This window comes from Lygodium microphyllum, chromosome 8 (assembly GCF_053477565.2).
Source record: "Lygodium microphyllum isolate KBCC chromosome 8, Lygodium_microphyllum_v1.1.10, whole genome shotgun sequence".
Classification (NCBI taxonomy): domain Eukaryota; kingdom Viridiplantae; phylum Streptophyta; class Polypodiopsida; order Schizaeales; family Lygodiaceae; genus Lygodium; species Lygodium microphyllum.
Window position 1 is genome coordinate 39,851,218 of NC_141142.1, and position 72,089 is coordinate 39,923,306.

General features: G+C 39.4%; 1 protein-coding gene across 5 annotated transcripts; it reads right to left on the reverse strand.

Annotated features, from left to right (window-relative positions):
* Positions 1-3,781: 3,781 nt before the first annotated feature.
* LOC148032187 (uncharacterized) lies at positions 3,782-42,362 on the reverse strand. Of its 5 annotated transcripts, none has more exons than XR_015691583.1 (7): positions 41,791-42,362; positions 41,432-41,531; positions 40,650-40,744; positions 38,741-38,855; positions 37,960-38,084; positions 34,636-34,723; positions 3,782-3,893 (listed from the first exon to the last, which is right to left on the reverse strand). XR_015691583.1 is itself a non-coding variant. In XM_087682816.1 (6 exons), exons 1-6 carry the CDS (start codon positions 41,800-41,802, stop codon positions 36,777-36,779), a joined length of 486 nt encoding a protein of 161 aa, XP_087538942.1. In that variant the 5' UTR covers positions 41,803-42,362; the 3' UTR covers positions 35,192-36,776. The 5 variants fall into 5 exon arrangements, 2 of the variants coding, with proteins under 2 accessions (XP_087538942.1, XP_087538941.1); XR_015691582.1 differs by lacking the exon at positions 3,782-3,893 and adding an exon at positions 25,796-26,507; XR_015691581.1 differs by lacking the exon at positions 3,782-3,893 and adding an exon at positions 25,796-27,461.
* Between the last annotated feature and the right edge of the window lie 29,727 nt (positions 42,363-72,089).

Below are 72,089 nucleotides of genomic sequence, written 5' to 3' on the forward strand. Positions count from 1 at the left end.
ATCTTATTAAGATTAACCTTATTCTTAAATTCCACCCCTTGTAGATTAGCTAATAGAACTGTGGACTTATTTTTACCTATCCGAACTATCTTGTAAGGGCCATCCCATCAAGGCTCCAACTTTCCTGGAAATAGCTCCCTACACGCATCATAATATAGAACTAACTGTTCCTTCTTAAAGGTATATTCCTTCGCTTTCAGATCATGCAATTGCTTCATCCGATGTTTGGCCACCTCCTGGTGCAACAAAATCTGTAATTTGAGCTCGTCTAAGTGGGCTATAGTCGTAAACCGCTCAAATAGGGCATCTTCATCACCCAGAGAATGATTGATTGCGAATCTAATGGTTGGCAACTCAATTTCTAAGGGCAATACACACTCCTTCTTGTAAACTAATTTGAATGGGGTATGGCCAGTGGCTCGTTTAAACGTCGTATTATACGCCCAAACTGCCACATATAATTTTGTATCCTAGTCCCGCTTCTTTTCGGAGACTATCTTGGATAGGATACCCACAAGCTGCTTATTGGTACTTTTGACTTGTCCATTTGCTTGCGGATTATAAGGGGTCATGTTGTTATGCTTGATTTTCCATGCTTTAGTCAAAATTTTAATCACTTTATTTAAAAAGTGAGTTTCAAGGTCCGACACTACTTCTTTTGGCGGACCAAAATGGCAGATGATTTGCTCAAGTAGGAAACTGGCAATCTCTTTTGCATTGTCCTGCCTCGTTGCCCATGCTTTTGACCACTTTGTAAAGTAATTAGTTGCTACTATGATATATCTATTTTGATTAGTAGACGATGTGGTAATAGGACCCACAAAGTCAATGCCCCACTTCTCAAATGGAAGGACAGCCATGATAGGAATAAGTGGATATTTCCTATTGTGGGAGCTTTTGCTCAACCGCCAAGACCCACAGACCGCTTATTGTTTTAAGCGTTCCAAGCCGAGCACTAATGGCTACCTCTCACATAGCCGACGCACCATCCATATCTACGGGTGTAGTAAGCTTACCTCCGTGCCATTCGAGTTACCTCCTCTCCCAGCACTCCGGTAGCTCCACGATCCAAGTGCAAACTTCAAGCAAGCTCCATCCTCAAGCTCCACGCTCCAAGCTTCATAGCCGCGAGCAAGACAAGAAAAGAGAAGAGAAGAGAAGAAGAGAGGAGAAGATGGAGAGCTTCTTCACCCCACGGTCCCTCACCCTCACTCCCTCACTCCCTCACACTCTCACACTCCCTCTCTCAAGCACAATCTCAAGCAAGAAAGAAGAAGAAGAAGAGAAGAAGAGGAGAGCCACTTTTGGCCACACACAAGAATGAGCTTCTCATTCACTTTTCAACTTTATATACAAAACCCTAAATCCCTTTTGGGCGGTCATCCCCTTTTCTCCTTTTTTACATGGCCCGTCCTTCTATCTTCCTAGCTTCCTTTCCATCTCCCATCTACATTTACAAATTGCACGAGTGAGAGCCCGACGCTCCTCGAATTAAACCATGATGCGCTTGCACTCTTTTACAAAAGTTTTAACTTGCGCTTTTCCTTGTGTGCCTTTCTCCCTTATTTAGGACTCTTCTCCTTGTGCGTCTTTGTCTTCCATTTCTCTTTGCCTTGGCCTTTGTCTTTATCTTCTGCTTTAGCCTTTCTGGATTTTCCACCTTCGTTCGTTTGAGGGTTAACATTACCCCCCTCCTAGACGAGTGCCAGTCCCATGGCACTCACCGTCGTAGGTAGCACGCGTTAGCATGCACCGAAGATGTGGGTGGCAAGGACGTTTGTGGTTGCCATGGCGGAGTGTTGGTAGTGGTGGGGAGGAAGGTCATTGGGGGCACATTGGTGGGTTAAGTGGTAGGTGGTAGGGTAATGGGAGTTGGTGGGAGGGCTATTCTTTGGGGGGGTTGCACTGATGGAGTACAAGTGGCGGTTTGTTGGGGATTTTGTACATGATGATTCTTGGCAGGCTTACAGGGTGATAAGGATAGGAATTCAGAGTTGAGTGTTGATGAAGAGCGAACGACACCTTCGTTGGAGACTTCAATACCTGCAATTGAAAATCTCTCATAGGTGGTTTCTCCCTAGGGGTAGTGCTAGTCTTCTTTATCGTGCACAATACATAGTTTAATTAATTTAGGAGAGAGGTCAAACTCGAACTCTAAGCAAGCTGAGAGTATTGTCCTGCACTTGAGGACCCAAACTGTACTTAGAGTATTGTCCTGCACTTGAGGACCCAAACTGTATATATACTTCGGTGCAGATATTATGTGAGTGCTCGTGCATACTTAGATATTACGTAGTTAGAATACCATGGGCTAGTTTCTCGTAACAATGTGTGGATGAAGCAAAGTTGTCCATGTTGAGAAGAAGTACACGTGAAGGTATATGAGACATCCTTTGCATTGTGACTGCACGGCGTAGCATATTTGAAGACAGGGATTGGAAGCTATTGGACTTGCTTGATGAGGACGGTGTACTTTTCATGGCCAATCGTGTGGTGCTTACCACAATTGATTGCAATGGTATTAAGGTGGAGAGCAAGAGGGAATTGTGCAAGTGGGTCAGGGTGACAGGTCTGACAAGCTCCCTAGGTATGTCCTACCCTTGATGTGCCCTGAACAATTGTGGGTGATGCTAAAGGGCTAGGGGACTAGGGACGAAGCTAGTCGACCAAGGTCACTAGACGTATCTAATTTGAGGACCCCTAGGTACTGTGTTGTGATTGTGGGTGCTTTTCATTCGTTTCTTTTTTTTTTTGGACTTGCCTGAGTGCAACCATTGCAATATGTTGAGGCTATCAGCCTTTCAATGGGTTGGAAAATGTCAAGATTCGAAGGCTCAGGAAATGGATATTACAGTGATGATTGTGCCCTAGCCTCGTTGTTAGAGAAGCAGTTGTTGAGATGGGGAGATATACTTGAGATATTGCAAACCTCTTTGCAACACGTGATGTTGGTACAATTGAGGTAACAACTACCATGAGCCAACTATAGAGCTTGACCCAGAAAGAGAGCGTAGCCCATGAATATGCTTTGGGCCATGCGATTTTTTTTGCTTTCGGTAGCGTGGCTTTGTCGCGGCTCTTTGTGGGGTCGATGGTCTTGCAGTGATCGGGCATTAAACACTTTCGCACAAAGACCTGTATCATCCTACATCCACTTGTCACTACATGAGAGTACATACATGGTATATGTCGCAACTATAATAAACCAGTGCAATGCAAGGAGACATCACTTATCTGAATTCCATGGTGTTGACTTAGATACTTATCACCTGCGCTTGATTAGCTTTTTCTTTTGCTAAAGATGTGAAATATATTAAACGCAGATATGAAAAGTTTGTACAATTGGGGAACATGTCAACACTTAACCATTTAAAGACAAAAAGTCATGGCCAGGTAGCATTTGATAAGCCTTTTATACAACATGGTGCTACTCTATTTGTACGAGGCGGGGTGAGTCTAGGTGGTTAGGCGACTGAGACTGTGCTGGTGAGGGGATCCTGTGAGGCTGGGAGGGGAAAATGTCAGCTGAGACCCGTATGCTGCAGTCCCTGGCCGCAACTGTTTCCAGAATGCTTCTAAACAATGCATCAAATTCTTGCTTGTCTCGAGCTACCCTCTCCTCTTTTGAGCACTTGGTGCTCGAGTGTCTGGTAGAAGCTTGCATGGCTGGTGTTGCCACGCCCTATGTGCTCCCTTGAGCTTCTATTCCCCTGGTCTGGGGATCTTTTGGCCTATGTCCGGGCCGGTGTCGCTTCGTTTCTTTGCATACCTTTTAAGGGTAGGTATGTAGCGTTCCGGCGGAGGCGCTTTTGCTACATGCTCCCTTCGATGGCGGATAGCGTCCTTGCAAGCCAACTGCACTGGGTGCTCCATGTCGACTATTGTAGGGGGACCTACAAAATGCGAACCAAGGATTAGGCCTTGAGGCAGGATAAAATTATTTGCATGGAAGGGATTATACAATGGGTTATCAAGCGCATATGATGAGGAAAGGAGAGGTGAGGCATGCAGTGTTTGTTGTAGAGGGATGGCCCCCATGGTGATGTTTGTTTTGCCTCTAGCCATTAGTAGATATTGGCTTATGGTAAGTTGTGTGGACTGGTTGTCATGGAGTGGGGTAGGGCTCATCCTCGGAAGGATAGACTAGAAAGGGGGAAAGGTGTATAGAAAAGGACGGTACCCTGTCTACACCATTAGAGTTGTTGGTCAAGGCTTCCTATGGAGGTAATGAGGGTTGCATGCCCTTCACTTGGAGGTGGGGATGGTCACACGACTTTTAAATGTGTGATGAGAGGAGGACCTGAGGAGCTTAGCCTGTCAAACCCAACTCTTCTCCCTGTGCTTGACTATCATTGCTTGTGTGTGTTGATATTGTCTATACAGGGTCACACAAAAATCATTGTTTATTTATATACATATTTATGAATCCATGTCATTTCATGAGGATGAAAGCCAATTGTAGAACTCCGGATTGTACTAAAGTGTGGCACACGCATCTAGTACTCGTGGTAGCTTACTCAATATCGATAGTTATTTTGCAACATCGAGTAGCATTGAACCTTGTCCGAGTCTATTGGCAACATGTAGCTCCTCCTCAGTGAGAACCTTGTCAACCAAAGAGTTCTCTTGCCTAGTTCCAGCTAAGTTCGTACCCTGAATGGTAGTTAGCACTCGAAAGGAAGTTGGCGCCACATAGGTTGGGTCTCGTTGAGACTGCCATTTGGCCAATCGCTCTTCTGAGACAGTCATGATTTGGGCTCCTAGTTTGGCCATTGCAACACGGTTTTCAAACCAACGTTTCTCAAATTGACTTTGACCCTTTTTTTTGTCGCTTTAGTTGCTCTATCTCTAAGAGATTTGGTTGGTAGAGCATATCATTGAATGTTACAGTTAAGCGTAGTTCGTCGGCTTCCTTGTCAGAGATGAGTTGCATGCATTCATGCAGGAGTCTATCATAGTGCTCGTTAAGATGTTCTTGCTCTTCCCAGGATAGGGAAAATGACAAGTATTCTCCAAGCTGCTCCTTAGGGAATGCGCCCATGTCCGCAAGGACATAGACACATGTGAACACCTTGAGCTTAGCATCCAACTTAGTTAAGCATTTTGCGACACTTCTATGTTCAACGAGGGCTTGCTCGATTGCTATCTCATGCAAGGTTCTAGGAGTTTGCCTAGGTTTTAGCATAGCTGGGGGCTCAGGCCTAAATGAGCAAGATTGGTCAATGCTAGGATTGCTTATGCTCTCAGGGATTGTGCATTTTTCATGAGGTTCTGCTGCTATTTTGTCATGGTTCTCCTCGGATATGATTGGTATAGATTAGTCACCCTGTTGTGATAGCGTTGTATCCACTCTTGATTGGTCGATGCGAGTTCTATTGTCGGTGGATTGAGTGTTGAAAGCAACTGTTGATGGCAATGACTGCTTTGATTTTTCAGAGCACACGGATGTGTCTGAGGTTTCATCGCTATTAGGAGAGACATCAATGGGTTCATTGGTGGATGGACTTGATGCTTTATTCCCCAGCTCTACAGCACTCTTGGTCTCAATGCTCTTGGGATCCACAACCACCTGTAGCTGCTATTGTTTTCGCTATTTTCTCCTCTTTTTCTTGGTCAGTGAAGGTGCATAATTTAATGACTCAAGACCCTGAACTAGGTCAGCCACCGTTGATGTGCTTGGTTGGGCCTCAACTTTCCCCTGCTCTGGTGTGTCCTCATGGGACATAGCCGTGGCCTGCTGAAATGCCTTGCTAGGTTGTGAGGGTATAACTACCTTCCTTTTTAGAGAGTCTAGCTCTTCCCTTGTGTTTAACTCCTCCAGTCTAGGCTTTAGGCGCTTTGGAAGTGTTGGAGTTGTTAATGAAGTTGGTTGTGACACCTCCTCCACAGGTAAACTACTAAGGACACATTCCACAAGGGGCATTGTCATGGCCAAGGGCTGTGACTACTGTGATCCTTGATTTGAAGTAGTAGCAGCTAGCTCAGTGGATTTGCTACTATTGGTGGATTGCAGTGTCAAGTCCTTAGGGCAATTGGAAGTGGTCGTGTCTTTTGTTGCCCTTAGAGCATTCACTTGCGTAGATCGAGTATCGGTTGAGCTAGCCACAGTGGATTGCATAGGCACATCCGTAGGTTGAGAGCTAAGGGTGGTGTCATGTCCTACCTCTTGGACATTTGGAAGCTTTGATGTAGTTAGAGATTGGGATTGGGTAGCCGCACTTGACGAGTGTTGTGCTTCCTGTGTCCGTTTAGGGGAAGAGGGTATAGGAGACTTGGGACTCAGTGGCTTTGACACTGGTTGGGAGATTTGCTCGTGGCTGTTAGATGATTTTGCTATTTGCTTTGTTGAGCATTTAACCTTGCCATGAGCAATGTTGTGCCTATGATGCCTGCTATCCTCTTGGGGAATCAAAGGCTCCTTGGGCACTAGTGGCTTTTGCGTATCCTCAACGATTACATCTGATGTCTGCTTGTCAAGCATGCTAGGATGAGGATCTACCCTCCAATTGGTCCTGTTGGGTTTCTTGATTTCGACAATGAGGGGCTCGGTCACTCCACTATTTTTGGTTTAAGACTTGGATTTTCGTTTAGGTTTCCTCCTACGCCTCTTTGCTGATGACATAATTTGGGTTTCTGACAGAGGTGGTTTAGCAGGGGGTTTTGGTACCCAAATCCATCGGTTGCCTGCATAATACCCTTGAGCACGAAGCAATGCCTTGGATATCCATTGTGGCATTGTGCTAGCTCTCCATCGATGCCTTCGTCTATAAGGCTTGGGCTTCTTTCGTGGTCTTCTATGATATTTGTAAGTCCAAACCCTATCCTTGGCCTTGTCTCCTAACCTTTTTGTTTCAAGTATGGCCTCACTCACTGGTTCTCTCCGTTCAACCTGCGCTTGTATGAACTCTTTCAACAACTCCTTGCTCTCATTACTAGGCTTTCTTGGTATGTCAGAATGCTCCTTGCCCTTCCCTCGAGGTTTGGTGAGGTCACCCTTGCTAAAAGTCGGGATTATCCTCACACCTGGTAGTGTTAGGTGTATCCTTTGTGCTATATAGTCGGCTTCACACTTCGTGGCCTTTTTGAAGGGCCTTCCTAGGAGGATTTCCTTTCCACAATTCTCCCTATTTGGAGGAACATAGAATAGGACTGGCAAGCTTTCTGTTTCAATAGTCATTGCACTTCCCTAGAAGTGCTTATGGGTGTTCCCCGTAAGGATTAAGAGTTGCATCAGTTGGTTTGAGCTCTGGTTGACCTAGTAGAGTCCATGGTTCGTAAGTCAAGATATTGAAATCTGCTCCTTCAATGAGAGCATCAACACTATGCTCTCTTTTTGTGGTGAGTTTGACCCTAAGATAAGTAGGTGGCACTATGTCTTCGTCTTTCGGGTCTTGGTTTATAGCTTCAAGCCTTCTGATACATACATTTGAGTCCCTAACTGCACAGTCAGACATGGATTCTCTACTGAGGTCTTGGGTTTTCTGTGCAGCGCTGCTCAAGGTACATCTATCATCAGGATTGTCATGTCTAGTCATCCTCGCATTGATAGCTTGATGATGTTGCATTCTGCTTCGACTAGACGCAGTTTGAACACAATGTACATGTATTCTTGTGGTGTGGCCTTTTTGCCCTTGATGGCTAGACTGGCCCGTTGAGGTTCTAGGGTCTTCCTTTGTCTTTGTTTGGGTATGGGCTTTTGTTTGCTGCTTTGCAAGTGAAGATCTATGCTTGTGTAGAGCCATTACTACACTAGGGCCTAATCCGGAGGACCTATTGCAACGCGCGTTTTCTCTCCATCCTACTGGGGGAGGTGCAAAGGGGGCCTAGCCCCCTCTGCGGGGGTCCGGGGGGGGGGGGGGCAGTCCCCCTCGGCCCAAAGGGCCATTATGGTAAATACCATGCATGATTGGGAGGACCTCTGGTAGCTAATTTTTGAACTATTTGCTGTGGATTTTAGCCTAGTGATAGATCTATGATGTGCCTTTGGCTCCATACGATTTCTAGAGTCTATTTTGGTGGTGGCAACTTAGTTTCTGGCCAAAATGGAATTCTGAAAAAATTGCAGTTTTTGGCTGAGTCCCAATTTTGGCCGGCTAAGGGCGAGGGCCGAATTCGGATGTCTAAGGGCCGAGTGGATCGCTTGGACGGGCCGAATCCAACTGGGCCGAATGTGAATGGGCCGAGTGGGCCGAATGTGAATGGGCCGAGTCAGCCGGCCGGCGGGCTGAATGAGTTTTTGGGCCGAGTCGGCCGGGCCGAGGGCCGAGTGGCTAAGCGGTCCGAGGGCCGAGTTAGGTGGGCTGAGTGGTAGTAGGCTGAGGGCCGATTCTAGGACTTGGCCCAGAATCACCTGACTTGGACACACCGAGCGCGGCGCGTTTTTTGTTGGCGCAACGATAAATCTCCCGAATCACACAATTCAGGTCATGGCCTGTCATACACACCTCCAGATCAAAGCTATGGGTGAAGGGGAAGAGTTGTATATACCTGGAATAGCCAATAAACTCCAAAATTCAAGTCGGCAAACGAATCAAACCCTCATGCCTTGTTATGACAGCAGAAACCCTGATGCTTGTTTTTCTTCTTTTTCTTTGTTTTTTCCTACCCTAATGCATCCAATTCACAAAGTAAATACCTACACTACTTCATTTCACAACATAAATCTCAAAAAAGCAAAAAACCTACTTGCCAAGGAGATCGAATACCATCTTCAACCCCCTCACTTCCTACTTATCTCAAACACCGGTTCGGGGAAAGCCCTTACTTCGATGCTTGATTCGAAGCACGCAAGCGCTCAAGGCATGAATCCGTTGGTCTCGGCAACGGAACCAAAATGTGGGAGCTTTCGCTCAACCGCCAAGACCCACGGACCGCTTATTGTTTCAAGTGTTCCAAGTCGAGCACTAATGGCTACCTCTCACATAGCCGATGCGCCATCCACATCTACGGGTGTAGTGAGCTTACCTCCATGCCGTTCGAGTTACCTCCTCTCCCATGCACTCCAGTAGCTCCACGATCCAAGTGCAAGCTTCAAGCAAGCTCCATCCTCAAGCTCCATGCTCTAAGCTCCATAGCCGGGAACAAGACAAGAGAAGAGAATAGAAGAGAAGAAGAGAGGAGAAGATGGAGAGCTTCTCCACCCCACGGTCCCTCACCCTCACCCTCACACACTCACTCCCTCACATTCTCACACACTCTCTCTCAAGCACAAGCTCAAGCAAGCAAGTAGAAGAAGAAGAGAAGAAGAGGAGAGTCACTTTTGGCCACACACAAGAATGAGCTTCTCATTCACTTTTCAACTTTATATACAAAACCCTAATTCCCTTTTGGGCGATCATCCCCTTTTTCCCTTTTTTACATGGCTGGCCGTAGCCTAAGCCCTTTTTCCCATTGTCCTTCTATCTTCCTAGCTTCCTTTCCACTGCCCGTCTACATTTACAAATTGCACGGGTGAGAGCCCGACGCTCCTTGAATTAAACCATGATGCGCTTGCGCTCTTTTACAAAAGTTTTGACTTGAGATTTTCCTTGTGCGCCTTTCTCCCTTATTTAGGACTCTTCTCCTTGTGTGTCTTTATCTTCCGTTTCTCTTTGCCTTGACCTTTGTCTTTGTCTTCTGCTTTAGCTTTTTCGGATTTTCCACCTTCGTTCGTTTGAGGGTTAACACCTATTCTCTCTGCTATCATGACTTTGACAGGTATCACATCCCTTAATATACTCAAATGAATATTGGAAGATGGATGGCCACCAATATCCAGCTCTTAAAGCTTTTTGTGCCGTTAACCACCAAGCAAAGTGCCCTCCACAAGCGGAGTCATGGCACTCTTCCAAAATAAAGGAAACCTCGTCAGGCATCACACATCGGCGATAAATATTATCAACACCCTGCCGATATAATGTGCCTACGATCAGGGAAAGTTTAAATGCTTGTTGTTTAATTTTCCTCTTCTCCGATTTTGATAAAGTAGCTCCAATCTCTCCCGTAGAAAGATAGTACGTTATAGCAGCATACCATGAGGGAATAGATGCCGTATCAATTTTGAACAAAGTCTCCATGTCAGTTCCTTCAGCCAAGGCCTCTTTTGGTTCTCCGAAATCCACAAGACACTCTACAATGCCCTGAAGCTTCGGCGGCTTGCCCTTAATCTCATAATCAAATTCCTGCAAAGTGATTAACCACTTTGCTAAACGGTCAGGCAGTTGTAACTTATTCAACAACAATCGAAGCCCTTTCGCCTTCGTATAAAAAACCATCCTCTCATAAAGAATGTAGTGCCTGAACTTTTTGGTTGCAAATACCATCGCAAGGCACAACTTCTCCATATATGTGTAGTTAATTTTTGATATGCCCAACTTTTGACTAGCAAAAGCTATTGGATGGCACCACTTTTCCTCCCAGATTTGAGCTAAATAGCACAGCTGATACTATACATGGTTGAAAATACATAAAACATTTCATCCCTTTTTGGTGCTTTAAAATAGGTGCTTTGGCAAGCTCCTGCTTCACATAATCGAAAGACACTTTACAAGCATCACTCCATGAAAACTGACAATTAAAGGACAATACGTTGGTCAGAGGCAACGTTCTTTCTGCCAAGGCATTGATAAACCTCTGATAATAGCCTACTAATGACAGAAAGCTATGTTGGAATACGTGGTGGACTCATGGCGACTATGACCTTGATCTTTTTAGGATCAGTCGCATTCCCTACGGAACTGACCACATGGTCTAACAAGAGTCCATAAGGGACTCCAAAGACGCACTTTCGTGGGTTAAGAGCTATGCAAAATTGTCTGCAACGCTAAAAACACTTCCGCAAAATGATCAACTGTCTATCCCTTACAGTGGCTACCCCCAAATCGTCAATGAATACTTTCAGCTCCTCTGGGGAGATGCCACCAAAGGTCTTGTCGGCTGTTCTTTCCCATGAACTAGATGCATTACACAACCCCAATGCCATCATATGGTACACAAAGGTACCGAAGACTGTAATAAACATCGTTTTTAGCTTGTCCTTCTCAGCGATAGCCATTTGGTTATACCCTGCAAAGCAGTCCATAAATGAATATATTTCCCTACCCGATAGTTGATCCAAAATTTGGTCAATAAATGGCAACGGGTAGTAATCTTTAACAGTCTGCTTATTCAAATCTCTAAAGTCTACACAAAGATGGATTTGATTATTATTCTTCTTCTTGATTACAACTGGTGAGCACCATTCTGTATGCTGAACAAGGAAGATCAAACTCGCTTTTCGCAACTTTTACAATTCCTCATACAACCCATCCCTTAATTCAAAAGGCATACGCCTTACTTTCCAATGTACAGGGCGAGTACCTTCCTTTATAGGAATAGTATGCATAGCTAGACTGGGAGGAATACCCTGAAGTTCATCATAGCTCCAAGCAAAGATATCGCGGAACTCTTGAATTAAGGACACATAATCCTCTCTTTCTTCCGAACTGAGCATGGACCCTAATCTAATTGGCTATGAATCATTTAGCGTACCAAGATCCAGCTCAATAACGTCCACGTATCTTATTCAATCATGAGGCTCTATCGATTCATTCAAGGTTATCTGATAAATATCCTTTGTAGTGGACCCTTCCTTAGATCCATTGCTCAATGACGTCTCACTACCAGATGGATCATCTACTATTTCTAGTTCAGCGGAGGATAGTGGAGTTCTCTTACTCTGAGGAGACTCAGGGTAAGCATCCATTATTACATGATGGGCACCTCGACCTAGAATCACTCGACTAGCGGGTATATCAACTTGACAGTCTGTCCGTAGAATCCATGGCCTACCTAGCAAAACTCGATAGCTAGGACGTCTTGCAAACCTTATCACCCTAAAATCCAGATAGCATTCCATGCTCGCAACTGTAATGTGGACCTTAGTAATGCAACCTTCTGGTTGTCTTAGACTATCATCAGCCATTCTAAGAAGTGTGGAGCCATCTTTTTGGATCTCTAGACCTAACCTCTCCATCAAGTCTGAACTTATGATATTGACGGAGGATCTAGTGTCCATGATAGCGTGCTCCACTAATATTCCATCAACATATGCTGGAACCCTAGGGCAATGCTTTTCAGCATGATCAAACCAATCTTCCCCCACTCTAGCTATGCCCAAAGATTCTATTATATACCCTATACGCAGGATTTTCTTGAATTCTTTGCGTACTCCTTGAGAAAGTTTAATCAATTGCAGGAGATTCACATCTGGTTTGACTTCGCAAAGGGAACTTGCTAGATTGAAGTCATAATAATTAGCCAAAGTTCTCTTCTCGCACCAAACCATTCTCTCCTTTGGTCTTTCAATTGGCTTTGGTGCCTCTTTTTTAGCCTTTACCTTCTTTCTTGGCAATTCTTTATCCTCCTTGGGATCGATTTTACTACCAACAGGTCTTAACGGTCCACCTTCCTTATCAGGAATTAGGACTCGCTTTTCCCTATGTCTTGCTTAGGGCTTCCCTCGATAGGTTTTGCATTATCCTTTTCACCCTCTTTAGCCTTTTGGCCTCTTGTTACGGCTCATAGATTAGAAGTTTCAGCATCATTGACATGTACAGCCTCAATAAGGCTGATTCCACTGCCATGAGGTAACTCCTCTACAACAGCCTTTCCTCTTTGCAGTATTTGCCTTGGTCCATCGTCTTGCGGAAGATTATTCCCTTGTGCGTGATGGTTAATTGGACCTAGTTGTTTACTCCCTTGTTAGACAGAACTAATCTTACTCCAACAGTTAGCAGCTAAGTGGCCAGACTTCTCGCAAATATCACATTTGACATTCGGGCAATTCCTAGGGAAATGTTGGCCCCCACACCACTTACAGCTGAATCTTGAAGGGCCACCCTCTTCAGGGCGTCAGCTCCCTATCAAATTCTGTTGCTTCTTAAGAAAATTGACATCCACAGCTATTTGTCGATACTGTTCAGAGATCATATCGGTGTAGTGTTTCATCATGTCCTTAACTTCACCAAGGACATTAGAAGCACTCGACTCATAGTCCCGATCATCAGTCTGTCGCCCCATGGGCCTAACCACTTGATTAGGAATTAGCCGGTGACCAACTGGGACAATATTAGGATTCATTGTCTGGTTTCCATCACTGTTTAGCGAGGTCGCCTGACTAGCCATAAGCATAGTCATGCTAGGGGGAGCTGGTAACATAGACAGATTCAACATAATATTCCCTCTGCCACCCATATTTAACATGGGGTCCCCTTGACTCCCATTGATCAAGGCCAAATTATTACCATTTCAATTTATCCTTGCTGCATAAGCCGCTTGCAAACGCGACTCTACTCCTTTTGCTTGGGTAATGGCAGTGTCAATATATCGGCCAAAGAAACACTATTCAACTGCATCTGGATATTAAAATCCAATCCATGTAGGAAATATTGCAACTGTGTAGCCGCTGGAATGGGAATATAAGCGTTAAGTTTGCAAAGAACTTGCTTTAGTTTCTTGGCATATGCCTGGACATTCTCATTTGGCTCTTGGCGTGTTACGTTGAGAACACGCAACCAATATTGTCCACCCTTCTCAAGGGCAAACTCCCTACGGAAAGTCGTAAATAATTGGGCATTGCTAGATATGGTTTTGGTTTCTAGACCGTGATACCACATTGCCGCTCTTCCTTTTAACGTCATGTTGAAGAACATCAATAGGTGTCCTTCGTCTTGGATTCGATAGTTGAACATGAGCGTTTGAAACTCCTTAATGTGGAGTTCTCCATCTTCTTCTGCTTACCCATGGAAAATGGGCAACGGTGCTCCTAATGCCGATAAATCCGATATACCTGCTCGAATTGCGATAGGTTGTGCCATGGATACAATTGGATTGACAATAGGAGTTTGTGTAGGTAACATTACACCCCCACTTGTTGTGGGTTGATTAACTGGAAATAGGGAAGTACCAAGATTTCCACTTGCACTCGAAGAGCTACTCGTAATACCTAGGTTACTAGAACCACTACCACTTATGCATAATGGGCTGGTTCTTTGAGGAGAATAACATCTTACAATCTCTAACCACCGTCTAGCCCTCTTAGCACGTTCTACTTTCTGTATTTTGGCTTGATGGTCCTTGTCAGAGGACATAAACCGACTATTTGGTCCCTAAAAACCCTAGATTCGAGAACCACCACTTGTTGGCGGCTCTTGATAGACGCACAACTGATGGGACTTAAAATGGGCCGGCCCTAGCTATGGCACTAGCTGGACCTCATGCATACGACAAACAACCCCACCACACGGCCTCGCGGGCCAAGAGTATCTAAAACTCACTTCGTACTAAATGCTTATGACGATTTTGCGTTTGTATCCAATATGTAGTCCAACGTTCACCTTCCCTTCTCCTCAGAGGGAGATCCCATAACATATAGGCATAATGCCTCATAATACACACATAGGGAAGCACCTCTCAGCTGATTGCCGCAGCTCCACTGCGACTCTCCTACACCTCGGGGATTAGCCCCAAGATGCGCCGCTAACACATATAACATTCGCACAAACTCCACTCTTTAATAATTCATCGTTCCATGAGATTTTGATTTACCTCACAAAACTTTCCCCAACTGAAGCACCCGTCTAACCTACAGCTTAGGTTTCCTGTCCTCTCAGCGTTGGTCAAAGTTTATCAATCAATTGCAATGCATTCCAGGAGGTACCACGTGGTATGCTTGATGCAAGGTATATGAAAATTGTGCACAACTATTTTATAATTAAAAAACTAGCCATGTGGGGTGTGAAAAATAGCCCTTTCATGAATTTTAACTAAGCGTTACGTGCTGTGCTGCTTTAGGGACCAACATCGGAACTTCCGTGCTACTAGTCACCTATATTTAATTATGGAACGATCTCTAAATGCTATGCACAAAGAGGAAAATCAGAATTTGTATCTTTTCAGCAATTAGATCGTCGCACAAACTTCCTCCCCCCCTCACCGTTTAGGTGTTGCTGCGGTGCATAGGTGTAAATGGTTGTTTTGTATCATTTTTGTATGTAAAAAGCAATAAACACAAAATATAACACAAAGGACAAGGCCAAACTGAGGCTTAACCTCATGCTTTAACCTTGCCAAACATTCACACACATAAATCTTATTTTTCTATATTTTTTGAGTACGAAAACCCTAATTTTTCCTATTTTTGGTTATTTTTTATTTTTTATTTATGAAAAATAGGTATTTTATGATTTATTTGTGTTGGCTTATTATTTTGACTGAGACATAACATTTTCTCTGATTTCATTCCATTTTAACTCCTTTTTTCCAACTCAAAATAAAAAAAACCACTAATTTCTATTAAAAAAACATTTTACGGGTTTTAAAGAATTAATAACGACTCTAAATCATTATGGGTTATGCATTTCTGTAATTCCAGCTCTCAAACATGATGCAAACAAGGTTCAAACAAAAATTCATCGCATATGAACCACATTTGGACCATGAAACAACAAAAACAAGCAAATTTCTTCATAAAATTGAAGCATACCGCGTGTCTTGCGTGTTGCGAGTTTTTTAATAATTATTCTGAGCAGCCCATAGACTGACCAGAAACCATTCTTCAGTGCTGAACCTCTTTTCTTAGCCTCCTCTTCATCTTGAAGCAATCCGATCACCACCGGACAAGCATTCTTCAGCCCCTCTTTTTCTTGATTTCTTGCACATGAATTGCCTCTATGCAGGAGAGAGAGGGAGGAGAGAGAAAGATTGGTTTTTGATCTCTTGACTCAGTGCATCATTCCTCGATCCATTTATGGCGATAGAGGGCGAAGGATAGAAGCATCTCAGGCCCAGGAGCATTCCTCTCCACTCTTCTGATCTGAAAATGCATGATGAGGGGGGAAAAATGGGGTGGGCCCCCACCCCCCCATCATTTCATTTCGTGATGTTTTCTTGCTCTTTAATTAGAGCTTTAAGCTAAACACCCCAAATATCTAGTTCATGCATTTTGGTTTCACACTTCCAGCAAGTGGCTTTTTCGCTTTTGGAGGGGCAACTGACATCGGATTTGAGATCCGTCTGGACGGGTGGTTCCGTGACGTCGAAATCTACAAAGTTGAGCCCTGTCACGCTCTCAGCTTTAGAATCCAGTATCTACTCACAATCCCAAACCTTGTGGGGATTAAATGGGGGATCAAACGACCTTGGAACGGAGATTCGAGACTTGCGTTGGATTCCTGACGCCATTTTGCATCTACGAAAACTCCAGCTCGGCCATCCGCCACTGTTTGATTTCCATGAAAATAAGCACTAGCGCTTTAGGGACTTACCGCTTAAAATTGTACTGATTGCCACCGCTGCCTTCGACGAAGTCTATTTTTCCCCTGATATTCATAAATTTTGGCTATTTTTAAGCACTTCTCGGCATCAAAAATCATCTGTCACTATCCTTTGATAAAGGCAATTTGCTGTTTAATGCTGAGATTAAGAGCATTTCACTTCTCTTTTACATTCTTTCAAGTTGAAAGGATGTGGAGAAGGAATTATTTTTGGGATGATTCTTTAAACATAAAGTTCCATGTAATGTCAACTATGTTGATCAAAGCATCCACTTACATTTTTCATGCGCCCAATTTGTTTTTTCTTTTAGTAAATGGGAGCTCTATGGAGGGTACTAACATCCTCCCATCTCCACCCTTTCCCAATTTATTACTGCCCACCAAGATGGCACTTTACTTCATCAATTACTTCGTTATCACAACCCAAATAAACTTTCAGTTAGTCTAAGAAATCCAGTTCTTGTAAGAAGCTTGCTCACTTTCAGAGATGAAGATAATGCATGGACATCTAAAAGAGTGACAAGAAGAAGTGTGGATTAGCCTAAAGCTACAAATCAGCCACCTCCCAACCATGTTATGGAAGACATCAATCAGGAGCAAAAATAGGATAGCAAACAAGAGGGCAAAAAGAAGGGCAAGCAGTTAGGATATAAGTTGTAGTCTAATATTGAGACAGCCACATATCTTAAGTAGGTTCTTGAAGAACTGATCTTAAACAATTAGGTGGAAATTCACCTTGGGAGAGGTTCTTGGCATCACCAAACGGGAATTTCATGACGAAATCATTGACACAATTAAGAGGAAACATCAGTTTATTGGTGATACCACTAGTGCATTGTTGCAATTTGAAGAGGAAACTAGTTTGCTGGGTATTCCGGGTAAATATGAGCATGATGTAAGTACCGTATTATCTGAGTAGGATGCTACTAATCAGTGGACAACATATGGAAAAGAGAAGAAAGTGGCTGAAAATGCATTGTCTTGTAGCAATATGCATGATGGAGTAAGGTAGATGTAACAATATGGGAAAGAGACTCTAGATTTATTCCTCGAAGTCATTACACAATAAATCACTAGGCCAAGGCTACCATTGAAATAGTAGTGAAAAAAGGGGAGTGTAAAACTCGTGTTGCTTTACTTGACCATGGGTTTGAGATTAATGTCATCGAGCATTGATTGTATGAGAATTGTGCATGGCTTGTGGACACTACTCATTGTTGACGTATTAGGGCTGCAAATAATTCTTCGGGGGAGCTCTATGCTGCATGTCCTAATGTAAAAGTGATGATTGGTGATGTACAAGAAGAGCAACACTTCTTTGTGCAAGATAGTCTCTCCAGCAGTGATTTTGGGATAGCCCTATATTACAGGAGTGCATATGGAAACAAAGGTGCTTGATGATGGTTTTGCTTATGAAAGAGTTTGAAGTAAGGATGGGAGGAAAGCAGCCCAATTTCTTACTATTTGTGTTAATCATCCTAGGAATTGAGATATGCTTCGAGAGTCTCCTTTGCCTCCAAATGCAAGGGAATTCAAAGACATGGATTTTCATCAAGCACTATTGTAATGCAGGGCTAGAGTAGTGTTTTTCAGAGGATGTACTCACTTCCTAATGGAATAAAGCATGTATTTACTATTGGTTATTATTAGTTTACAACAAACAATTCATGTTGGTTTAAGCCTATGGAAGCTATGTTCAAGGCTGAATGCATATATCTGAAATGGGCTACTAAGGAAATGAGAGCACTGGGGTTGTAAGCTGAAAATGAAGGCATTTTAGGCATCTTTTATGGGTTGAATATTAATGACACTATCCCTGAAATTTCAGCAACTATACATGCAAAAAATGAGGCAAAAAATAGAGTGTTGTTAGTATGTTCTTTGGACACGTATGATGTTATAGCATTGTTTGCTCAACAAGAAGGATTACAATGGGTTGAAGCACTTGTGGAGACAAAGTATAAGACAGTTGACAAAAAGATGAAACCAGTTGCTTTGCTGCTTCTACCAGAAAGTGAGGGTCTATATGAAAAAGTGTCAAGGAAGCCAAGGTTATGGGATCCTAAAGATATATGTCATTAGTTTACAACTGAAACATTACACGAATTGAAAGTTGGTGCAGAAGGGTTTCTTTTACCTGCTGATATTATGGCCACTATTTTCTTCCAATTCTGGCAACTCATAGCAGTAGATTCTTGCATCTTGAATAATTTGATTCTTTTCCCTGCTACCAAAAGTTTTATGGTTGTCCCATCCAGCTCATTTAATGCATAAATAGCATTATCAAACACAGTCTTACCACATAGGGTCCAAACCATCTTTTGAAAATTTTATGCATTGCACTATGCTGGTTGGCTAAATTGCTATCATAAACCAATACCCAATCCCCGTCTTGTATGGTTCTTGCCCTCAATCTATGTCTTTCATCAAACCGTTTATTGTTATGTATCCTTGTTGCCCTTAACTTTGCAACTACTATTTCTATGTGTTGTAACTTACTTTCCAATTGACTAATACGTAAGGCCAACAACTCCTCTCGATTCAATTCCTCTTCACAAGGTAGCACACTCCATGTGACTATCATCTCTTCTATCGGCATGATAGGTTTTTGACCATACATCAATTCAACATGCATATATCTTGTAACAGCACTATGAGTTGTTATGTTAGCCCACAAAGCATGAGGAAGCAATTGTGGCCAATCTTTTACCTTCTTTCCATATGCTTTTGCCAATGCATTCACAATGGGTGGATGGCCTCTTTTACTTTTGCCATTTCCTTTTAGGGTTATAAGCTGAAGTCAAATAGAGGATGAGGACTCAGAATCTGGTGACAACTAGGACTTTGGCACATACCAGAGGATGTGCAGATTCAAAGGGGGTGGATGTTGTGCCACTATGTGGACACAGTGTGAAAAATTCTAGAGTGCATTGTCATCCGACTTTCTTATTGATTTAGAGAGTCAATGTTGTATTAGTCATCAGTGTCGGTGTCTATAGTATGGATGGTCTAAAAATACTAGAATTTTGGATAAAACTAGCATATTTTTGATATTTTGGATATTATTTCTTGTAAATATCCTAAAAATCTATGGAAACTTTTAGAATAGGGTGACATGCAAAAAGCAAGTTACTTTTTCAGTCAGTTTTGGAGATTTCAGGAAAAAAGAAGGATTGGTGAAATCATGCGCGTTGTGATTGCACTTTACAGACAACAAATAGTACTTTGAATTGGGAGAAGAAGGAGTGATTTGGGAGATTTTTGATTAAGTGTCATGGAGTTTTATCCCCCTTTTGGAGCCAACGGAGCCATCAAATTTGATGTTTGAGCACCAGAGAAGAGGCTAGTGTTTAATGCACGTTTTTGGTCTATAAGGGAGCTCCAAGAGAACTAATGCTTGGAGATTGCTTCTAAGTAGTGCCAGATAAGAAATTTTAGGTTCTATCAATACATAATGCTTTTATTCATTGTGCTTTGTCTTTATCTTGTGTACCTCTTGCTTATTCTTTTTATTCTCTTCTATCTCCTATTCTCTACTTCCTTCTATCTTTGATCCCTAGTGGATATAACCTTTCGACTAAAACCCCTCCGACAATAGGGCATGCAAGGAACCTATTCTTGGTCATGTTGTTGATTGAATAATAAAATAGGAAATTGTTGTTATTTACTATGTGAGAGTAGCAAAATAATTAGTAAATTTTATTGGAACTTGGGGCATAGGTTGGACAAACCACTTGACCTAGTAGGGGAGCAAAGAGAGAGCAAACTAGTTGCAGTGGTGCCACAATTGGCTAGTCAGACTAGTGAAAGTCAAAGCCAAACCGTGCAAGCCATCAAAAATCTCATGGTATTCAACCAAAGTAGGCTACAAACCTACAATTTCTTTGGTAATTATTGAGCATTGTCCATGGGTATCATAGACACCACCTATTGTGTGAGTTAGTCCTTCGCAATGTCAACTAGCTTATCTTAACAGGGCCTAGGGATGCATAGTTTAGAGAGGTAATAACCGAGGTAAGAAAGGACTTCATACCCATATTTAGTTTAGAAAAATTATTGTTATTACCAACCCAAGAGGTGGATTGAGTCAGTTGTAGCAGAAAAAGTTGTTTTGATAGAGCTTAGCAAGCTGTTTGTTGGGGGGGGCAAAAAGCTAGTTTGGGGACTCTCAAGGACATAGTTTCAATAAATTGCAATCGTGGGCTCTTATACCATTCCCCATCATGGAATTTTAGGTTTACAGGCTGAATTGTAGGTTTTGCACTAGCAAGAGCCTTATGCACTCTATCATTTGTTATGGATAGGTTGATTGATGGGAAGTAATCAATTAGTCATTACCTAGCAGTGAGCTTGCTTTTTCGGGATTAGGGGGATGAATTTCTCATGGTTTGATGGTCTATCTCCTTGTGTTGAAGATCACCAGGTCATTGTCAAGAAATCTATTTTAAAGTCAAAAGGGATAGCTTACGAACTTGCCGAATCATAAGCAGAACACAACCTCTAATGACAACACATTGTGGACCACTATGGGTGATTGGGAGACCTCCTTGACGATTGACCAACTACATGAAATAGGCTAAGAATCTTGCAAGCAAGATTCAAGTGCCTTTGACATCCACTTATCCCATCAACTTGAGTCACATACAAGTTGTGACCTTCTGATCAAGACTGAAGCTGATAGAGGCTATCAGCCACCTCATGACTTCCAACACCTTGAGACTTAGATTTGAAGCTCCTGTCATCCAAGAGACACCCACTTGAGGTGTGTGGGGGAGTCTAGGGTTAAAGCTTTAAGAACTTCTATGTAGAAATCCTTACAACCCAATACAAATCAAGCTACTTAGTGGCACGAAGTGTTACTTGAGAGCCTTGGCTAGAGACAAAACCTTGTCTCGAGTGATGAGCAGCCAACCATTTTAGAGAACACATTGGCCTCTAGATTCCACACAGTCTCATCACCACCTTGCATTGAGAGCCTTGTTGTCTAGTGACAATAATTAGAATTTGACCAGAAGCCAAACACATCTAGAAAGCTTGAACCAATTACCATTGATACTATTGATACTACCATCGTTGTCATTGACATTGCCATCCTCAGTGTGGAAGTGCATCTTTGACTTGTATAGGGATATTGCAGGCAGCATTGACAATGGCCTAAGGCCACTACTAATACCATTATCATTGTGAAATCATATTTGAGATCCCATTAACTCAAGAGCTTCATAAATGTATGCTTAGCCAAGACAGGGAGTCCATATGACACAAGCATCTTGGTGGGACCCTTAGGATCTATTGAGGTCCAAGTGAGAGCAGAATGCGTGTGGCAAATACTTCTAGTGACCCAAGACATCATCATTAAAATAACCCGAGCTACCAAGCCACCACATGTTTCTAATTAGCACAATGATCTATATTGAAGCATCATGAATTGCTCCAAGCATGAACAAGAGTTGAGTCAAGTGCAATGGATAGTTTTTTCACACGCAAGAAGAGAATATTGATTAGGGCAAAAGACTAAAGAATTTGCAACTTGAGAAGTGAGGAGATAGGAAAGTGTACCTTCACAAGGAAAAACACCACAAGAGGCACCAAGGACTTCCCAGGGATTAAAAGACTATAAAGCCATTGAGAGGGTGCACATCCTTGACTTGGATCCTACAAGAGGCACCAAGGACTTCCCAGGGATTAAAAGACTATAAAGCCATTGAGAGGGTGCACGTCCTTGACTTGGACCCTACAACCAACGTGGGCAACAACGTAAAGTTGAAACAAGGAACTTGAGTGTTGAGAGTGTTGAAAGAGAGAAGGTTAGTGTTCACATCTAAACCTTGAAGAGAACTACCATACAAAAAAAAAAGAGACTAAGAGTTCCATCCTAGCCATCGAGGGTTGCAAGGCAACAAGGTGAAAGCACTTGCAATGCTAATGCTACACACCTCATTGATTGAAAGCAGAGAGCATCCCAAACTTGCAAAGAAATCCCACAGGAACCTCCTTTAAGCAAGAGCTTGAGTGGGCTAAGGTTTATATCAAGTGTTCCTGCTTCTTCTACGGTGGTTTCTCCTACCGAATACAAGATGTGTTGGATTTGTACTAGTTCGGTCTCCTTCCTTCGCTTGTCTACCCGTTGGTTGTGTATGAATCTTGTAACTTGCCTAATGAGGTCCCTTCCAAGTTTCCTTTATGCCTGTATTGTCTATTACAGTTTCTTCTACCTCTCTTCCTCTATGTTCTACACGAGTATGCTGGTCATAGAGTGACATTAGTTACTGAATATCAACTGGAGTCATTGTTTGAGCTTGTTTCTGCCATGGTTTTTGGGTGTTCTTGTGTGACAACCATTTCAATGATGCTAATGAGCCATGATAGATCATCCACTCTTGCACTCCATTCATTACATGGTACTAGAAATATACATCTTGGATGCATAGCACTTGTTTTATGAACTTTGACCTACGTTGAGAAGGTGAGGAGTCTTAAGCTTCTTATTTAGTGAGGACTATACTTTATCTCCTGGAACAATTGATTAAAAGAGAGGACTATGTATTGTATGTGCTTTATGTCTAAATGATGCATCTCAGGGCCAATCCTCGAGGTGTAGGAGAGCTAAAGTGAGCCATAGCAGTCAGCCAAGGGGTGTTCTTTGTTTATGTGGTGATATGATCCTGCTTGGGTACTCCATGTGAGGAGTTGGGAAGGGATTTGTTGGACTATAAATGATGCAAACACTTATTTAAGTTAGATTGGTGTAATAGCCTTCCGATGCTCTTGGCCGCAAGGCCATTGGGTGTTTTGGTTGAGCATAGAGGCCCACCGACTAGAGCTTTAGAGCCAGTGTTGGGCTTGTTTTAGGTCCCAACAACTTATTATGATAGCATGAGTAGCATACAATTTGGTGAGAAACCTAGTGTTTCATACACACATGAAACACATTGAGGTCCATTACCATTTCATCAGAGAGTGGGTCTTGATAGGTTACATTGATCTCATATATGTGAGCATAGAGGAATAGGATGCAGATATTTTCATTAAGGCCCTAGGAGTCTAAAGGCTTTGATGATTTAAAAACTTTATTGGAATAGAGTACTTGTACATCTTTCATCAATAAACTTTGCAATTAAGCCAATCTTGGTGAATGCAAAATTGACAATAAATTGTTTTTGATATTTGGTCATACATAGAAAGCATACACAAGTGTGACATTAGTGCCATTAAGAATAGTCAATACATATTTTCAATTCTTTTGATAAGATAAGAGGAGTTATTGGCACACGTCACATGTTGTACTTAGGGGCAACAGTTCAAGAGAGGTGAACAAACTACATCCAAGTAATATGCTTTGCATCACTACTATCAAAGTACCATATATCTGAATCCATGATAGACATACAAGAATCATATAAAGAAGGGCCATACTTGTAGTGGATACTAAATTCCCATTATGTATCCTACACAATATTCATAGATTCTAACTTAGAAAAGAGATGTCTACAACAACTATACTAGCCTCTTTATTCTTAGTCTCTTTTGCAATCAATTTTGGACAATACTGCCATGGACATGCCATGATCAATGTACGGATTAATTCTTGCTCATGCCATATGAATCCACACCCCATGCGAACACACTCTAAATAGGATATCCTTGAGCCAACCATACAAACCCAGCCTTTCCATGTCATCATAGAACCTTCTAGAAGATATGCCATGTCATTGCTTGCATCATTGATGATGTCATCATGGAACATTCTAGAAGATCTATAGTTGCCCTCCAACACCTATAAAAGAAGGGGCTCACCATAGAGCTCCTTAGTCTTACCAAAGCCAAACTTGGAAGCTCAAGGAGTCGAGACCTTCAAGTAAGTAACTTCAATTTCTAGTTCTAGTTCTTGTCTATTCATGGTATCAAGTCTTGTCGTGTCTTCCATTATGCTCTTGTTGTCTTATCACCTTGTAATCTCATAATATGAGATCTTGTCTAGTACTATCTTGTATCTTGTTCATCCTCTTGAGGGAGATCTTGTAATTTTGATATCTTGTATCCATACTTATGGTCCCGAGTTGTGGGATCCTTCATATCCTATCGAGTCCCTTTGTCTATACCTACGGTCCTGGGTTATGGGATTTTTCGTATCTTTTAAAGTTATCATTGTACCTTGTGCCCCTATGTGGGATTATCTTGTAATCAAAATTCTTGTAACAAATCTTGCATCTAGTCTAGTCTCTCTAGCATAGCCTAGTGCTCCCATAATAGCTTGGCAAGACTACTTTCTAGCTTGATTGAGCACTATGGAGGTGACCTTTGAAAGAATCGTGGCCTCCCTTCAAAATCTCCAATAACCAATGGAAGACTTAAATGAACAACAAGTGCAATGTCAAATAGAATCCCCTATGCATCTAGGCCTTGCACTTCATGATATGCAAGACCAGATTTGAAACTTACAGCAAAGGAAGTGATCAGATGATTCCCCATGTCTATCAACCCCCAACAAGAGAACCCAAGATTAGCATGCTAGAGAAGTTCAATGGTGACTATTTGAAGTTCAGGGAATTCCCGCAACAAGTAAAGCTCTATATGTACATGCAATCAGATAGGTATCTAGATTATGCTTCCAAGGTGGGATTCATTGGGACTTTGCTTTGTGCTCAAGATTTATCATGATTCGTCCCAATCTTGGAAAAATATATGCAAGTACTTCATAACAGCGAGGCATTTCTTTGCAAGCTCACTTCTATATATAGACATTGGTCGAGTAGTAGAAACAAAACTTTGGAAGCTACAACAAGGTAACCACTATGCCTATGTTTATGCATCTGAATTTAGGCAATTAATCTCTGACCTCACTTAGCATGAGGAGTATTTTATCAACCAATTTAGATGGGGTCTTTGAGATGACATCAAGGACCTCATGCCTACTATGCTTGAGGTGGCAAAGACACTCAATGATTATATCATACAAGCCATCTAGTATGATAATAGATTGTTTGAGAGGAAGTAAGAAAAGTGAGAAGAATTAAGGCCTTGCCAATGGAGCCCAGCCCTAATCAAAGACCTAATCAGAGAAGAAACCAAGCTTGAACTAATGCAAATAGATAATACCAAATTCCAACCCTTGACCACCCCACAAGAAAAGCAAAGATGAAGAGAGAATCATCTATGCCTATATTGTGGAAACCTAGCGACATCACCCTAAATTGCACAAATAAGAGGGTAAGAACCCCAAGAGTTGCTACAACCATCCTTGAGTAGGAAAACGAGGACATCGAATTGTAAACCGTTGTCGCACGGGATTTCGCACAGCGAGTTCATGAATGCTGCTCGTCGCAGGGACACTAAGCGAGATGGGAATAATAGATCAAGATTTACTCAAATCAAGATAAATACATGGAGTGATGGAATGGTTAGGATTCTGATTCGAACGATTTCATGTGTCAGCATAGATTTCAAATTTGTCTCAGTATATTCTCATATATAGATCTCTTGTTTACTACTCACAAGGGATAGAATAGAAGAATCAATTCACAAGAGAATTCCCAAGTTTAGTCACAAGAGAGCTTACGTTAAGCATGAAAGAGAGGGGATATTTGGTATTGATGAAGAAGGAACTTCCAGGTAATAAGGGATAAATTTGAATGGAAGGGAGTTTGCTAGAGGAGCACAAGAAATGAGCCTTCAAGTATTGCATTTAAATGGCTAAGTGGAAGGCTTGAGAACATATTCGATAGTACAAATGTTTTGAACAAAATCTTCCACCAGAATTGTCAATGTCTCCCGAATTCATAGTCATTGTTCGTATTTGGAGCCATGGAAGCCAAAGATGTGTCACGAGAAAGGGAGAGTGCTGCAACTGCGGAGTTGCGAGATGTCCAAAGGCATGATAACAATAAGGCTGATGTATTGTAGTTGCTGCTTTTGGAGACTAAGGGATGGACGCTGCTCAGCACGTACAGGTTGTAAAAATGGAGTATGTTTTGGATGATGCCAAGGAGGATAGATCGAAACTCAGAGTGGGGAGGAGGGTGGCTATGGTGGAGTAGTGTAGCTGACTCTTCATCGTCCCGTCGTCCGCTTTGCTCCCCACTCAACTACGTCGTATGGTACTGCAGCATCCCGTCCTTCATCACCTTTGTCTTCAGCTGCTGCTCTGTCACCTTTGACTTCCGCCTTCATCGCAGCAACGTCTGATCCTGCTCTGTCGTCGCATCTAGCTTGTGGCTGCATGGAGGAGGAAGTGATCAAGAGGCCCACGATTATAGCTTGAAAAATAATATAAAACGCTCCGTGGTAGGCTCCAATTTGGGAAGGAGCTCAGAGAGAGAGAGAGAGAGAGAGAGAGAGCGCGCGCCATGGGAGACGCAGGGCCAGCTCTGCCGGATGGTGATCCCCATAAGGAACATGTGCCTGGTCACGTCCATACAGAAGGCATTTTGCAGTCTGAGGACAGTTTGGCTGTTGCTTCTTCGTTTTGTTCCCCCCCTACCTCCCTCACTTCTTCGGTTTTATAATCGGTGCCACTCCGAGAAAGCATAAAAAAGCTTCGGATATTATTGTCAATAATGACACTTTCTTCTTCGTAGCAGGAAAGCACCGTTTATTGATGTTAATGTTAACGTCATTGAATACGTCCTGCTCTCTTGCTTTTTCTTCATCTCCTTAATAACAAAGGCGTTCTTCTTTTGTCTCTTCTCTTGGTCAAGGTGGTGATGTGGTTTCAACAAAGTGTGCGGAATCATGTTGATGATCGTATGGGTATACGACACTCTTCCATTTCAAGACTCTGCAATGGTAATTAATATCTCAATAGATTCCAAGAGAGGCCATTATCCAAGGTACGTGAAATTTCGATGAGCCTTGTCAATACAGAATGTACCAATATGGAAAGTTGTTTCATTGTGCAAGATACATGTTATCGATGCTCATTTTGAACACACAACAACATTCTTTTTGTAGAGCTTGTTTTATCCATCTTCACAAAGAATGTAAGTGTTGGATGTATCATTACTCCACTTAAATGTCCATAATATGAGCGGATAACTTTTAGCTTTCATGGACTGCTAAATATTGTTCCAATTTTGCTTATGGAGAGTATATCATCTACACTGGCAATATCCAAATTTCATCAAGTCCTCGAGTCTTCTTCGTGTGATCCATTTTTCCATGAATTGTGCCCTATCAAAAACATTCTTTAGAAAAGAACTTCATGCCCAATCACTCAAGCAGTTTGCAATTTTGAGTCCATGCTATGCAATCAATCGAGCGGTGCTTTCATGCAAAAAATTATGAATGCATTGAAGAAATTGTGCCTAGCCTAACTACATGTACTCGTGCGTCATGCAAATGCAAACACAAAAGATACACAACGGAAAATAAACTCATAATGATGCTGACTAAAGAGTCCAAAATCTTGGCAAAAAACTCCGCCCTTAGGTTTGCAGTGGTAGATGCGCAGTGTCATGACACCATACAACCAACTAAGAAAGGGTGTCTTAATCCTAGCCACACCCATGGAAACTTTCCTTGTCATAGTCCAAATGGTCTTACTAAGAAAGACCCTTTCCCTCAAAGCCCTGGACGACTCTCTGAGGCCTTTGGATGTTTCATTGATGATAGCCTTGTGAATAGATATCAGATTCTAGTACTCCAAAGGACTCATCCTACAATAGCTAAAGTCATGGATGGAAGACCTCTAGCATCTGGTGATATTACCAAGGAAACTTGACTAGTCATGGTAACTCTTGGCGATCACAAATAGTGTGTATACTTTAATGTCATATCCAATCCCGCAAATTCAATCATCCTTGGGATGCCTTGGCTAAAGAAACACAACCTATAAATTGATTAGGTCAAGCAAAAGATTACACATCCCAAAAGTCAAGGAAAGTCAGTATATCTATGAGCCAAATCCTTTATGCACATAGCAAGGTAGGAACCGACATACATGATATATCATATACCATCTCAAGAATCTAGTAAGGATGAGTTAGTTGAGCTACCAAGCTAGTATCAAGAATTCCAAGATGTATTTGAAAAAAAGAATGCAGATCTCTTACGTAAACACAAACCATATGATTGTGCTATAGAACTCCATGAGGGGGATCAACTACTTTTTGGACCTATCTACAGACTATCCTCTGATGAAGTAGCTGAACTACGCAAGAACATTGATAAGACCTTAGCCAAGGGGTTCATTAGGCACTTGAAGTCTCTTGCTAGAGCCCCAATTCTGTTCGTGAAGAAGAAAGACTGGTCACTTTAAATGTGTATGGATTATTGGGGACTCAATAAGATAACAATGAAGAATCGATACCCTTCTATTGATACTAGAGATCTTGGAATGCCTTGGAAAAGCCAAGATCTTCACAAAGATTGATCTATGAGAGGCTTATAATCTTGTACAAATTAGAGAAGGAGCTAAATGGAAGACAGCCTTCCGCATAAGGTATGGTCACTTTGAGTATGTTTTTACGCAATTCGGTCTCACCAATGCTCTTGTAGTGTTTCAACATATGATGAATGATATCTTTCGAGAGCACCTAGATGAGTTTGTAGTTATATACTTGGATGATATCTTGATATTCTCAAAAGATCCAAAGAAGCATGAGAACCATGCAAAATTAGTTTTAGAAAAACTCAGAGAAAAAGGACTATATACAAAACTGGAGAAATGTTTCTTCCATCAGATAGTAGTGGAATTCTTGGGGTACACTATCTCCCATAGAGGAATCTTCATGGACCCCAAGAAGATCGAGACTAATCTTGATTGATAGACACCCACACATGTCTAGGATGTCCAATGTTTCCTTGGCTTTGCCAACTTCTATAGGATTTTTATCAAGGATTACTAAAAGATAGTCACATCCACTCACTAGACTCACAAGAAACTCAAAGTTCTCATGGATTTAAGAAGCCAAGATGGCCTTCCAAACCCTAAAGACCACTTTTACCACCATTGCCCCAATCCTAGTCCACCTAGATCCTATCAAGCCATTTTTCTTGGAGACTGATGCATCAAACTATGCCTTAGGAGGCATCTTGTCCCAGCATGGAGATGATGGTCATATGCATCCAGTGGCATTTCACTCAAGGAAGTTCTCCCCTCTAGAGATAAACACTCCTTGCCATTGTAGATGCCTTTGATACTTAGCATCATCATCTAGAGGGTGCAACCGATAAAGTTATTGTATATGTAGATCACACAAAGCTATAATACTTTATGAAAACCTGCATCCTCAATTGGAGACAATCCCACTTGTCATGTGCGTACCTAACAATTCCCTGGTAGCACGTTTAGTGGTCCATCAAGAAACTATCCTAGATGGCTTCGCCTGGCACTCGCGAGAATGCATGTGGTCTATTGTCTAGGTTTCCCAGAGCCCACCCTGTAACGAAAGGTACGGCCGTCCCCATAAGGATCAATGTGCAAGCTCGGGGTCCTAATTTGATAATTGAGGTCTCGATACATCAACTAGCTCCATCGAAAGTGTCCCATAAGAGCTTCTCATCCAACTGGAGTGTTCGTAGTTATCCTTTGGTTCATGGAGTGTAACACTTTTTTCCAGTATAACTAGTTAAAACACCATATTGGGAATATATGGGAATTTCCCATAAGTTTGGGACATGTGGTCAAATCTTTGGATTTGTCATAACTTGAACACTATAACTCCAAATCGAGTGCTTTATAGCTCAGTAGGTTCCATTTTTCAAGATCTTTCCAATGATAGGTCATATTATATGGTTTTGAGAAGCTTATGGGCATGTTATCCGAGTGCCACCTTTTTAGCATTCAAAAAATGGGAATTGGGAGATCCCCAAACTCACTAATATTAATAGGATTTAGGGAATCTTAACGGAGTTCTGACTCAGTTGCCACACCTTTCCCCTAAGATAATTTCTGATCAAGGTTTTAAGACCTGACCCTAGGTAAGTCAATACTCGACTCTACTTAATTTTTCCTAATTAAAGTTTTGTTCAATCTCTTGAGAGAAGCTCCCAGCTTATTGGGACCACCCATCCATAGGACGCATCCGTTAGGGATCTTGCCCACCCACTTCCAACAAATGGTTTTCTTTAGTTTTCTAATTACCTATCACATTAAGTTATGGCGTATAAAAGTAGCTTTGTTAATTAACCCGTTATCATAGGTTCCTTCGTGTAATTTTTAGGGCACAACACAAAGACAGAGAAAATAGTCTTTTGGCAAAACATATTTATTTATTATTTCCTAAAATTATTGACAATGATTTTTTCCTTCTGCCTACATAGAAGATAAACCTCTATTCACAAGAAAATCCCTTGTGTCTATGCAAAACAAAAGAAACCCTATAATATTTTCGTTCCTTCACTAGTCCTGAGGACTCTAGGATCCCATCTTGATTTGTGTGAGGATCAAGCAGTTCCTAGGAGTGATCAAGAGATTTATAGCCAGAGCGCCCCTAGCACTCCTGCTACCTCTTGCCTAACGGATTCCTCACTGAGTGACCTCTCACTATTGGGGCTTGTCCTGCATCTAGCCATGGGGGAGGCATAGCATGATCTTTTCTCTTATTATCATGATTATATATTTACAATCAGATCTAACTACTGCAAGCACAATCAATCTTTCCTATGCAACCATCAATGCATGCACAAATTAAAAAGAAACATCAGCAAGTGTTTTAAGCATACAAAGCAGCCCCACCCAAATCTAGGGTTTCTCTTTTAAGGTTCCACCTTATTCTTAGGGTTTCACTTTCTACTTGCAACTCTTTTTTGGGATCTGCAAGTTATTTCGTGAATTTGAAGTCTATTTTATCCTTATGAAAAATTTGGTATTTTTTCCCTAAAAGATAATATGGGCATTTATACCTATGGTAGGCAATTCATGTGCTACCCTACCCTAACCTGCGCTTAGTAGGATTTCAAATACTCTTTCAAGCCTGTTTAGACTTTAAATTTTGTATCGACAAATTCTTATCAATGTCCAACAAGTCATATAGACTTCCGATATTTATTTAATTTCTTGATACTGATAGTTTCAGGGTTGTCCAGTATTTCATAGTTGTTTTTGCTTCAATATTCTCGATATTTTAGGTTAAGTTTTTTCGTTGATTCATATGTGGGTTAACTCATGATATTGACGCTCTCACTAATATAATCATTAATATTAACATTGCGTGTGTTTTCAGTAAGAAAATAATTTTTATTTTATTCTACTCATATTCTATGGTTTAATCGATGATGTCCAACCATTTTTCAAACTTTCAACGTTATCTAGAAAGATCAATTTCCATTTAGCTATGTCTTAAGTGCAATGTTGATTGTTTTTCAAAAAACTCTATTCTAGGCAAGGCAAAAATCATAAGGGTAATTTTTATTTCATCTTTCAGACATCAAATTATATTACGATGCACCTAATTTATGTGAGTTTAGTATATATTTTTCTATATAATTTTTTTTGTTGATTTAATGCATTGATTATTTCATGATGTTATCTAAATTATTTTCTATAAATTATTATAAAATTCATATATCTATATTTATCATTAAAAAAATAAAATAGAGAGAATCATTTTCAAGAAAAAATTATAAAATATTCCCTTCCCTAATAACATCTACAATTTTCTATTATTTTGATCACATGCGTCATTAATGAAATAACAAGAAATATCACGACATAAACCATAATTAAGATATTTTCTTAATGACAATCATATAATCCATTTTCAAGTGAAAGAGTATTTTCATCGAAGAGTTAATTATTATATTACTTAGGTTATTTTCCTCAGTGACAATTCATATGCATTTTCTTTAGAATGCATTTATAATTGTTTAAAGCCAAATATAGCGATAAGCTTATAAAACATTAATTTTTTCCAAACCGACGAGATGTTACCTCTATCAGGTTTGCAGTAACGGGGTTTCGCCAATTTCTACCGTGTCATTTTCTCCATCGGTTGCCATATTCCTTGCTTCCCTTGCTTCAAATGGACTTTTTAAACTTCTATGACCTCGCGGAGCCATGGATGTCAGGCAAAATTGATGTGGTAGTTCAAGGAGAGTTGAGGTTTGTCCAGAAAAATTTTGCTAGTGTTTCACTTAGCGGTATGATTGTATGGGATGAAGGCATAACAGGGGGTAGAGAAAATGAAAATGAGGTAGATGGGGGGTATTTTCCTCTTTCAAGCTCAAAGCTTTAATAGATAAGAGAAGTAGAGAAAATTTTCCATCATGAGGAGGTCTTTCTTCTTACTTTCTTTGTGAAGGAGAGGGGGTGTATTTATAGCCTTGATGGGGGGCATGCAGTCGACTCATTCTTTTGGCTACTTATTAAGAGCCAAGTGAGCTTTATTAAAAATGTATTTTGATTGCCTACCTATGGGATGGTGGCATGGGGATGATTATTTTATGCTTTCTCTCCCTCCATGAGTAAAAAAATCATGAATTATGGCATATTTATTCAAAAACGTCATTTTTCTTCAAAATGACTTCATTTGGTGGTTCTTGGACAAGTTATCTCATGACTTATCTAGTTTATAAAGTCATGCCATGCTCTTTGATACTTAACTTACTCAATATCATGCTTGTTCTTGTGCTTTCTTCGTCTACCAATTGAAGCTTTTGCAATTTGTCTTGCCATTATGAAATCAATGCAATCTTTGACGCGTTAAATGGAATTGGGAATACTAAATCAAACATAATGCGGAAAAAATTATGATGAAACCGTCATAATATTGTTTATGAGTCTTTGCTTTTTGTTGGTTGGGAACATTGAGGCATCTTCTCGTGTTGGAATGCGGAATTGATTTAATGCAAGACTTGATATTAAGAAAATTAACCATATCAAGAATCTCATAAGACATGATACATCGATTGTGGTTATTGAGCCTTATGTTTGAGATGAATGTGATGCTTTAAAAATTTATATCCTTTAATGTGGAAAATTTCCTTTTCCCAAAAGCTCTATGCATGTTTACTTTTCTTCATTAGGATCTAACCATAGCCCCCATAAGGTAATCTATATAGATGAATCATTGTGAACCTTTGGGTCATAAGTCTCAAGATAATGTCATTTGTTGTAGAAAATGTACCTTGATGGTTTGAGTGAAGTAGCTAATATAGAGGATACACTAGATGAAAAGAAAGGAAGGCTGTCGAAGCTAGGAACCTTGGGAGCAAGGAAGTGCCTATGAGCCAAGAAAGTGGGTATGAAAAACATTTTTAGGAGCCAATACAAAAACCTTAAAGCATGACGATGTGCAAAAATTAATTAAATTTTGACTTTCAAATTGTTTAGCCTCCAAATTAAATTACTTTGGAATTTAATAGTTCAACATTTGAAACAAGATCTTCCTCAACACTAAGGCTGTTAGTGTCACATTGGACTATGCTTAAGAATGCGGTAGAATTTCTTGAGGTTTAGCAAGTGAAAAGAACATTTAGTTTATCAATGGAATGAACTTTTCCGAAAGTGGCATGCAAGGTGAAAACTGGCACCCCCAAACATTGGCACCACCTTGTCAATGCACCAAAGCTAGGTTGCAGTTAGGGGGAGGAGGTGTAAGAAGGGTTGGATATCTGTGAAAGCATATAATTGTAGGACAAACAGTGGGGGGAGTGGGGTGAAGGTAGGCTATTGTTGCTACCCTAAGCATAGAGAAGGAAGGTACTTCCCACAGAATTTTAGCACCACTAACAAATTTGATTGGCTGGCCAAAAAGGTCTTTGTCAACTCATTAGTTTAACATGTCTTGCATTTTACTTCACACCTAATCATGCTCTTCACTTTTTGGCATTTATGGTCCGCTCCAATAATGATGATATCACACTCTCTCAATATGCTTTCTTGTGCCATCACAAGGTAAGCACAAACAAAAAAACTTCATCATACCCTTGTAAGCGCTGGTGCAAGATGGCTCTTAGCATATGCCCTAACAGGCAATGCTAAAATATAATAAATGAGGTGCACATGAAGAGAAACTAACATATCTACAGGTAAGAATATTTAATGGTATGCCTCATTTGAAAGAGTAATGGATGTACCCTTTCTACTGATAGAAATATTAAGAAAATTCAAGAACAAAATATCAAGGAATTTTAATAAATGTTACTTTTGAAAAGCATAAAATATTATTATATTAATATCTAAAGACTATTCTCTATTACCCTTAATGGCTTTGGCTTTACAAGGGGGCATGTTGTGCCTATGTGTGGCTTGCTTTGGCAAGACCAACAAGGTTCGAAACTTGGAAGGGTTTTTAAATATTTGATGTTTATGAAAAGTATTTTTCTCAATGATATGTGTGTAGTTTAGTATGTTGGGTAGAAATGAGGTTAGGTTAATTAATTGAGTTTTCTTAGAGAGTACCTGAAGGTGCGGGTCCACCTGATTTGTTGTAAGGTAGAGCTAAACTTAGGGCTATTGATGTCCAATGTCCAGCTCACCACCCCCAGCCCTAACCATAAAAAAAATTAAGAAATATATGTTAATTATAAAATCTATGCTTACTGAACACATGCAAGCAAGCCCTATATATATATATATATATATATATATATATATATATATATATATATATATATATATATATATATATATATATATATATATATATATATATATATCCAAGTTGTGGCATTTTTTGTACCTTTTTAAGTTATTATTGTACCTTGTGCCCCTGTGTGGAAGTATCTTGTAATAAATCTTGCATCTTGTCTATTCTCTCGAGCACAATCTAGTGCTCCCATAACAAATACTTTATGATATGATCTTTCACCTTACAACACGTGCAAAATATCTAACTCTCTTTTTCTTCACATTCTTCTTAGCCTTCTATTTCTAAGCACCATTTGCAAATTTTTGCTTACTAGTAGAAAAGAAAGTTTTTTCCTTTATCTTATGAGTGGCTACAAATCCTTGGTTTGCAAGATGCATGATGAACTTAAATTGTTCTACAAAACCATAAGGCTCATACCCTCCTCTCTAAGATTACCTACCAAGTAATAATTGAGGGTTTTTAATGTTATCCATAATTAGAATTGATTGTTAATGTACTAAGCTAGCTAACTATCAACCTTTGCATCCCTAGCTTTGGTTTCATGAGTTGTTGTTAAGAAGTTCTCTCTCTGAGTCTCAAGACTTCTAAGTTTTTTTAATTGATCTAGCAACTCATGTTTTTAGTACCTCCATTGAAGTTGATGGAATTGACTTGCAAAAGCTCCACTATGGTGCCTATGGCCTCCTTGGTTAGGCCACTGTTCAAAAGTTTCCACAAGTTGGATTGATTATCTACTTTTCTTAGTTTACAAGATCCTCTATTGGTCCTAATGGGGAGTCCACCTTATAAAACATGTAAGATACCACGTGAGTTCAAAAGAAAGGGTATTATATTTAGTAAAGTTTACAAGATTATATTTACAAAAGGGGTTTTTAAATTACAATTTGAGGAAAATCTGTAAGTTTAGTAAAGTAAAAGGGGTCACTTTAAGGCCTTATAGCATGCAAAGAAAGGGTATTTCTTAATATCCTTTGAACACACATTATATAGATGATTTCTTGTAGGTGGACCCTTGGGCTATTGGAACACATGGCTAGTGATCAAATTTTTGTGCGTAGAGTATGTGAGGAGGGTAGGGCTATGTGGTAGACTTGGGTCTTAAACTTAGGTGAATTTGGCCTCAAGTCACTTGAGAGTCACTCACTTAAGTACATGACCCACCTCTATTTGGTAGTGCTTACGTGATCAATTTAACCTAAAGTCACCCTACAAGTGCATGAATTGCCTCTATTTTGTAATGCTCAAATGACCTTTTAGTATAAGGTTTGTGTCTAGGTTTAAGACATTGTTGCATTGTGTCATGTGTTCTAGACCCTTAGTCAATACTTCAATATTATACACACCTTTACATATGCAACTACTTCTTTTTAAGTGTTTGGTTGCAAACTCACAATAAAAAAGTAGGCTATGGGATAAGATTGTTTATAGTAGTGTTGAGATCAAAGGTCTACATTGAGAACCTTTTACCAAGATCTAGAAAGTTTGAATTAGCATTGGGATATCTAAAGCCTATATGACTTTCTTTATGCACAAATTAAGCCTTGGCATCGACTAAGTGGATGCTTCATATTGTGCTCTTTCCTTAGAGTGGATCAGTTTCTTGTGAACCAAAGGAGTGCAATTCTTGAGAGTATATGCATTAAGTTAAAATTACTCTAAATTTTTTTGTTATACAAGGTATGTGTAGATAAATACAAGGTTTCTTACAAGGATATGGGATATGACATAAAATGGCCATGCTAGAATGGTTGCATCAAACTATTATTACAAGTAAAATTTTCAAGGAATCTAGGTATGCTTAATTGTATATGTGAAATGCTTCGGAAGTGAAGTAATTAGTTAAGAATGTTCACATTCACCTATGTTTCAAGGTGTGAATGGTGATAATGCATACAATTTGTAATGGGGAAACATAAATGATGTTGTACAAAGTCCCAACTATAGTTCCTCTTCATTTTGATTCATCAACACATTCTTCACATACTCTTTCCTGTGTTTGGGGGGGGATCAACAGCCAAAACTATTAGTCTGATTAAGTTATAGGTAAAGTTGGACGTTTTAATTAACAATGAAAGCCTAAAGGACTCATAATTGAAGAGTGTCGTGAAACATCACATATGATTCAATAGACATGCAATCATGCATGTGCATAAACACAAATGCACATATGCATTTGCATGAACATGCATGCACACATCATTGCACTTGCACTTACACATACATAACTCAATGGTAGTTGTCATTGAAACTATTACAAGAAGTATGCTGCACGATTTAAGTATCAACTAAACATTTAAACCAATCTGAGCTCTATATGCATGGGGTGTATTAATAAATATATTTCTATCAAGCAAGAGATTAAATAATACTAGGAAACTCATACCAAAATCCATCAAGAAGAAGAGAAATCCTAGATGAAGGATCCCCTAGGCCTACTTTAAAATAATGCAAGAGGGATTGATGTGAATGCATATATGAGGTATATTGTATTAAATTTTTACAAGCATGTGGGCTACAAACACATTTCAACACCACATGATATGATAAGTATGACGTGATATTCCAATTGAGAGCTCAACCAAGAGGCCTCATGAATTGTAAATCATCGCAATTAGATATTAATCAGATATTATCACAATCATATGAATCAAGCCCACACACACACACACACACACACACACACACACACACACACACACACACAAAGTAACCAATCATTATTGGAGACTTAGTTATGGCTATGGCCTCTCCCTTCCTCCTTTGGCCAAACCACACACATTTCTTTTCCTTTTTTGTGAAAGTACTTTTATATGATTACACACCTAGTTGCATACAAATACACAAATAATAACATAAACTTGGTGTTCATATCTTGGTATGATGGTAAACTTGGTGCAATAATGTGAGCCATGAGTACATTCTACATATTACTACATGATTCTAATAGGTAAGCTATCTATTTAGAGGGTACTTGACTTGTAAATCATCACCATCAGGTCACATCAATCCTTGTTGGGCATTCAGTGTACAAAAGCATTGCCTTCAAGACATGTAGTAGAAATCATGTGAACAAATAGCTTAGGGGTATTCATACCATGTGTTTAGGCACAATGATATTTCTTCAAATTAAGTACCTTGATATAGTTTTGTGTATCCACTGTGAAGCGATGATACATCCTTGGAGGGAGTACTATCAAATCACCTCTTTCCACTTGAGATCTTATCCAATGTCCATTGTAATCTCGTATATCCCAATAACCTATGATATAAATGTATTAGTCATATGGATTGACAATTAGAACTAAAATGCCAACTTCTAGCTACTACCAATGATGTATTGTTAGGAAAAACATCATCCCTTTGCCCATATCATGATACTTGACTTCTAGACTTATAATAACTTGTTAAATAAATAAAAATGAATATAAAAAAGCAAAATATTAGAAGAAGATAAAGACTTATTTAAATTGACCTAGTGGAAGTCATTCATAAGAAATATCAAACATGGAATTTGATGTTCACTCAACATTCATTATCACAATCACCCCAAAATTTTATAAATGTAGATTGAAGTAGCATCTTCTTAGACATATGCTAGTCTTTTTCAAAATAAGAGACTTTCTTAAGCACCCAACATTATTGTTTAATTCCTTCAACGTTGTTTGAGAGTTTGAAGGTTTTCAAGCTCTTCTCTACAAATACAACTTCATGAATACTTAAAAGCATTTGAGGTGACCACTTTGAAAATGCTTATAATACAACTTATGTGGCAAGCATTCCTTAAAACTTTTTCCTTACTACCAAGTTAAAAATTCACATGAAAATGAATCATTAAGGAAAGTTATGATGCTTTTTTAAATAATTTTAGGTTGAACCTAAAGTTGTGTATAGTTAGGGAAAGGATAAGTTGTATACCACTTCCCTTAAGAATTAATCGACTCTCATCATATGGATGAAGGTGTTCTTGGAAGAATTGACTAACTTTGTCATCATAGTTTTCCATTTCTCTGGGAGCAATTGTAGCTATTTCCTACAAAAAATATATGTAATATTGACATGATTCATTACTACATACATTGTATGTCATTGAAAATGCCTAATTGGTGCAAGCGATGCCAATCCAATCATGGTAATATATTTTCTACATAAACCATATCAAGAATCTCATAAGACATGATACATCGATTGTTGTTATTGAGCCTTATGTTTGAGATGAATGTGATGCTTTAAAAATTGATATCCTTTAATGTGGAAAATTTCATTTTCCCAAAAGCTCTATGCATGTTTACTTTTCTTCATCAGGATAATCTAACCATAGCCCCCATATTAAGGTAATCTATATAGATGAAACATTGTGTACCTTTGGGTCATAAGTCTCAAGATGATGTCATAAAGATTAGCTTACTTTATTTGCTTATGTACCTTGATGGTTTGAGTGAAGCATCTAATATAGAGGATCCAATAGATGAGGAGAGAGGAAGGATGTCAAAGCTAGGAAGCTTGGGAGTAGGGAAGTGCCTATGAGCCAAGAAAGTGGGCATGAAAAACATTTTTAGGAGCCAACATAAAAACCTGAAAGCTTGATGATGTGCAAAAATTAATTAAAATTTGGCTTTCAACTTGTTTAGCCTCTTAGTTAAATTAGTTTGGAATTTAATAGTTCAATGTTTGAAACAAGATCTTCCTCAACACTAAGGTTAGTGTCACATTGGACTATGCTTAAGAATGCGGTAGAATTTCTTGAGGTTTAGCAAGTGGAAAGAACATTTAGTTTATCAATGGAATGAACTTTTTTGAAAGTGGCATGCAAGGTGAAAACTGGCACCCCCAAACACTGACACCACCTTGTCAATGCACTAAATCTAGGTTGCAGTTAGGGGGAGGAGGTGTAAGAAGGGTTGGATATCTGTGCAAGCATATAATTGTAGGACAAACAGTGGGGGGAGTGGGGTGAAAGTAGGCTATTGTTGCTACCCTAAGCATAGAGAAGGAAGGTACTTCCCACAGAATTTTAGTAGCACTAACAAATTCGATTGGCTAGCCAAAAAGGTATTTGTCATCTCATCACCCTAGCATGTCTGGCATTCTACTTCACACCTAATCGTGCTCTTTACTTTTTGGTATTTATGGCCTGCTCCAATAGTGATGATATCACACTCTCTCAGTATGCTTTCTTGTGCGATCACAAGGTAAGCACAAACAAAAAAATTTCATGATACTCTTGTAAGCACTGGTGCAACATTGCTTTAGCATATGCCCTAACGGGCAATGCTAAAATATAATAAATGAGGTGCACATGAAGAGAAACTAACATATCTACAAGTAAGAACATTTAATGGTAGGCCTCATATGAAATAGTAATGGCTGTACCCTTTCTACTTGATAGAAATATTAAGAAAATTCAAGAACAAAATGCCGATGAATTTTAATAAATGTTACTTTTGAAAAGCATCAAATATTATCATGTTAATGTCTAAGGACTATTCTCTATTACTCTTAATGGCTTTGGCTTTATAAGGGGCAGGTTGTGCCTATGTGTGGCTTGCTTTGGCAAGACCAACAAGGTTTGGAACTTGGAAGGGTTTTTCAATTTTCGATGTTTATGAAAAGTATTTTTCGTGATAAATATAGGAAAATTTTAGCTCAAGATTCTATAAGGATTTTTGGATCAAATTACATGTAGTAGTAGTTTTTTAAATAACCAAAGCGATTGTATGCTCAAAGGTTGTAAACCTTCCTCTTGGGCAAGGCTCAAATTTTCATTTACTTTGATAATTGGGCAAGGCTCAAATTTTACAAAGGTTAATTAAATGAGTTTGCTTACAGAGTACTTGTAGGCGCGGGTCCACCTGATTTGCTGTAAGGCGGAGCTAAACTCAGGGCTATCGATGTTCAATTTCCAGCGCAGCACCCCCAGCCCTGACGCAAAAAACAATTAAAAAATATATGGTAATTATAAAATCCATGCTTACTGAACGCGTGCAGGCACGTCCCCCCGCTATATATATATATATATATATATATATATATATATATATATATATATATATATATATATATATATATATATATATATATATATATATATATATATATATATATATATAAGGCGCGCGCATTGCCGTCAACTTGGTATATATATATATATATAAGGGATTGCCGTCAACTTTATATATATATATATATATATATATATATATATATATATATATATAGAGAGAGAGAGAGAGAGAGAGAGAGAGAGAGAAATATATATATAAGGGATTGCCGTCAACTTTATATATATATATATATATATATATATATATATATATATATAAGGCATTGCCGTCAACTTGACAGCTCGAGTAGCTGCGCCGTCTCGGCTCATCACTGGACTATCATTTCTTATTGTAGAAGACTTACACGCCACTCGTCTGAAAATAATCATTGTCTGATTATTACTACCAGACACATTCTGATCTTGATTAATCAGACTTATGGGAAAATATCTCGATCTTAATTATTATCAGAGGCCAGGATTTACAAGCCGGGGAATTCCACAATTACGACAACTATCGACGGATCGAAGTAATTTTACTAATCAAGGAAACAATATTAACTAACCTCGCAGATGCTCCGGCGAGACTGGACGGTTGGGATCGAACTTGTGGGCGAGCCGTTGATCGTCGTCCGTCGGATTGTACTCCCACGCCTCCAGATGCGCCTGTAAACCATGAGTGCAATATATCAGGATCGGAGCCATGACGTCTTACGATGCAACTTCATCCCTGCAAGCTGGATACTGTCGCATTGATTAGCGGACTGTCTCAGTCCGCCTGAGGTTCATATCCAACTAATCAGACGCAGCTAATCGTACTTCAATTTACAGACCGCATGATGCATATATATAATTCTATCAAACCGATTGTTATATACGCATCATCATAATTGGGTTTCTATGGCGGTTAAGATCAGTCCATTACGTCGTTGATCATTGGATTGTATCCGTTGTACTGCAACGCAATTCAAATTAGTCGCATTCTTGTCAAATCAAGAACCACATTTAGTCAGCTGCACCTTGTCGACTCAGTACGAATACCTGCACATTTTATCCGCATAATCGCACGAGAATTAACCGCTAATTCACTACATAATCTGCATGCTTTACTGCATAAATTTGCATCCTTTCTTTATGATCATCAACTCGCCCACTAGCGCCATTTAACTCTTTATTATAGAGACATTATAAGCACAAGGACGACAATTCTGCCGGTTAAACGAAATTCAAGCCAAACAGAAGATCAAATGAAGATAGCTAAGGTCCTAATTAGATGTAAAAGTTGATCAAACGACCTATACTATAGATGCCATGAATGGGATATAACTTGCTTTTGACACTATAAAGGATGCTAGGTTAAGTGGGGGTGTTTCTAATGCAAGTGGGTGGGGTGAAGAAGAGGAGGGGGATTAGCAATAGGAACTCTAGAGCGGGATAGAAAGAGAAAGAGAGAAAATCAATAGGTAAGGCATGATGAAATGATGCAGCAAGTGACAAAAGTGCTTCGAACTTCAATCTAGCTATACCTTTATAAGGACCTAGGTCACCTCCACATCACCAAAGTAATGGCTTTTTTTTCTCCCTTTTTGGGAGGATTCATTTTTCTTTTTTTTTCCCCCCCTTTTTTATGGGTGGTGGGTCACGGCTTTAGAAGTGCAACATCATGTGCTCCTTAGTTTATGTACTTCAAGATTTCCCAAAATGCAATTTTTACTATATGTCATCAATTATATTTTTCTGAACCTATATAAATGGCAAATAGAACACTCAAAAAGATCTAGGGTGCCTTGCGAAATTGTTCGGCTTAGCTTTTTGCAAAACCTGGTGTAGACTTGTGGGATTGGTATTCAAAGAAGATTTCGATCAAGTTGAATTAGTGTGGATGGTAGACTTGTATAGCTAGAGTACTTTTGTTATGTATATACTAGTGTGAACTATAATTTAACTCACATAGTTTTGGGTAATGATTTGATTATGTGGAGTTCTGAATTTTGTTTAACTCCTAAATTCCATAAGAACTCCTTGATTCCTTAGATTCTATAGCCAATTTTGGAGCATATATTTCATACGTACTCTAATATTAACATTGATTTCTTGGTTATAGAACTCAAAATCTAAATTCAAATTAATGATAAACATACAGAAGTGATATTTTCCAATATTTCAATAAAATTATTTAACACATACCTAGTTTCATGATCACAAGGCATGGCACAATCATTATAGATCTATGCTTCCTTAGAATCACTGTGTGTGTGTGTGTGTGCAGGCCAACCATAAGTATTATGTATATCTAGTCATTTGATGACCATAGTGCAATTAGATATTTGTTGACCATGACTAATATGTAGTTTAAAATAACAAGATGACCCTTGCCTTTGAAAACCACCACTTACTTTAAAAGTATCCCTTCTTAGAATGCTAAGGTCCTAGCCTACTTGATCATAAGTACATTCTTATGCACCCCTTTGCACATTTCAGACTATTCATCGTAGGTACACTTATTGATTTGTTTATATGTTACGGGGGGGCGGGCATGTGGATGAAGGGCCAGCATGAGTATTTTATCAACATGTCAGCATCAACCTCACCATTCACATGCATGTGCACACTCATATGGAAATGTCAAGAATGGTTAGTATAAGTGTATGCATACATCAATAATTATTTGTTAAAGATGTCTTGCTTAGAAAAATATATATTTGGAAGATTGCTATGATGTGTGTTTCTCAATTAATAAATATAATCACTGTGTTTCTTTATGGAAGCTACATGCTTCCTTTGACTCTCTCTTAATACTTATGGATCACCAAGTGATGCTTATGTTTAACTTGTGCATTAATATTTGTATTTTTGAAGTCAACACATTCACTTCACTAACATTTATTATATTTATCTTGTTGCTTGAAAAGATTTATGAATTTCTACATGCATACATATTTTTTGAGCATCAAGAATACTGCAAGTTGGCTTAGTTGCAAATTATTGTATACAAGATGTACATGTAGGATATAACTTTTGCCATTTGAATGAGTCTTCTACAGTATATAAAGGGTACATTGAAGAAATATTACCTCAAAATACATGTGTGATTGTTTTAAATTGTTAAACCTACCATCAAAATGTATGTTGGTAAAAACTTCAACGTTTGTACATCAATATATGTGGTAAAATAAGCAGTGAAATCATTGGAAGTCTTGTTAATATATAGCAATGATAATACTGATGCATATCTCAACATGTGCAAAAAACAATATTGATGGATACAGAGAAAGAATAGGTAGGGATCTGGCCCCTTGCATGGCCAAATCCTTATTATCCATGTTTGTTATCTTGTCACCTACATACTTTAAATGTCCGGACATATATGAAATCAAATAGAAGCATACAAAAAATGTTATTGTAACAAATTAAATCCAATTAAACTCGCTACAAAATAACAAATGTGATACTAAGCTTGCATACATAGAAAAAATGTATATAATAAAGAGATTACAACATGATAAGATCTCTAATTAGAGATCTCGTACTCTCGCAAACAAGCACTAGAACAGGTAGCATGGATGCCAATATGATTTTTCAACAAGAATGGAAAAAAAAAGTTCGAGATAGTCATCGGTATTATCATTGCTAATGTTGCTAGTATAACTATCAATATGCATGTTTATATGTATTCGCTAAGCATTCTGCCACAACTCCTAGCATTCTTTTTTATGATACTATTGGCACACATTTTAGCATGCATTTTGATGAATATACAAACATCTTTTACATTAACCCTATATACAAAAGTTTTCTTTTCTCTACACAATTTGAAAGGAGTCTATAGTGCAACAAAATCAAAGTAGAGTCACACAAGGTAGATGCTTCATTATGGGCACATTTATTTTATTGTGTGAAAAATCATGTACAAACAAAAAATTATAAAGCAAAAAAATATCCATATAAACATGACTTCAAATGCCTTTCAAAGAAAAATATATTTTTGTGAATATGAATACACAATTTCATGCAAAACTATTTTAAAATCATGGCCTTGCTAATTTGGGCTTTCCTTTGCTTTTTATTTAAAGAAAGTATGTAAGATAAACAAAGGATTGAGAGAGAGAGAGAGAGAGAGAGAGAGAGAGAGAGAGAGAGAGAGAGAGAGAGAGAGAGAGAGAGAGAGAGAGAGAGAGAGAGAGAGAGAGAGAGAGAGAGAGAGAGAGAGAGAGAGAGAGAGAGAGAGTGTGTGTGTGTGTGTGTGTGTGCGTATGTAGAGAGGTCAACCATAAGTAATGTGTATATCTAGTCATTTGATGACCATAGTGCAATCATATATTTATTGACCACAACTAATATATTTTTAAAAATAACAAGATGACCTTTGCCCTAGTTGAAAGCAAAGCCTTTCAAATCACCACTTGCTTTATAAGCATCCCTTCTTAGAATGCTAAGGTCATAGCATACTTGATTACATTACATTCTTATGCACCCCGTTGCATAGCTAAGTATAATCATCATAGGCACACTTTTTTATTTACGTTTATGTTATGGGGGCGATGTGGATAGAGGGCCAACATGAGTATTTTATCAACATGTCACCATCAAGCTCACCATTCACATGCATGTGCGGATTGATATGCAAATGTCAAGAATGGTCACTATATGCATACACCTATGATTATTTATCAAAGATGTGTTGCTTAGAAAAATATCTTTTTGGAAGACTACTATAGTTTCTATTTTTAAGTTAATATAGTTATTTCGTTTCCTTATGCAAGCTACCACTTCCTTTAAAGTGATTCTTCTGCTTAAATTTTGCATATTTGTATTTTTGAAGTCTGTTCACTTGACCCATATTTATTATTTTTAGCTTGATACTTGGAAAGATACATGAAGTTGTATGTGCAAATGCATTTTTTGAGCCTCAAAGTAGTGCATCTGACTTAGTTGCTATTTATTGCATACAAAGTGCGCATGTAGGGCATGAGTAGGGCATACATTTTGCCATCTTGAATGAATCCATTACAACATATGAAGGGTACATGGATGAAATATAATATGAAAATACATGCACTATTGTTCTAAATTATTAGACCTACCCTCAAAATATACATTTGTAAAAGCTTCAATCTTTGTACTTCGATGATGTAGGCATTGAAATAAGTGACCAATAAATCATTTAAAAATGTGTTGATATATAACAAAGATAATATCAATGCATATTCCAACATTTCTAATTGACACTTAGAGAAAGAAAAAGGCAAGGATTTGGTGTAGAAAACAATACCAATTGATGTAGAGAAAGAAAAAGGCAAGGATCTTGGCAAGGATTTGGTCCCTTGCATGGCCTAATCCTAACTATCCATGTTTGTTATCTTCTCACACATGGACTAATGTTTGGATCTATATAAAGTCTAATAGAAGCATATGAACAAACGTGACTGCAACAAATTAAATCCAAATAAAGATGGTACAAAATCAAATACAATTAAATCCATAGAAAATTAAAAAATATGATACTAGGTTCCAAAACTAAATGTATTTTACAACAAAAGGGTTTCAAAGTCTATACATGCATACATAGAAAAAATATGTAAAAAGATAGAGTATAATATGTTAAGATCTCTAATTAAAGATCTCATCCTCATGTAGTCACTATAATAGATAGAAAGGATACTGATAGGATTTTTTAATGAGAATGTGAAACAAAATTACGCTTGGGATAGCTCATTATCATTGCTAATGTAATCTGTATAACTATTAGTATGCATGTTTATATATATTCACTAAATATTTTGATACAAGTCTTGGTACTCTTTTTATGATAATACCAACATGCATGGTTTGACATGCATTCTAATGAACATACCAATGTTCTTCACATTTACACTATGTATGTAACTTTTCTTTTCTTTGCACATTCTTTAAGAAGGAGCATATACTATAATACAATCAAAGTAGAGACATGGAAGATAAATGTGACATTATAGGTGCTTTTATTTTATCATGTACAAGCATGCGTATAGATGCAAAAATTGAGAGTAACCAAAAGCCCATATTAACATGCAATCTATCTTTAAATTTTTCTCTACTATAAATTTGTGTTTGTTTCTATCTTTAAAGAGTGAAAATGGATTGGTTGTTGTTGAGGTTCCATGCAAGTTTGTGTAGAGTAAACATGACCTCTCTCATGTAAATAAATACGTTAGGCTTTGGTGAATGCAAATTTCACCGTGATATTAAACACACATAGTTTGCAAGTTTTCCATGCTATCAAATGTGCTTTAGGATGTGGGTATTCACATGCTAGCAGATGTGTTTGGTATCTAATTTTCATTATTCTTTCTAAGCAAGGGTTAAATTTGATAACATTCTCAAATGATTTTCTTGTTTTCTTATCTAATGGTTAATCTCTTATGGGTTGAGGGAATAGGATCTCCCTTCTTTAGTGCTTGAAGAAGGCACACTCAGAAGTAGAAGAAGAATCATCTTCTAGAGCCTTCAAAAAATCATGGGTATGACTACCCGTATTTATTTTGATATTTGGTTTAGTTTTCTTGTTGATGTGGTGACACGGTCAACAATTTGTTTGAGAGAATCTAGCATGTTGGTTTTTAGGTTGGGTTGGTAATTAGATCATGTAGTTATTAGATTGGTTGTTGATCACACATGTATATGCATGAACTATGTATATATATACACATACACAAACATACTCAAAGCCTATGCATATGTTGACATGTGCTTGATTGGTAGAGAGAATTGTCTCTAGCATGCATGGTTGAGATACTAAGGAGCATCGATTGAGTTTAGCAACCACTACAACATATAGACCCAATAGCGACGTTTAAAGCGACGAAATTAGTCACGGAAAAAATTATCCCCGTCATCGCTATTCGCGTCGCTATTAGCGACGCGATCAATTCGTCGCTATATGCGTCGCTATTAGCGTCGCTATAAGCGTCGCTATATGCGTCGCTATTAGCGTCGCTATTTACGTCGCTATTTGCGTCGCTAACCCAATTAGCGACGCAAATAGCGACGCATATAGCGACGCGTATAGCGACGCATATAGCGACGGTTGCAGAGTAAATTTGCGACGCAAATAGCGACGGTTACAGAGGGGGAAAAAAATAGGTAGCAGGGCATACAGCCCTGCCACCCTTCTAGCTATATGCACTAAATATTCTTACATAATTCATTTGCCAATGTTAGCTACGTCTAATGTCTAAAAATTGTGTATCAGATTATTTAAAAAAAACTGAATCCTTTGATTGCAAAAGCAAGATATAATTAATTCGAAAAGGTATTTCGCAAGGAGCTTTTTCATCACTTGCTTAGGCCTGAGAAGAAAAAGAGATTGTGATTACAAAAGCTAGATATAATCAATTCAAAAAAGTATTAATCAAGGAGCTTTTTTATCACTCGTTAGGCCCAAGAAAAAGAGCTTCACTTCAAGCTTTCATTATAGTCAGAACCCTGAGGTATGAATAAGTCCCATTGATCTTCTGCTTACTCCAGCTTATTCTCCCCCTTCTCAAACTCCATTTCTTGAGCTCAGATTAGTTACTGTACTCCAAGTAGATCCATGAAACAAACAAATTTCTCTTTACCAAGTGATTTGGTGAAGATATCGGCTACCTGGTCTTGTGTCTTCACATGAAGTAGATCAATCTGTCCTACAAGTATCATTTCTCTGATGAAATCGTAATGAATCTCTATGTGTTTGGATCTAGCATGATAGACGGGGTTGCTAGTTAGTATCCATATACACCTCAGGTTGTATACATAACCCTCATGCTACTCCATATATACCTCTTCAAGCAAGTCACCATTCATGAATGCATTTTTGACATCCACTTTTCATAATTTTCAGCCCTTAGAAGCCACTAATGCAATGACTATTCTCACCATTTCCATCTTAGCAACCGAGCTGAAAGTCTCCTCATAATCTAGGCTATATTGATGTGCATATCCGTTTGTAACGAGCCGGGCTTTATACATTTCCAACGAACCATCTGACTTGCATTTCTCTTTATAAACCCATTTGCTTAAAGACATCGAGTACCTCATCCTTGTACTTCCGAATGTACAGCCATGTGTATCAGTTGAAATCATCTATCCAACCGACACTAGATTCTTGCAAATTTCGTTCTGTCATCTATCCAATCGACAATAGATTCTTGGTAATAGAAGGTACACGTAGTACATCATGTAGGCTCTTCTTTCTATCGTCATAGCTGTAGCAGTCTACCTTCCTACTGGTGGGCTGTCTCACACTTGTGCCTGCTTGGTTTCCATCTCCTCTTCTTCTCTAGTGGTCATTGTGCTCTATGGGGAGTACCTGTTGCTGCACTAGAGGAGACTCCACCTTGTACTCTAGGTGGCGGGCTTTGGCATGAGGCCTCTCCATGGCCAAGAAACGGGGACATGCTTGCTTGGTGCCTGCCACGCAAGCTCGAGGGGGGCAAGATGGAGAAGAGACAGAGGTTGGCTTCTCCTTTGTAGTTGTCCCCTCTCTTTTAGTGGATGTGCTGGCAATGGTAGTGGCAATGGCAGCTTCTCTCTCTCTCTCCCTCTCTCTCAATCTCCCTTGTGTTGATTTGTCTCCCTTCTTCTCTCTATACATCTATTCATCAACAAAAATAAAAAGAGAAGTAAATAAAAGAGAAAAACAAAGAGAGAAGATATAATACATTTACCTCAAAGCTTGAAGAAGAATCCTTTCACGCTTCTCTCCTTCTTCTTCTTCTCCTTCACGGGTTCCCTCATTCTTCTTTGCAGTTGTCCCCTCTATTTTTGTGGTGGATTGGCGGTGGCAGTGACCTCTCTCTCTCTCTCTCTCTCTTTCTCTCTCTCTCTCTCTCTCAATCTCCCTTGCGCATGTTGATCTCTCTCACTTCTTGTCTCTATACACTCTTCATCAACAAAAAGAAAGAGAGAAGTAAAGAAAAGAGAAAAAAAAAGAGAGAAGAGATAATGCACTTATCTCAAAGCTTGAAGAACAAAGAGAAAAACAAGGAGAGAATAGATAATGCACTTATCTAAAAGAGAAAAACAAAGAGAGAATAGATAATGCACTTACCTCAAAGCTTGAAGAAGAATCCCTTTGCGCTACTCTCCTTCTTCTTCTTCTCCTTCACGGGTTCCCTCCTTCTTTGCAGTTGTCCCCTCTCTTTTTGTGGTGGATTGGTGGTGGCAGCGACCTCTCTCTCTCTCTCTCAATCTCCCTTGCGCATGTTGATCTCTCTCACTTCTTCTCTCTATATACTCTTCATCAACAAAAAGAAAGAGAGACGTAAAGAAAAGAGAAAAACAAAGAGAGAAGAGATAATGTACTTACCTCAAAGCTTGAAGAACAAAGAGAAAAACAAAGAGAGAATAGATAATGCACTTATCTCAAAGAGAAAAACAAAGAGAGAATAGATAATGCACTTACCTGAAAGCTTGAAGAAGAATCCCTTCGCGCTTCTCTCATTCTTCTTCTTCTCCTTCACGGGCTCCCTCCTTCTTCTTTGCAGTTGTCCCCTCTCTTTTTGTGGTGGATTGGCGGTGGCAGCGACCTCTCTCTCTCTCTCTCTCTCTCTCTCTCTCTCAATCTCCCTTGTACATGTTGATCTATCTCACTTCTTCTCTCAATACACTCATCAACAAAAAGAAAGAGAGAAGTAAAGAAAAGAGAAAAACAAAGAGAGAATAGATAATGCACTTACCTCAAAGCTTGAAGAAGAATCCCTTCGTACTTCTCTCATTTTTTTCTTATTCGGGAGTTCCTTCCTTCTCCTTTACACTTGTCTCCTCCCTCTTCATGGATGGTGGCAGTGGGAACGGCCTCTCTCTCTCTCTCTCTCTCTCTCTCTCTCTCTTGCTTGTTTACAAACCTGTAAAATGCCATGCTCGGGTTTTGACAAATTTTTATGAAGCCCCTCTCTCTCCTGTTTTTTATTTCTCTCCATCTCTCTCTTCCTTCCCCTCCCTTCTTCTCTCTATTTCTCTCCCTCCCCACTCTCACTCAACTCATCTCATTGCAAAGACAATCAAAGATAGAAAATAAAAAGCTTAAGAAACAAAGATATTGAAAGAAATGTCACCCCACCTCTCTTTATCTCTCTCCCCCCTCTCTCTTTACTTTTCTTTATTAACCTTCTCTCTCATTCTCTCATTGTTTTCTTATTTCTCTCTCCCTCTCTCTCGCTCTCTATTTTTTCTCTCTATCTCTCTTTCTCCCTCTCTCTCTCTCTTCTTTTCACTCTCCTTCCTCTCTTTACCTCACCCTTCTTTTCTACGTCCTCCTCCTCTCTTCCTTCCCTCTCCCTCTCTCTATTTCTCTCCCCCTCCCCTCTCCCTCTCCCTCTCCCTCTCTCTATTTCTCTCCCCCTCCCCTCTCCCTCTCTCTATTTATCTCCCCCTCTCTCTATTTCCCTTTCTTTGTTTCCTCTCTCTTTGTTTTTTCCCCCTCTCTCTCTCGTTGTTTCTCTCACTCATCCTCTATCCCTCCCTTCATCTCTCATTTCTCTCTTCCTCTTTCTCTTTATTTCATTTCTCTACCTTTTTCTCTCTTTCTCTCCCTTCATTCTTCTCCCTTCTTTCCTCCCTCCCTCTCTTTCTATGTATCTCTTTGCAAAGAAAAACAAAAAAAGAAAACAAGATAACACAAAAATAAAACAAGAAGAGGCAATGTACCTACCTCAAAGGCTTGAAGATGAAACCCTTTGTACCTTCTCTTTGCACCTTCCCTCCCTTCTCCATTGCACACTTCTCTTTCTTCTTCATATATAGCGGCGGCGGCATGGTGATGAGCTCCCTCTCTCTCTCTCTCTCTCCCTCGCAAAGCTTTAAGCTCTCTCGCTCTCTCTTTCATTCTTTCTCGCAAATGTTCTCTCGACGAATGTTACGCTCGGGTTTTCGAAAATTTTTCCCCAGACCGGCGTCGCTATTTGCGTCGCTATTTGCGTCGCTATATGCGTCGCTATTTGCGTCGCTATAAGCGTCGCTAATATTAGCGACGCAAATAGTGACGCATATAGAGACGCAAATAGCGACGCATATAGCGACGCATATAGAGACGCAAATAGCGACGCTAATAGCGACGCTTTTAGCGACGCCGCCTTTTTGCGTCGCAAATGGCCGTCGCTATTGCCCCATTCCCTTGTAGTGAACATAGTGCTTAGGGTTTTTTTAACTTAAGTTTGGATTTAAAAACCCCAAGAATTTCTTGTGGAAAACCCAAAAGACCCAACGGTAACAAGAATTCTTACAGTTATGCCATTGATCCTTTATCAATATTTTTTACCTCTATTTCCTACTTAGTGGATGAGCTCATGCATATCAACAATTGACTAAATAATGATTTTTACACAAAGTTTTGAATATATCTCCTGATTTAGTTAGTCAATTGTTGCAAATAGATTTTCTAATATTACATGCATATGTATACTATAAAACACCTTTGCCATCTTCATTCAGAGGTACTTGATGCCTATTGCGATGGCCTACAACAGCCTAGATAGCTTGATTTGGGGTAGTAGGAGAAGGTAATACCAAAAAATCCTAACAAGTGGAGGTAGTAAAAGGAGGTAGCATGCACATGAGTTGCAAGAAGCTTGTCATTGCAACTTGAGAGAGGTGGTCATGCCTCCTTCAAAACAAACTTTGTAAGTATATTTCTCTAAACTTATCTCTACTCTAGATTTGAATTTTAAAGTTCATTTCAATAGTTTTATTAGCCATTTTTTCTATTTATTATCTTTATATTATTTTTCTAGTATGAGAAAATTGGTTGTTCTAGTGATCAAATTGGTGGGAACAAGTATGTGATGTGCCATGGGTTATGCCACTTGTGGAGAGGCTTTGGGTGCATGCTTATGTTTTATGTTCCCTTGAAGATTTCCTATAATCTATGTCTCTTTCTTGTTTTAGCATTACACAAAGAGGGATTGTGTGAGGATGAGAGCTTTGAGTATAGATCTCATCACTTCCTAATTTATGTAGACAGATATTCAATCATACCATTAGAATCAATAGTCCTTTACATAGATTTAGTTATGTCACTTATATTTCTATCATTCATATTTAAATATATTCATTTGCTATTGTTGTATCACCTCTATTTTCAGGTTGTATCACCTCTATTTTCAAAATTCTTTCATTGGAGATTCAGTACCATGTTCAATATTTTATATAAAGTCTACGGAGGCCCAAATACCTCATTTGGATTTGTTATAATAAGTATCACATTTGTTTCTATACTGCAATGGGCTTTTACACATGTTTAAATACCAGTTTATATCTAATAGAATAGAACACATGAATAGCAAGGATCTAGCCCTGCAAGGAGCTAGATCCATAATATTTTCTTTCTTGGTAACAATTGGTATAGGTGTTGATACTAATCCTTGCATCCATTGGAATATGTGTCTATTACAAGCATTCCTATATAGCAATGATTATTCTAATTGCTATTTACAATATTATTTTGATGCTTTTAGAGCCTATTTCATAACAATAGGTCCCTCTAGCCCAAGGTCTCTACACCACATAGTGGTAGGATATCCATGACTCCCTTTGATTTATTATATCAATCCATATCTAATAGAATAGAAGACATGAATAACAAGGATTTAGCTCTACAAGGAGCTAGATGCCTAATATTTTTCTTCATTGTAAGATTGGATACATGTATCAATACTAATCCTTGTATCCATTGGCATATGTGTCTATATAAACATTCATATATAGCAATGATTATTCTAACTACTATTTCGAATATTATTCCAATGCTTTTAAAGCATACTTCATGATGATCGATCCTCCTAGCCCAAGATGTCTACACCACATAGTCTTAGGATATCAATGACTCCCCTTAGTTTCTTATGTTTAGTTGACAATAAAATAGTACAATTGACCATAACCAATAAGATGCATGACCTTTTTGTATCGATGTATAGACACAATGTAATAACTACATGAAGAGGGTAAGATCCCTAGAAAAGAAATCAACTCATAAGGATTCTTCATGCCGAGTTTCCATAGCTGTCTATAGTAGATAGATTTTGGATGATCACATGTGCACTTGCATCATAAAAACCTTTCCCATCTTCACCTAGAGGCATGAAATGCCTAATATAATAAAGAAGAAAATAAGATAAAATGTAGACAAGTGGAAGTAGGAAAGGAGGAAACATGTGTGTCTGTTGAGTCTAGCTCAACATTGAATCTTGGGAGTGGTGGTTATCCCACCCTTGATACAAATTTTGTAAGTATATTATTCTTTGATCTATTTAAATTTGTTTTTCTTGTTTAATTTTTTAAAGTAACTTTTTTTGTATTTGTGTTTTTAAAAGTTCTCATTTACTGCTTGTTTGGTGACCAAGCTAGAGAGAGAATGACAATGATATAACCAAAACCATCTTGTGAATAAGCTAAGGATCATGTCTTTGTAGTGAGATAGATCATTGCATTGTTAGGGTTCTTGCCATTACAATGGTCATAACCTAAGCAATGGCAATGAATATGTTAAAGTTTTCTAGTATATCAAGCACTCTAACTTTGGCTATAATATTGAGTGTGATAGTGATTAGTGCACAATCCTAGTAAACCACTTTCTACAATCAACATCCATGCTATGCACTATAATGTAGTATTAAGCCTAGCCTTAACCTAGTTTTCATATTAAACCTGGGAAATTAGGGTTTTGGTATAAGAGGTATAGAATTACCTTTGTGTATGTCTTTGGCACATCATTTGTACTTTCATACTCTTAGGATCCTCGACCTCCCACTTGGCATGAAGATGTATTCATGTCCACCTACCACGAAGGTTGGTTCTCATACATGAGTATGGCCTCATCAAGAGCCATTATTTTTGTCTAGTGTTTTCTTTGATTTCAACTATGGTTTCTTTATGCCATGTGCATTACATCAATACATGTTGTGGCTATGGTTTCTTGGTCCATTTTCTTAGTATTTCTCCATGATCATTAAGCTTGATTTTCAGTTGAAGATAGCTTCATTTCAATGGTACCAATGCTTAACACTACTCTTGTAATTTGCCATAAAAGTGGATACAAGCCACTTTAGCTACCTAGGTCTTATTTTACTAGATTTGAAATAAAATGTGTATATGAAATTGAACCTAAGCCACTTTAGTGGCTTAGGTCCTATTTCACTAGATTTGAAATAACGTGTATATGATACCAAAAGTGGATGGGACTTTTCAACATTGTAAGATGGTAGAGTAAAAGTTTTGGAATAAGTTTCAAATGGAATTTCATTTTCTAAAAAAAAATAATCTCAAAAGTGCATGAAAATTGGTCAAAATAACACTCAACAATGCTATTTGGAAGTCTTTAAAAAGTTGATAGTTTTTATCTAATTCCATGTCTCTTAATGGAAATATATACTATACATATCAAAGTATTTTTCATGAAAGTTTTAGCCTACTACTTTTTTTTGGATATTTTTTTGAATAGAAACATTAAAATTTTCTTATTTTATGCAAAAATGGTCTTACAGATGAACATAAAAATACACACATCCTAGCTTGTTTTGACCCATTCTATTTTTTTTCCAACTACATCTTGTGTTGATCACATTCCCCTAAATTAATTTATTCTTAATCTTTCTCCTCATTGATGAGAAATGGAATTTTTTGTAGAGAGTCCAAATTGCCACAAAAGTGGCTTTTTTGCTACAAGACTAATGTTAAGCTCTAGATCCATATCTAGTTTCATTTTTAGTCAAAAATCCCATATCGGACAAGGTATAAATGGTCCAAACCTATGGATGGGACCATAGAGCTAAAAAATGAAGGAGAATCATGATGTAATATGTTGCTATGAGTATATTGAGGCTACCATAGCTCCTCTCACCCCCTTCTCCTCCGCTGGTGAAAAAAAACGCCTCCCCTCTCCTCTCCCTCCCTCCCTTGTCATGTGAAGATTTTGAGGGGAGGGGGAGGCCCCAAAGGTCATACCCCTACTCACAGAAAAACCCTTTTCATATTTGCCATTTTCTTGGCCTCCTGTGCTTGGGCACCCAACATCTCCCGTGTTTGACATCAAAACCGAGATCTAAAAATTTTTCCTGCCCATTTGGAACTGCTGCATTGCATGGCATTTGATGTTGTCAATCTCTTGCTTGAAAGGATTTATAAAAATCCAAAACTATTGTGGGATTCATCTTTCGATGCGACTTTAAAACTCGTCTTTCACGGATACTTAAAATGACCGCATCTGCATGTGCTGCTTCTAGTGGGCTTACATTTTTGCTTTAAAATGACAAATTTTGGAACACTTTTGGCTTTTTGTTTAGCTTAAAATACTTCTCTCATTAGTGATTATGAGATAGGGTGACTCAACCCTGCACACAAAGGAAACATAAAGAGCACAAATCTGCTTTAAACAAAATACACAACATAATCCAAAACATAGCTCTCACCCTACCCCTTGATTAAATCAAAGCATGAATTCCATGAGGGATAGGCCAAGCATAATTTGATAAAGAGATCAATATCTAGTTGCTAACCAACTTCTCCAACATAGATCAGCTAAAAGATCTATCAAAGAAGTCATCCTACTAACCTGCCTAGTTGATCTAGAATAATCGAACAAGGAATTCCTATTAGGTGAAGACTCCTATAGACTGGTCCACTTAGATTCATATATTTTTTCATGTTTTCATATTCTTTATTCTTCAATACTTGCTACTTGGATGTGTAAAAAGGAAGAAGCTAAGCCTATTGACTTAAGGAGAACAAAGCATTAGCCTTGGGTCCCGTCTTGGTATCCAAGAACCTACCAAGCTCTTATGAGGCAACCCTACATCATTTTTTCCACTCACTTCTATTTTCACTCCAACTATCCTCATTTTCTTTTGGCTAGGTTCTATCCCCAAGAAGGGCAAGGCATCCTAATTCATCCCTAAGAACCTACCAGACCTTTAGAAGGCGATGAGTATCTGCTCATTTGATTTTTTTTCCCTCTTTATTTTCTTATTTCAGAGGTTAGAACATCTTTTTACACATCTTTGTATTATATATATCTAACACACATTTATAATTTTCTTTTTTTATTCGTCAAGCTTCCCTAGCTGCCGCATAACTAATAGAAATTTTTGGAACCAGCTTCCCGGTAAGCAAGGAGGATAGGATCACTAGGGCTACCTCATAAGATAGACATTTGGATGCTTGACAATGTCTTCACAGGAGGTGGACAACTAGTCAAACCTCCCCAGACATACCTTTCCTAATCCAGGGACTTCATGCCTTGATTGTCTATCCCCAACAAAGAAAGAAACATCCCCAAGTACACATACACATTATACTTAAGGAGAAAGAAGTCAAAAAGGAAAGATACTACCTAAAGTAGCTACAAGAAGCTTCCATGTAGCAATTAGCCCTTTCTAGGTGCTTCTTCAAAATAGTCTAATGTAGTGCTAATATAAATAACCATTAAATGCACCCACAACAACCAAACACATGGACCTCTTGGCCTAACAAAGTAAACCATTTCACTACAAGAAGTGGCCCTCTTTGCCTAATGAAGTAAATAAATACAGCTTATCCTACATATCCCCTTGTAGTGGTACTAGACAAACAACAAGAACCTCCACTTCGAGGAGAAAATAGCACTCCTAGCCCTAGACTAGATGAATCAAATTATCTCCCAAACCTCCTACATATACATCAAGAGACATACGCATAACATATTGTCTAATGAGCATATCCATCTAGGATAATAATGGTAGATGGGTCTTGGTTACTTTCTCCATCACCCAAACTAGCCACCATTTGTGCCATATAAAGCATGTTTTGATAAAATTCCCATATTTGATCGAGTCCCATCTCATCATCAAGTGATATATCCCATCGAGGATCATAGTTCAAAAAGAGGTCTTATTCATAAGCATAATTCGCTAATGGGTCAGCAAACCGGTTCTAATGTCGTAGAACTAGCTTAAGAGACACCCTTTCAAACTTGCCCTGTAGATCTATAGCAACACAATACTCACAAGGTCATGCTTTGAGTTGTGTTTTTGTCAAATCATTTATGATCCACATTTTGGTTCCCTTGAGCCATTTAGATTGCTTTAGGACTTCCAACTTTATCTTGTATATCTCCAAACTTGAAAGTTGCTTGGTGATACAATATGACACCACCTAATTGAACACTTACTTTTTCAATATTGGTCCTAGTTTGGTCTTTCACTTATCTTAGTGGACTTCATCTAGTGTCTCTTGTGTTTATGCCACTCATTAGGAGGTCTCCTAATTGTGCACAGGATTCTCTCTTTTTTCACAATGTAGCTTCATTAACTACTTGAAAAGGAGTGGTTGTCATACCTTGTTTATCACATTGCTTCCTTGTTTTGATTGCCTTTATACCTGATCTTGTACTCTTACTATCATTTTTTAAAATTCCTTTTCAATCATTTCATTGGTTATGGTCATCTCCATAGCCAACTTCACTAGCAAGTCTAGGAATGTGTGCATTTTAGCAAGTGAGTCCTTCATGGCCACATTTCTCGCTTCCAAGTTCCACACTCACCAATCCAAGTACTCCTCGTATGAGCTTAGCTTTTGAGTTGGCTTGGATGGTGCTACCAAGACAAAAGAGGAAGGTGTAGATACTTGTTAGGGCAAGAAGTCAAGTCTAACCCTCTCCCTATGATAAAAAGATTAAAACAACTCAAAGAGCATTGAGCATCTGAATGAAAAGATAAATGGCAAATAGCACCTCTTTTAGTAATGTTCAGTCCTATTATTAGGGCTTTATATTCTACCATATTGTTAGCAAATCCTACCCTAGGGTGTTGAGGTGACAAGCTCAACATGTGTAGACATTGGTAATGGACCACCTAGTTATATGGGTCCACATGTCTATAGCTAGCACGTTAGTGGTCATTATGATCCTCACATGGCCCACTGACTTATCACTTATTATATTTAGTTTGTTGCACCTATCGACAAACAACTAGTATAGTGATAGTTCTAGTCGATTGCTATAGTCAGTTATGACTGTTTAACTTAGTAGGCCACTTTCCTTTATATTGTATCTTATCTATACTTTGTGTACATTGTATTGTATGAGGAGAATGAAGAAGAAACTAGCAAAAAAACGTTTTGGCCTCCATCTCTCTTCTTATGTTCTTAAGTGAGCTTCCTCTTGTGTGTATGGTGTGTGTTTGGCATAGTAGCTCAAGCAAGTCCCCCCACCATGCGATTCTTGACATGGTATCATAGCATTGCCACTGAGAGAGGCTAGTTTTGAAGGTTGAAGTAAAGGAGAGGATGCAAGGATTTGAGCAAACAAGCAATGGGTAATAAGCTATTCAACTCTTCAACTCTTTTCTTGCATAATGCACATGGAGGTATTGAAAGCAGAGCAGAGCAAAAATTTCAGATTGCTATGAGACTTAGTGTGTGAAAATAGCACCGTATTTTCTTTGGATAAGCCCTTTAGGGCTTGATTGCTGCTTTTTTGGCCATCTGAGACCATTTCGAGCCCTATTTTAGACACACAAGGTTGTGCACATTAGTTTTAGGGCATATTGTAATTTCAGTGCTGTGTTGATTGAAAGTGGATGCACACATTACAGATTTCAAATATGTAAGTTTTGAGATATGTGTTAGAAATAAAACATAATTTTTATCTACAAACAACTTGCAGATTACTTGTATTGTTGAGCAAAGGCTACTTGTGTATTACTGTGCACTTGTTGTGAAAGGTTATAGAAGACTTACTTGCTATTTTATATCATTTTGTGATAATGGTAGAGAATAGTGAAAACCCCATCATTAAGAAGTTGGACAAGAACAATTACCCATCATGGAAGTTTGATATGTCGATCTTTCTTATTGGAAAGGGCCTTTATGAGTTCGTTTGAGGTGAAGAAAAGGAGCTAGAGTTGAGTAACCCTACGAATGCAGATGAATTAAAGGTGTAGAAAGAATGGAATGCAAATGACAAAAAGGTAATGTATTGGCTATTTGTAGTCATTGATAATACTATGCTAGGGCATATAGAAAATGCAAAAACTTCACATGCAACTTGGAAAAAAATTTTGAGAATTGTTTTTAGTAAATATAAAGGCATGAAAGATTCAACTCAAGCAAGAGTTGAATACTTTGAAGAAATGGATAAATGTCTGTCCTCCAGAAGAGAGCTTGGGGAGATACTGCCTGGTTCAAGAGATCTAAGAGCTCAAAGGCAGATAGGTGCAGGTTTGGCTATGGTTGCCAAACAGGGCAGTGAGAAAAAAGAGTAGAAGATGAAGTCTTGAGCTGGACTGAGCTCAAGCTGAGCTAGATGAAAGTGAAATGGAGCTGAAGGAGTAGTGCCATGCCCATCTGTGCTCTGATACCATGTCAGAATGAGCGGGATCTAGGACATGGCAGTGAGTTATGGTGGATGGAAGGAGAAGAGTGGACTCATGATGGAGAAGACAAAGACACTGTTTGTTACACAAGTGAATTAGGTTCCAAGATTGAGACTTGGACTCATAAACACAATCTTGTGTATGTGGACAATGACACTGACACTTTACTGAAAAGAAAATAGTACTATCATTGCATTAAGAAAAGGAAGCAAGTACAATGCTTTATAGGAAAGTAGGAAATTGCAGTAGGCACCACTGTGCATATGGGATAGGTAAGCCTGCATGTCCTTGGCCCTGAGGCTCCATACAAAGAGGCTGTTAGTGAGTGTGATTGCTGAATCTCAACACCCCTCCTCAATCACAACTAGAAAGGCACAAAGTGTGTAGAGGCTGTAATGAGAACCACCTGCAAAGTGTGGGCATACCAAAAACATGGTAGACACCAGAGGCTTCGCAGAAAAGGCTAAGTGTGGGCACCAAAACATGATGGACATCCAGAGGCTGTAAGAGGGGCCTCACAAAGTGTACAGGGACTGTAGTGCCAAGTTACATGAGGAGTTTACAAAGCTTATGGCAAGAAGCATTAGGGCAAGGAAATACAAGGCTTTTAAAACAGTCTATCAGAGTAATGAGAGTAGAAGGACTGATGAGTCTTGTCCTTCCGATCCTGGTGGTCTTCACCTTCCTCTTCATTTTCATCTTTTGGTCCATGGTCTTCTTCTTCTTTCACAGCTGCAAGATAGGCCTTTTGGGACCTCTTTCTAGCATGACAGAACTTCTCAGTGTGTCCGGTCCTTTTGCAGAAGTCACAGAAGAGTGGTTCCTTTTTACCTTTGCATCTGTTGTTTACATATAACATTTGTTCATCCTTTGAAGTGCTAGGCTCTTCTTTGCTTTTAAGTTTCTTTTCTTCCTCTAGCAGAGAGGCTTTAATATCAACAAGTTGAGGATCAGGCATATTGGTTAGAGTGGTTGATACATTATCATAAGCAGGAGGCAGACTTTTTAACAAGACACTAATGCAAACATCTTCATCCATTTTTAGCTTTATTCCTGCAAGTTGAGTAAGCAGGCTTTCCATGTAATTCAGATGGGATGCCAGGGATGTATGAGGCTTCATATCAAGTCGGAAAAATTCAATTAATAGACCATACTTAGACGACTTTGACTGTGCACCAAATAAGGTATCGAATTTATCCCAAGTATCATGGGACGTGTCACAGGCATCCACATGATGGATGTAGCTGTCATCCAATTCCAGTTTAATGATGGCTTGTGCCTTGTCATCATTCTTCTGCCAAGTAACTGCAAGGTCCGCATCCCGAGGTTTCTTCTCTTTGCCATTGGTAATGTCCCAAAGACCCTTCTTCATCAGAATGAGCTTGATGTGGGTTTGCCACGTGTGAAACCCGACTCCCTTGAATCGAGCATTTGAGAGTCTTTTCCCATGTTGGATGGCTGAAGCAGCAAATCAACTCCAGAATTCTGAGATTCTATCAATGGAAGAGCAGATTACAATGTGTCAAGAGACACAGGTAATGACAGTGTGAAAACACACTATGTCTGTGTTGATGTTGAGCTTGAATCTTCTTGTTCAGGGTCGTTCGGTCCTTCTTCAATCTTCTCAGGTCCTTCCCCTTCTTGATTTGGTGCTGGGATAGTGGGCTTTAGCTTGGTTTACTGGCAGGAGTGAGAAAATGAGAGAAAAAATGAGCTTGGGAGATTTTGGCTATGGTGGAATTAGGGTTTCTGAGACAGGGGCCTGGTTTTTCAGCTGCTGTGAACTCAATACTTGATCATTTTCAAAAGTTTTTTAATGAAAATGAAGCTTACTTCAAGGGCTATCAAAGCCCCAAGGATATAAACCAGATCGTGGGGAGTACGGTGCACACAGAGCAGGAAAACATGGGCAGACGCAATTTCGGACAGATGCGACGATTTTTGCAATGCCGTCGTCAGGGCGCAGTAATGTTGGGCTTTAATGTGATGGAGAGTTGCACATGATGTTGGGGAACATTTTCCAAGAAGAAGTCATAAGCTGATTTGACTTTTAGAGGGAGATCTCAGCCCTCTATCAGAGGTATGTCCAGGCTGGCTATGGTGGCCACAGGACAAAAGCAAAGAAGAATGACAATGCTGGAGCTATAGGAGCCCAATGTTGGACTGTTATGCAACAGAGGGAAGCTCATGGAGTTTAGAAACAATCCTCCAGAAGAGAGCTTGGGGAGATACTGCCTGGTTCAAGAGATCTAAGAGCTCAAAGGCAGATAGGTGCAGGTTTGGCTATGGCTGCCAAACAAGGCAGTGAGAAAAAAGAGTAGAAGATGAAGTCTTGAGCTGGACTGAGCTCAAGCTGAGCTAGATGAAAGTGAAATGGAGCTGAAGGAGTAGTGCCATTCCCATCTGTGCTCTGATACCATGTCAGAATGAGTGGGATCTAGGACATGGCAGTGAGTTATGGTGGATGGAAGGAGAAGAGTGGACTCATGATGGAGAAGACAAAGACACTGTTTGTTACACAAGTGAATTAGGTTCCAAGATTGAGACTTGGACTCATAAACACAATCTTGTGTATGTGGACAATGACACTGACACTTTACTGAAAAGAAAATAGTACTATCATTGCATTAAGAAAAGGAAGCAAGTACAATGCTTTATAGGAAAGTAGGAAACTGCAGTAGGCACCACTATACACATATGGGATAGGTAAGCCTGCATGTCCTTGGCCCTGAGGCTCCATACAAAGAGACTGTTAGTGAGTGTGATTGCTGAATCTCAACAGAGAGTACCTCTCTAATGAAATTTAACGACTTTGTGAGGTCTCATAGGATAAAGAGATAGTTTACTTGCAGATATACCCTACAACAAAATGGTGTTGTAGAAAGACAAAATAGGAATATTGCAAAAGTTGCACCGGCATTGATGCCAAAATATTTTGGGTCTGAAGATGTTCATACTACTTCTATGTCATGAACAAAACTCCCACAACTACAGCTCATGGGATGACTCCCGAAGAATGCTTTACGAGCAAGAAACCTGATGTGTCACACTTAAAAGTGTTTGGCTGTATTGCATATATTCATATGCCAGATGAGTTACAAAAGAAGCTTAACCCAAAGGCTGAAAAATGTATATTTATTGGATACTCTTTAGAGCAGAAAGGGTATCGTTGTTATAACCCTATCACATGCGAGTTTAGAGTGAGCAAGTATGTTATTTTTGATGAGATAAGCAGTCTGTATATATCTAGTGACGATGCATTGGATGATGATGATGATGATAATTATATGTAGAAATAAAAGTAAGAATCATGGAGCCTTAGTGGACTAGAAACATAATTTGGTACTACATCTACAATTAGCCCTTCGTCTGGGAGACCAAGGAGTAGCCCTACATCTTCATGTGCATTTACAAGTGTTGTAGGTAAAGACAATATGAAGAAAAAATTGTCGAATGGTAATGATACATCTACTAGTCACTTGGGATTTGCTAGAGATTCTAGTGGTTTAGAGAGTTTGGATGATGAACTTTGTATTCCTCCAGTCATTAGGACACCAGGTGTACAAAGAGTACATGGTAATTTAAAGGCTCCATTGAGTGATCCAGTGGTACACAGATCTAGTAGGGTCAGTTACCCTATCAAAAGATTTGGTTTTAAAGCTTATGCAACTCACCATGATGCTTATATGGTAAAGGTGGTTGAGGATGTTGAGCCCACTTGTTTTGAGAATGCTATTGGTCATGCTCATTGGGATGCAACAATGGATGAGGAGATGGCTACATTAGAAGCCAATAAGACTTGGGGTCTAGTACCATTGCCTAAGGGCAAGAAAGATATTGGCTACAAGTGGGTTTATAAAATCAAGAATAATGCAGATGGTTCTATTAGAAGGTATAAGGATAGGCTGGTTACAAAAGGCTATGCTCAAACATATGGCATAGATTATGAAGAGACATTTAGTCCAGTTGCTAGAATGGAAATTGCTTGATGTGTGATTGCTTTGGCAATAGTCAAAAGGTTGGATTTTGCAACAAATGGATGCCAAGAATTCCTTCTTGCATGGTGAATTGTAAGAGGAGATGTATATGGAGTAGCCAACAGGTTATGAAGATTTAGGGCATCCCACATATGTGTGCAAGTTAAAGAAGGTGCTCTATAGGCTAAAGCAAGAACCTAGAGCATGGTTTGACAAGATCAGAGAGTATCTTGTCAACATTGGCTTTTATATTTTTGATGCTAATGACTCACTTTATGTGAGAAAGGAAGATGCAAGTTTGGTCATCATAGCCATCTATGTGGATGACTTGATTATTACCAGTGACAGTGACAATGGGAGTGTTGAAGTTAAGGACTTTTTGAAAAAGAAGTTTGAGATGAAGGATTTGGGTGAGCTGATGTACTTTCTTGGTATTAAAGTGATTAGATGTGATGACAGTATATGACTGTCTCAAAAGATGTATGGCTTAGATATGTTGTCCAAGTATGGTATGCCAACATGTAAGCCTCTTTCAGTGCTATTGGAGAAAAATGTAAAGTTGAGTGTTGATGATGCATATAAGATAGAAGACCCTACTATGTTTAGGATGATAGTATGAAGTTTGATTTGCATGACTATCACAAGGCTAGACTTGAGCTATGTTGTTGGCCTTGTTAGTTAGTTTATGAAGATGCCTAAAAAGCCTTTGTTGGATGTAGTTAGATGTATATTGAGATATGTGAAGTCCACCTTCCATGATGGACTTTTTTATGAGACAAGTAAAGTGTATATAGGTGCTTGGATACACACACGTAGATTGGGCTGATAGTAAGTGTGACAGAAGATCCACCAGCAGATTCATGTTTTTCCTTGGTAGTGCAATAATTATGTGGAGCAACAAAAGGCAACTTATAGTTGCTTTATGGAGTACAGAGCATGAGTATAGAGGCGCTGCTATGGTAGAATGTGAAGTGGTATAGCTGCAAAAATTATTGGGTGATTTTGGATGTGCAGGGAGATGGTCTAGTTGTCATTCACTATGACAACATGAGCAACATACATCTAGCTAGGAACCAAGGATCCTATCTATAATTTTATGTCATAGAATATGTGGCTAAAGTTCTAGCTTAAACTTTAAAAAGTGAGATGATTTTTTGTGTAAGTAAAAGAAATCTTATAATTGATTTGGCGAATACTTTCAATAATACTCATAAACATACTGAACTTTAAAAATGTTATTTTTAGAGTAATAATGGTAGAATTCTCTCAATAACAAGATAGTGAAACCACAGAATGAAAGATAGTTCAACCATGTTAATGAAAAAAAAAAGTATGACTAAAGCAAGGTGAATCATGAAATACAATATTTCTAAAGCTCAGTCTTGTTGCAAATAAATATCCATAATAATATAGTAATCAAATATAGTGTAATATTGACCTACATTTTCTATTGAATAGACTTTCCATTCAATTTTATTATATATAAAGAAAAAGGGTCGAATGTCTCAAGCTTGCCATCCAATCATGGTAAAAATTAAAGCCCAAGTTATGAATTTTTAAATACAATTACTTGGGCTATTCCAAAATCCATAGATCCATCCTACAATCTTATGGGAGGATCCTTTTTGGGCCCAAATTTGAAAGTGTAGAATACGGAAAAATTCTTTTGCCTCTAAAAGAAACCAAACCAACACCATGAGAGAAGACCAAGGATTTTCCTACTAATAGTCTCATCTTAGTAGCTAATGGTAGCTTGTAGTGGGAGCTCATGCTCACCCGCCAAGACCCATGGACCACTTATTGCTTTAAGTGTTTGAAGCGAGCACAAATGGCTATCTCTCACCTAGCAAATGCACCTTCGATCCTACGGGGGTGTAGTGAGCTTACCTTGATTATCAAATGAGTAGCATCCTCCCTCAAGTAAGCTGGTAGCTCCACAATTTGAGATGCGTGCTTAACCAACCTCAAGCCTCCTCCTTCAAGCTCTATCCTCCGTAGGCACGTGCGAGACAAGAGAACAGAAGAGAAGAGAAGAAGAAGAGAGGAGATGATGGAGAGCTTCTTCTCTAAGATCCCTCACCCTCACAAACTCACTCCCTCACTCCCTCACACTCCCTCTCTCAAAAGCACACATAAGAAATCAAGAAGGAGAGAAGAAGAAGAGATTACTTTTGACACACACCAAAGAATGAGCTCCTCATTCACTTTTCAAATTTATATACAAGCCCTAAATCCCTTGGGCACATGTTCCCCTTTTTTTCTACATGATCGGGCAACTTGCCAAGGCCCTCTTTACCTAATTTGTTCTAGTTGCCTTATCCCTTCACCTACGTCCGTTTAGACTTTACAACTTGCACAGGAGGGATCTTGGTACTCTTATAAAATGAATTACATTGCACCCTACATTTTCCTTGCAAGAGCCCTTGGAGGCTCTTCTTTATCCTTTGAGAGAGCATTCTTCATCCTTGAGAGAGCCTCCTTCATCCTTGAGAGAGCCTTGCTAGAATATTCAGTGCTCTCCCACGTTTTTTCTAAGCTTGCCTTCTCCTCCACTTTTCTTGCCTGGGAAGAATAAGGTTCTTCATTCACTTTTTGACTTGGGCTTCCTTGGTCTTCCTTTGTTTCTTTTTGGATGCATGGTCTGTGTATGTGTCATGTCCTGTAACATTATCCCCATCCTAGATGAGTGCTAGTCCCATGGCACTTGCAAGTTGGAGTTGATAAAGATTTGGTGATTTGACAGGCGGTCATGTGAGTTGATGATGATGGGGCCTTCAAAGTTGGTGGCTTGTATTGTTTGGAGTTACCTGTAAAGAAAAGAGGGTGCACTTCCTGGGCATGTGTCTACCTTATTGTGTGGTGCATTGTGCTTGTGCTAGTGAAACTGGGAGTTGGGTCAAACCACAGGTAGGCCTAGGTGTTATCCCACACTTGAGGACCCAATTCTTGCCTAAGGGGGTGTGGTGAGTGTGGCTAAGGGAGACATGACTAACCATAGGCGAGGGTGACATCCCTAGGTATGTTTTGTCCTTAATGTGCCCTAAGCATGATGTGGGCAATCAAAATGGGCTAGGGGGTTAGGGATGGAGCCGGGCGACTGAAGCCACTAGATGCACCTAACTTGAGGACCCTTAGGTGCAGTGATTGTGGCCTACATGTAATGAGATCATTCGGTTGCTTCCACTGTGATTTCCTTCTAGTGATCTCTTATTCTTTCTTATTCTTTTTTTCTTTTTTTTTCTTTTCTTTCTCTTCTTCTTCTTTGTTAAAAAGAAGAAGAAGATAACAATCTAGTCTTCGTCATTAGAGTCATGAGAGGGAGAGGTTGGAGGCTTAATGGATTTGCTAAGAAAATGTCTACTTTGGATGTATCCTTTTAGGCCTATTTGAGCATTAAGAGGAGTGGTGGATAGGAAGGGATGGTTGTAGCTAGTGAAATGGTTGTCACTCATATCCTTTAAGAGGGCTATGCAAAAAGTTGGTAGGAGGGCAGCACACATCATTAGCCTAGCCATTGCACAACTATCTATGCCAACATTGAGATAAAAAAAGAGTGGAAGGAGGTGGTACTCCTCTGGCATAGGCTCCTGTTTAAGTAGTATAGTAAGTAATCTTAGATAATTACAAGTAGTAATAAAGGCAATATTTGGAAAAAAAGTGAACTCATTGAGAAAATGGGCAATTGAGTCCCATGGATCAGTTTCGGAGAAGGTCCAGCTTGTTGGCATTTATGTTATATATATTTAGAAAATCATATCTACCATGGATGTTAGGGTTAAAGTCCACCCCTATCCTTCTTGGATATGGCATATGTGTAGGGTCATTTCTTGCAAAGGGTAGTGTGTTGCAAAACAACATCCAGGTGTCCATGTTGCTGTCCCAAATTCTCCTTCTCCACTTTGGTTGGGACTTTAGCCTTGAACTATCTGGGGCACCTCCTTGACTTTCTCTTCCCTGTATTTGGGTGCTTCTATTCCCCATTGTGTCGGGCTCTTCTCCCTCTCCTGGTTCCACCTACTACCTAGCCTTCCTCTCCCATACTTATTACCTCCTCCACCACTTTGATCAATAGCACTCTGCATAAGGTGGAGGGGAATGTGAAGGTGAAGTCAAAGGGTTGGCGGCCATTTTCTTTTTTCTCCCACACTATGAGCTCCACATTCCAATCCACTGGGAAGCAATCTGCTTGTGGTGAAATGGGTGCTTTAGGGGCTATTGTTGGTTGGGCTTTTAATCTTCTCCTTGCATTATTCAACATCCTTACCCTTTTGCTCTTGAGTTTCGATTTTCTCTTGACGGTAGTGGTGTCTACCTCTTGTTGCATTTCTCATTGTGGAGAGGGAGGTTGCAGTATCAGTTCCTCTTCTAGATGTCCCATTTCAAACTCCAGCCTAGCTTCTGGGAGTGGCCTCTGCCTTTCATCGTCACTCCTAGGCTCTTGTGGTTCAAAGCTAGTAGGTCCACCTCTTCGACCATTAGCCATTCCCTAGCAAATAATCTCTTTGATCTTGTTGGCTTAGGCTGCTCCCTTTTTCTTGGAGTTGAGCACACAACCCATAATTTTTCTTTAGTGATTCAATAACCTCCTCCTCCTTTGATTGTGTGACATCCATTATAATGCTGAGGAAGGCACGTTGTTGGGCTTATAGTATTGTCTGCGCGGCCTTTGCCCTGCTCTTCACAAACATTCTATTTTTTCTGCAAGGACTAGGTGTCTCGCTAGGTCTTTCACTCTTCTCTCACTCTTCGTTACCCATTCGTCAGCCTTTTGTTGCATCTCCTCTAGGCTCTTATTCTGTCTTCATGCTAGGGCCATTATGGTTGGTTCTTGCGCTTTCCACTTTTCACTTATGGTCTCCTTCTCCTTCTTCAAGTATTTGATCTCTCTCTCTAACCTCCCTTACTCTTCCATTTCCATCATCAGCCTACCTATCATTTCATCCATTTTTTAAAAAAATGCTCCTCCCCTTCTAGGGCTTCAGCTACTTCTTCTGATGCAAATTGATCCATGGCTTGTTGGATCTTGTTCATTCGTCCTATCAATTCTTCATTCTACACTATGAGGAGTTTGTATTTCCTTTGAAGGCCGAGCCTCTTCCACCATTTATCTTCTTCTCCTTCTTTAGCCTTGAGCTTTTCTTTTAGCTCGCTTATTTCTTTCTAGTAGCTTGCCACTTGGTGTGTTTTCTCTAGATAGAAGGAATAGTCTCCTTTTTGGCCTTAAGCTTAGCAATAGTGATTTTCTTTTCTTCTTTTGCCCTCTCCAGTTGTGTTGTGACAGGGGTTCCTTGACATAGTCATCGTAATGTGTAGGTGATGACGGCGTTATAGGAGTAGTCATTGTGGATGCTTCTATCTTCTGCATTGTGGAGTCATGTCTAGACTCTGCATTCGTAGCTACCAGTCTTTTTGTTCTAGTCACTGGGGTCCCTCCCCTTCCACCTTGAACTATATCTTTATTAACCAAAAAATGCACCCAAGCCACAAGGTTACTAGCATCCACCGTGGTAGAACAGGCTTGGGTGGGTGCAGAGATTGGGGTGATGGGCATTAGGACAGGTGGGATGGGTTGATTAGACCCTTTCCCAGCTAGTACTAGGGGTGTCATGTTTTTGCGTGCTTGGGAGCTTATGCTTGGGCGTTCTTCTTTGTGAGGGCTCATGGCAACCAAATCTTCTTCCCTTGAAGACATATTCTTTGCCCATAATACATATTCTTTGCCACGTATCCAGTTTTAGATGTAGAGATCCTTTACTTCCATTCTTCTCTCCTGACAGGATGCCTCAAGCAAACAACTAAAATACATAACTCTCAACACGATCAAGAACAGTCCTCTACTGTCTCTCACTCATATCCATACATTAGAATAGATCTGCATCCTCTGTGCCCCATGCAATAGTAGAAGAAAACAAGAAAAAAGGAAGACTCGTATTGCCATAATTTGAAAATTGAGACCTTGCATCAACTAATTGGCTTCAATAGCCCCATCTTTAATATACTGCCATCATGTTCCACAGCTTCGATAACTTCAACTGCATAGCCTTTTTCTTCTAAAAACTTGTTCTTCTTTTGAGCATAAGATTTCTCCCTTCTCTTCAGAATGTAAGATTCTTCTCTCTCTCTCTCTCTCTCTCTCTCTCTCTCTCTCTCTCTCATATACACTAATCGTCTTGTGTAGAACCCTTCTCCCCCTCTATTTTTGCTTTTTTCCCTATTCTACCAAGCTTCTCCTTGGTTTCCCTCAATTACTAGATGGCAAACATGCCCCTTACCATGTAAAATTCCACTCAAGGACAAAATCTGAAGTGAGAACATGTTTCCTATATGAGGATATCTCTTTTTGCATGAGGTGTATATCTCAAAACTGAAATATCACAACCACATGTTGAACATGCATGGTACCACTTGGGATTTCCACCTATCAACCCGACTCCCACTATAGGTGGGTGTTAGAAAGACAAAAAAAAAGATATTTGCATGTGTTACCCTACTTGACCCCACCCAACATCATGTCCCCGGTCGCTTATTTCACCCACCAACGTGTCCAATCGGACGGGTTGGGTGGTGTCCAAGTGATCTGATTTTCAAAGTCAGACCATCCGATTATCTAGAATGGGACAGTTTGAGTCCAATTCTAGGAATTAGACTCTGTCAGTCGCGTCCAATTCCGACGGCCATGGTTCCACCAGTCGAGTCTGAAATCGAATCGATGGCAACGATTTGGGCATGCCAAGCCACACAAACTTCCACAATGTAAAAATGGACAAGGGGAAAGGCTTGTATATACCTAGAATGGCCGAAAAATTCCAGCACAAGTCAATCAATCCGTTTCTTTGGCCCTGGACTCTCTCTTCTCTCTCAAGCTCTCTCTCTCTCTCTCTCTCACCGCCGCAGATGCTAAAAGTGAGCCTTCAACCCCCTTCCTTAGGTCTTAAACCTTTGTTCTAATGCCAGAGCGCTTCCCTATTAGTGCTTACGCCTTGTCAATGGATTACAAGCCCGTTTTTCCCTATTTTGGTGTTATTTTGGGCCTATTTATAGCAGAAACCCTAAGTTGATTTTCGATTTCTTGAGCCTATCCTACTCTAAATGCAACAAAAATCAAAACCCAAATGCCAAAATGATTCATTCTACTTTTCTACTCTCTAAAAAACCCAAAATACTTACTTGTTTTGAAGATTAAAAACCCCAAATCTCCTACCTATATCAAGCACCGGTTTGAGGATGCAACCCTACTTTAACACTTGATTTGAGGTGCACAAGTGCTCAATCTTGAATGTGTTGGTCCCAGCAATGGAACTAAAATGTAGTGGGGGCTCATGCTCAATCAACAAGACCCATGGATTGCTTATTGCTTCAAGTATTTCAAGCGAGCACAAATGACTATCTCTCACCTAGCTAATGCACCTTCGATTCTATGGGGGTGTAGCAAGCTTACCTTGATGCCGGAATGAGTAGCCTCCTCCCTCAAGCAAGCCAGTAGCTCCATGATTCGAGATGCGAGCTCAAGCAACCTCAAGCCTCCTCCTTCAAGATCCATCCTCCATAGCTGCACATGAGATAAGAGAAGAGAAGAGAAGAGAAGAAGAAGAGAGGAGATGATGGCGAACTTCTTCTCCAAGATCCCTCACCCTCACACACACACTCCCTCACTCCCTCACACTCCCTCTCTCAAGCACACACAAGCAAGCAAGAAGGAGAGAAAAAGAGAAGAAGAAGAGACCACTTTTGCCACACACCAAAGAATGAGCTCCTCATTCACTTTTCAGGTTTATATATAAGCCCTAAATACCTTGGGGACCTGTCCCCCCTTTTTTTTACATGAAGGGGCATCTTGCCAAGGTCCTCTTTTGCTATTCTATTCTAGTTTCCTTATCCCTTCACCT

Bases quoted from the DNA above. Each gene is read 5' to 3' on its own strand.
- LOC148032187 (XM_087682815.1), bottom strand. The intron at 40,745-41,431 runs GTTAGTTAATAT...TTTTTGCGTCAG, and splicing joins CTCGCCGGAGCATCTGCGAG to GGCTGGGGGTGCTGCGCTGG. The intron at 38,856-40,649 runs GTAAGCAAACTC...TATTTTTTGTAG, and splicing joins CCCGCGCCTACAAGTACTCT to GAAATAGCTACAATTGCTCC.